Below are 72,089 nucleotides of genomic sequence, written 5' to 3'. Positions count from 1 at the left end.
AGAAAATGACACAAAACTGGGTATAGAATTTATTCATATTTATTGTGGCGAGTATTGGCTGAGGCACAAGAAAATACAAACATTGTGGGATGTCATTTCAACTGGGCAATTCCACCAAATTCAAACTTCATGTGTGTTTCAAAGTCGAACCGTCCCGGGTTTACAGCGGAGGGTCAGCACACATACAAACTGTTCAAAATCAACATACAAACTGTTCAAAATCAAAGTCATATCTCAGACTTCAAATATCAAGCATATCAACTTCATATATCAAATCTTGTACACAATATATATAAAATATCTCAAACTTCATAGATCAAACATCTCAAACTTCAAATATCAAACTTTTTCATATTTCAAACTTGTACTATATATTACAGCTCTAAAGTATATATCACTATCACCAAGAGTAAGCTTATTAGCTTAGTTTACACTAGCATTAGCATATCAACAAGGTGACAGTTCAGTACAAGTTTCACACAAATATTCAGTTATCAGTTGACTTGGTGTGCGCAGACGCCGCATGGCTGCAAGCTGGCAAAGACTGCAGTCACCCCACACATTTGGGGAAGCAAAACAAGTCAACTGTTCCACGACCAGTACTGCCCAAGACACCCTTCCCCGCTGGGTACTTACACACATCTTGATGCATGGATGTGGTAATCCTTAAGCAGACTTGGAATAAATTTTGAATTTCCCTCTATTAAGAAAGGTGTTATAACAGATTAAGTAATCCAAACATGCCAATGAAATATGTTGAGCAGAGCAAACATGTGCACAGACCTCTAAAACATCAGAGGTGGGATCATGTGCCATGGAGGAGTGAGCATCCTCTGCCAACCAGTCACACCCGCCATGTGCTTCTTGTTGTGACAGGGAAATAACGGAAAAATCCGTCGATAATTCAGTGTGTAAATAATGGTCTAACAACTACCAGGAAGTATGAAAACATCAGTCAGCATTTGACTTAGTGATAGATTTTATTTGCTGACAAGGTCATTTTATCGACCATAGAACTCACGAAATGATGACTTTAAACGAGACTTGATATTGTGATATGATATCATATATGTACATATAATGTGATGTATCTCACCTATTCCCTCAATAGCTAGTAAAGCTTTGATCTTGGAGAAAGAAACTTCCCTACTTTTCTGCCCTTCAAATGTATATGCCACCTTGCAATGCATTTACATAAAGTTTACCATTGCTTGTTAATTTTGTTTTTAATTGTCCATTAGCCAAACAAGACAAGTTTTATATATATGGTTGTAATTAATCAAAACAAATATCTGGAGATTCATAACCAAATAGGGGGAGTTTCATTCATTATCTGTACATATAGCATAATTCTCAATCCATGAAAATTGTTAGGAAAGCCAATGCATATGCTGCTATTTGATGAACCAAGTTTCATGTCACCGAAGGTGACACATTCACTTAATTAGAAAATCTAAGCAGAGCTATTTGAAATCCTTAATCACATTTAAAACTCCAGTTTAAAGGTTGAATCTTACTATATTACTATTGATACCTAAATATGTAGTTTCTTGGGAGATTCCCAACCCAAATGTGGATTACATAATTATAAGAATATATCAAACTACTTAGTGATGGTTACCAATAGTTGTAGAAGTCAATTATCATAATATTGATATTTTGAAAACATACTGGTCTTAATGATATTCCTAGAAAAAGATACATTACCTGATACATGTAACAAGTTTATTCAAATTTAAACAAGAACACAGTTTGCCAATAACCAGCTTAGCTGCAATGAAGATATCTGGCACTTTGACAGTGCAAATTTGAACCTGTGATTTTTAGGCTGCAATTTTATTACAGATGCTTGCAATACTAGTATACTCAACTAATCATATTTATATGTACTTGATCCAAAAAGGAAAATATATTTTTCTGGTGTTCTGATTAAAAACAAAACCAAACTCATTAAAAATGTAAACCAAATGCACATCCTGAAGTCTTAGAATCAGCATTATATACATGTACAAAATTACAAAATGTAAGCACCCTGCTAGGATTTTTCAGATCCAAACACCCTAAAATGTAAGCCCAATGCCTGAAGTTAAACAATCAGAATTATCTGAATAAAATTACAAAATATATGCATCCTTCTAGGACTCTTCTGAGAATTAATTGCTACATTATTAAGAATTTGAGGTACACGTACTTGACAAAATCTTTCTTTGGGTCACTTCTGATGTCTAAAGACAACTAAATATAGTTAAAATAAGACCATATATTCATTTTGCAACATACAATCTGATGAATGTTCTATAAGTTTTAATTACTTTACAGAAGTAATTGTAATTTTATCTTTGGTATTTGGAACACTGATATCTTAAATAACATGGTCACTTCAGATTGACACCTACTCCTCAAGCATTCTACCCTGGACATCTCAAATATCCGACATCTCAATTGAAAGTTATTTCTTGTCCCATAAGTTCAAGACAATGAGGTTTGATTGTATTTAATTTTTTTTTTTTTTTTTTTTTTTTTTTTGATTTAATAATTGATCATTCAGATATACATGTATTCATTATTAAGTGATCACAAAACATTCTTGTACAAGATGTTGCAACTTCCAACCTTTCATTTGCACTCTACAGGATCATAACAAAGATATCCTAATTCCAGTAATAGAAAATGGATGTTTATATAAAATATTTTGCATTTTCCTTTTCATTCAAACTTTATCAATATGAGATTGATAAATTATGTGGTTTAACAATGATATATCCCCCCTTTTTGTATTATAAGATCATTTCATTTCCAATTTAATAGTTATAGCAAATAGAATCCTCAACGAAAGCACCTAAAGATACGAGACTTGAGAATGACTCTTTCTAGAGGTTTACTGCTCCCAGACCCCACACAATTAAGATCCCCCTGTTTCAAGTCATATATATTGAGTTGGAAGCTCAATTCCAGTGTAAATCTGTAATAACTTATGATATACAACTGATCTTATGACTTATCTATATATCAGAGCCTCCTTTTCACCACATTAGTCTAAAATTTTATGAAAACAAAGCACTGAACTCCAGGAAAGCTCTGGAGCATTTAAATAAATATAACAATACTCTTCTCTTGGCAAAATAGGTGGTTTTATTCTCTATTTTATTTAAATTCATCAAATACTAGAGATATGATAAGGAGGTTTGCTTATAGATTTTCCCCCATAATCTAGTGCTCTAACTGTAATTACAAATTCTTTCATGAAACAAGAATTTTAGGGCTCTGTTTTTGGTTCTGATGCTTTCATAAATTAATTGTTTCTCCAAACAAATCATTGTTTAGTCTGAGCCCTGTTGTAAGTAGTGCCTAATAGTTGGATTTGAAAGATTAACGAAGTTCTATTTTTACAATTACTTAGAACATTATATCTGTTATATTGCATACTACCTGAATTTATACACGAACTAAATTTAATTCTCTCACAAATAGAAACCTAATATATATGTATAATAGGTCCAGAAAATTCTACTAATATAACCGGACATATAGCAAAGTTAAGGCTGTTGTACAATGTGCACCTAACAAAAGCATCTATGCACAATCTATTGAATTATTTTGACCTTAGTTTTGAACAATTCCAGGCAACTGCAAGTCTTTTGTCCTTATTTTGAGAGAATTCTATGGTAAAATTATAATATGATTTGAACGTATTTTTGAAAGATTATTTTATTGTGACATAATTTTGTAGGATTTACTGGTAGTTATAGTTAAATATATTTTGTTTTTAGCTTGACTTTCTGGTACTTTTGTTTGAAACTTAACTTAATAGTTTTTTCCTTAGTAAGCCCCCCCCTTTTTAAAAAAAAAAAAAAAGAAACAAATTTTACACTCTAAGCTTGAAAGGTAACACTTTAAGCAAGGATTTTTTAGAAGCAATATCTATACACTGTAGAAGCAGACTATTGCTTATATTTTGGTCTCATTCTACAATGTCACGGATTAATCAAGTACAGTACCAACCAGACCCAACCTGACACCAAAGCAGTCCCAGAAAGCAGTCCCCGGGACTGCTTTGGGACCGCTCTGGGACTGCTGTGGGATCGCTGTGGGACCGCTATGGGACTGCTGTGGGACTGCTCTAGAAAGCAGACCCAGCAGTCCCAGCAGTCCCGGGGACTGCTTTCTGGGACTGCTTTGTTCACTCATGCGTGAAAAAGGTTCTGAGTGACATGATGGCTCCGCCCCTTGTGTATTCTGAATTTGCAGCTCCTTGTTGTTGTTTTGTTTACTTTCTGAAAAGAGGTGTTTAAGATAAAAGCAAATATAAAAAAAAACAAGTATTGATTTCATACAAAAATTAAATAGATAGAGATAGTTATACATGTAAATACTAAATGTCTTCAGAGGGCTGTAAATTTACACAATTGTAGTCTAAAATTAATTTTAAGAAAATAAAAGTAGTTAAAAAGGGAAGTGAGGGGATGATTTTTATCCCTTAAATTAAACTTCAATACAGGTGTTTGAAAAAAAATTATCTAGGCCTATTTAATAAATTAATGCTGTCAAATTACATATGTACTCAAAATTTATATTAGCACTATTAAAAACAAACAAACAAACTTACTTGTCATTTCATTAAGATACATGTATTCAGAGGAACGTACTGTACTGGATTTTTTTTTCTTAATTGAAAAAGCTAATACCATGCTTAAAAAAGAGCACTCCATGCTATTTTTTACCACCCTCAAATAAAACCTAATAATTTATTAAATGACCATGAAATAAAATTATTCTACCATTCTTCTGTCACATAAACAATGTGAACAATTATTCTGGGATTTATTTATGAATTAGTTTTTAATTTATAAACAAGTCATTAAAAGAGTACATTTATTTAAAAAATAAACATTTGAAAATATCGGGAATTGTAACTTGTTTCTTATTTCTTTTGTTTGTGTTTACCTTGCCGGTTAATACAATGGGATTGTATAAAATGTTGTCAACACCTGAGGTTTCAATCGCCTTTGGGCATGATTAGCAGAAAGTCAGTGCATGTTATTTGGGTATCAGTGTTACACATCACTGAACATGCTGGTCAACATTGACACTAATTTCAATCTATGTCATGCAAAAAATCTTAGTATCAATAATTGTGTACAAATTTATTTCAGGATTAATTAATTTTGAACATAATCTGAGGGTTCCATTTGCGTGATTTACAGATGTACACTCGAACATTTATATAATAAAACACTTAAAACTGAGAATCTAAAGATAATTAAATTGGGAAGTCATTGAAAATAATCATGACTGAAATATAATACTCGGCAATGTTTAACAAAGAATTTTTCAAAAGCTCCAATACTTAAGAAAAATGCATTCAGAGTATAGTATGGGAATCGGCCTTGCTCTATAATTATTATTATCTATTTAAAGCTAATTCTGGTATAAAATAAACAATTCAAGTTTAATTTTCTATATAAAAAAAATAAATATAGAAACCAATATCAATCACAAACCAGAAGTCTCTGACGAGACTGTAGCTCTACTGGTTGTATTTATAAAGGAAGATAAAAGTAGCACTTTGACTTAAAACTTTGCAACAGCAACAAACAGAATAATGATCCTTGGTTTAGTCTCTTTTGTGGCAAGATTTATTATTATATCAGACTAAAACTGTAGGAGGAGTAGCCTTTAAAAACAATTTTACAGAAATTTTGATTTAAGTAACCATGGCAACATTATTCAACAAAATCAAAAAACAATAACACCAATTATGTATCTCTGTAGTCTAATTGTATGCCACATTATACTGAAATCAGACAAAAAGTGTAGGAGGAGTAGAGTTTTGAAAGTATTTCAAGAAAATTTCTATTTTTAGTAACCATGGCAACACCGTTCATTGAAATCCAAAATTGGTACAAAGAATTATGTATCTTAGTGTAGTTTAATTGTGTGCTAAGTTATATTAAAATTAGACCAAAACTGTAGGAGGAGTAGCATTTTGAAAGTATTTCAAGGAAATTTCTATTTTTAGTAACCATGGCAACACTGTTCATCGAAATCCGAAACTGGTACAGAGAATAATGTATCTTAGTGTAGTTTACTTGTGAGCTACATGTAAGTAATACTAAAATCAGACAAAACTGTAGGGGTAGCATTTTGAAGGTATTTCAAGGAAATTTCTATTTTTAGTAACCATGGCAACAATGTTCATCGAAATCTGAAAATCAATATAAAGAATTATGTATCTTAGTGTAGTCTACTTGTTTGCCAAGTTATATTGAAATCAGACCAAAACTGTAAGAGGAGTAGCATTTTGAAAGTATTTCACAGAAATTTCTATTTTTAGTAACCATGGCAACACCGTTCATTGAAATCAAAAACTGATACACAGAATTATGTATCTTATTATAGTCTACTTGTGTGCCAAGTAATATTGAAATCAGATAAAAACTGTAGGAGGAGTAGCATTTTGAATGTTTTTCACAGAAATTTTATTTTTTGTAACCATGGCAACACCGTTCATCGAAATCAAAAACCTATACACAGAATTACGTATCTTAGTATAGTCTACTTGTGCGCCAAGTTATATTGAAATCAGATCAAAACTGTAGGAGGAGTAGCATTTTGAATGTTTTTCACAGAAATTTCTATTTTTAGTAACCATGGCAACACCGTTCATCGAAATCAAAAACCGATAAACAGAATTATGTATCTTAGTGTAGTCTACTTGTGTGCCAAGTAATATTGAAATCAGATAAAAACTGTAGGAGGAGTAGCATTTTGAATGTTTTTCACAGAAATTTCTATTTTTAGTAACCATGGCAACACCGTTCATCGAAATCAAAAACCTATACACAGAATTACGTATCTTAGTATAGTCTACTTGTGCGCCAAGTTATATTGAAATCAGATCAAAACTGTAGGAGGAGTAGCATTTTGAATGTTTTTCACAGAAATTTCTATTTTTAGTAACCATGGCAACACCGTTCATCGAAATAAAATAACGATACACAGAATTATGTATCTTAGTGTAGTCTACTTGTGTGCCAAGTTATATTGAAATCGGACCAAAACTGTAGGAGGAGCAGCATTTTGAATGTTTTTCACAGAAATTTATATTTTTAGTAACCATGGCAACACCGTTCATTGAAATCAAAAACCGATACACAGAATTATGTATCTTAGTGTAGTCTACTTGTGTGCCAAGTTATACTGAAATCAGACCAAAACTGTAGGAGGAGTAGCATTTTGAAAAATTGTTTACAGACGGACGGACAGACAGACAGACAGACAGACGGACGGACGACGGACACCTTACTATCGCATAAGCTCTTCTGGTCTCTGACCAGTAGAGCTAAAAATGAAGAAATTGGTTTATTTTGGTTAAAAATTAATATACCAAATAATTGTGTTTAAATATTCATGTTATTAATAGGTGTGAACATCTTCTTCATTCGATAATTATAATTTGTTTCTATACGCGTAATGTGATTTTCTTAACAGTTCAGAAATGACTGTCGCGTAACAATTGTAAATATTTGTTGATACTACTCAGAAAGAATTGCTCATAATTTCAACTGCCTTTTATATAGTTACATTGTTTATTGGTAATCTCATTCTGAGTAAGCTCCGCCCATTAAATTAATTAACCCCGCCCACTGGGACTGCTGGGACTGCTTTCTGGGACTGCTGGGACTGCTTTCTGGGACCGCTGGGACTGCTCTGGGACCGCTCTGGGACTGCTCTGGGACTGCTTTGTGTCAGGTTGGGTCTGGTTGGGTCTGGTTGGTACTGTATACACATTCAACTGATTTATGTATTTCAAAGGTGGTGGATGTACCTGATATATTGGATTGTGATGATACATATATTCAATGTCTGGTTTTCCAACTGGTTCGCGGATTATTTGCTATTCTTTTCTTTGACTTATATTTGGGCCCATCCTCACTGTGTCCACAAAAAAGGCCCGACCGAGTTTCCATATTGTTGTTCCCCTATTTTGAGTTTGCATTTTATGATTTCGACGCAGTATGAAACAAAAAGACAATAATTAATGTTGATAACTAATATTTGATCATTTAATAACAATACAAAGGTAAAGTAATTATTTTTTGGCATAACCGCGTGTGCGTCGTCTGCTTCGTGAAAAGTTTGAATCCAACATCATCCGCCTTATTTAATAAACATCAATCGTAATAAACGTTTTAAAATGGTTGAAAAACAATACATAAATGGAAAATTATACGATTTTTTTTAAAAAATACAAAGCAAGATTAGATGTATTTTTTGCAAGCATTTGTTATGCGTCTTTACCTTTGAAAGGTTCAGCAGAAAGGAATGTGAAAAACAAACCCGACCCTTTATATAGACAACACTTGCTGTGTCATCCAAGCCCGACTCTTAAAAGCCAACGTACATGGGACCTATTACTAGTATATTGGTCCCTGCAATTATACTTTTCTCGTAAAATAAAGGCATCTATTTTGCATACACAAATAGATGCTATTATATAGACACAAACTGACAGGAAGCATAATAATTGTTTGTTTGTTTTTTTTTTTTTAATATCCGCTTGTAAAAAGAAAGTATTCTGCTGTTTAAAAAAATCAAATCCTATTTTCCTGCTTTAGAAATCCTAGAATTTAATGTGATTAATACTTGTACATACGCATGTTATGTAAAACGATAAATGAGAGGAAGTAAAGGGTACTCTTCAGACCCATGTTGTAATGTTAATTAGCATCACTTTTAACAAGCGTATCAACCATTAAAAATGGCAAGGTATTTAAATATGATAAAGTATACTATTTTTTTTTTATTAATTTTTTTCCCCATCCAAGTTTGAGTTTTTAAGTAGTAAAAATCCTCTCTCTCTCTCTCTCTCTCTCTCTCTCTCTCTCTCTCTCTCTCTGACATACAAAAAAATTGCAATCACTTCTTTTAATTTTACCGGTTAGGATATTTTTTAAAGAAATTAATAAACAAAAAAAATGTGAAAAAAGTCCTTTTCCCTCAAATATGTGGATGCAAAATTAAGAAAGACTACTGTAAGTATGGAAGAAACATTGAATTATTACAACAAAAATTTAATTAAAATAAAATATATGGCTTAGAAAAATAATATTCAAAATCCTAAGTATTTAAGTTCATTTTTAATGTAATATTTCTGAACACACAGTAAATTAGGTATGGAAAGGCAGAAATCAGTCTGTATAATAACTACTTTCATAGAAGATTTTATTGGCGAAATTGCGATAATTGTATTAATAATCGTGGATGCAATAACAAACAAAAGCGTTTTTATTTAATATCTGTTATTTACGAATAATAATGATACAGAAACTCAGGGGTCTTACTTACTTACTTAGGTTTGTCGTTCCGTGGGGAACATAGGCCATCGACGACAGTCCTCCAAATAACCCGATTTTAATTTAAAAAATGACACGTTTTTTTTTCTCTCTGTCACATCATTTATCCATTGTTTACGGTTTTACTTTAAATTTACTGCGTGTTTTTCTTTCGACAAACCTTAATCACTAAATCATAATATGTAGAACTTTGTTTTATTTCTCCTTAAGGCAGCCACAGGCAAATCTACAATAAACCGGAAGTATTTTTTTTTCATTTTTTATATATATACATCACAAGTCAAGATGAGTAGAGACCTTTACTGTCGACATTTTTTTCATGACCTCACGTTTCAACTTAATTATTGAAAATATGTTAAAGATGAAATGTTTAAAGCGTACCTACGAAAACAAATTGAAATCTTTACAGGCTGAACAACAAGCTTTTTAAGCATAAATGATAAATTTACAATTATGTAGGGATAACAACACTCTGAGGATGTCCTGTAGTAATGAGTCTGTTAGTCCTTCTGATTTCACCTATCCGGAATACATTTTCTCTCCCCTTTGACCAATCATCTTCCAAAGGTAAAATGTGTGCAGTAACCTTAAACCATTTCATATGAAGGCCAAGGCCAATCTAAGTGTAAAATCCTTGTCTGAAACATTTTTCTCCACATGGCTATATTCATGGCTCAAATTTCATCCTCAGAGTGTTCGTTTGCACAAAGGTGTGTGCAGTGACTTTGAACCAAGCTTTGAACCAAGCTTCTATGCTAGGGGTCAAGGACAAGCCAGATATCTCCGTTAATGCCATATATTGGACATATTTTCTCTGCCCTTGGCCCTAACTAGCTCATCCTTTAACTAAAGAGTGCAATGAGTTAAAGATGTAGGTCGGGATTCAAGGACAATTCCTATCATTTCTTTTTTCTTTTTTCTTTTTTTTTTTTTTTTTTTTTTTTTTTGTCATGAGCATACATTTTTTCTAGTTTGTTCAGTTTTGATCTAAATTCAACCAAAAGGTGCTCCTGAGAAAAGTGTCCTTGACTCGATTGACTTTGATGTTTCTTAATGAAAACAGAAGATCAAAATAGATCTCTTTGTAAATAAGTCAGAAATCGAAATCAAAGCAAACTGGTTGTAAAATCCTTGTTGGAGTGCAATTGGGTGAGGTTTTGCAATGTTGAAACTAAGTGAATGGTCAATATTGTTGAGCAAATCTTGTGCAAGATAATGTTTACAATTTAAAACAACGGTTTTATTTAATTAAAAACCGAGGTCCCGCGTCACGGCAGACGTTGGCACGATAAAGACCCCTCACTGCTCAATGGCCCTGAGTGCCGAGTAAAGGTCTAAATTTGAAGCCCTTCAACGGTATATGGTGACGTCTGTATATGAGTGAAAAATTCTCGAATGGGACGTAAAACAACATACAATCAATCAATCAATTACCTATCCTATATATCATTGTACTATTTCTTTGTATTTTTTATTATGATTATTTTTCAGTTACAAAATTCTGCGGGATTCCTTATGATGCTTTCTTAGGAAGAACTTGCGATATACTTTACTCTTAAGTGTGGCCAAGGAAGCTACACTTATCATATCTTAAGAATCTTCATAGTCTGTCCTTACTTTAGGACGACGTTGAGCATTGCCACAAGGCTGTCCCCCAAAGAGAGAGAGATAGAGTTGGAGGGAGGGAGAAAGAAAGAGATAGAGATGTTGATCATAGAGATGTTGATCATCTGTTTTGTTCTAATGATAGATCTGACTCTATGTTTTCACAACCTCTTTCTGAGGATGATGAATTTTATAGTGATATAAATTGATTATTCAAAGGGGAATTCGTCACAATAGTAGTCTTTTATTCCTTGTTGATGATGTCTGATCCTAAGCCAAAAACAACTCTTAAAAATAATTGTTAATAGAATAAATTTAAAAATGAGGCTTGAAATTGAAATTTTGCACAAAAATTTTCAATTCATGCATCTCTATATGATTCTGGCTTCTTTGAAGTCTAAGAAACAGATTTAGAAAAAAGAAATCATGTTTTAGAGAAATTGAATTTCCCTAATCTTGCCACAGATACAAGATAAATGTCTTTTTGCATGAATGAAATTGGAAGTGATCTGTGATATCACATGTTTTACATTATCTATTACATAAAATTGAAAACAATAAACAAAAAATGTGATTGTGAAACACTGATGCCTTTTTGGCAGTTCAGGGATAAAGTTAAAGTTTTTCAAATGTAGGCTAAATTTCAAGGTTCCAAGATTAATTTCAAGAGTTCAAATATGCTGGTACATGAATCTAAACAAGACATGTTTGTGAAACACTGATGTCCCCGTAAGGCAGCTTATGGCGAAATTTAAAGTATCTCAAATGCAAGTTAAACTCCAAAATCAAGGTCGAGAGATAAAAAATGTTGTTACGCTAAGAAAGAACTTGTCCCAATGAGTATGCCTGTCAGATATGAAAGCCCAAGCAGTTACCATTCAAAAGTTATGGCCAAGGTTAAAGTTTTTAAAACGTAAATCAAACTCACAGGACAAGGTAAAAGGGTTAAAATAAATGGTAACTAACGAAAGGCCTTGTCATAAGAAATACACCAGTGAAATATAAAAGCTCTAGCAACAACTGTTCAAAAGTTATGGCCAAGGTTAAAGTTGTTCAAAAGGAAGTCAAACTTTAAGGTCAAGGGAAAAAGTCAATATTTTTGGTATTCAAAACAAGATCTTGTCACAAGAAATACACCTGTGAAATATGAAAATCTTAGTACATGCTTTTTAAAGGTCAAACAAGGCTAAAGTTTCTTTAAAACTCTAAGGTCAAGGTCAAAAGTATTGGAAAGGACTTGTCAAAATAAATACACATGTGAAGTAAGAAAGCCCTAGCACCAACTGTTCAAAAATTATCACCAAGGTTAAAGTTTGGTAATTTTATGCAGAAGTGGATCACATTCTGAGGTCAAGGTCAAGAGGTCAAATTTAACCCAATTTGCCTGGTTGCACATATCTTTTATAGTAAAATATACTTGTATTTCAATTTGCAATTGTACATGCGTTTTTATTCATTTTGCCTGATAAAATACCTGAGATTTTCTAATAACTAACATGCACTGATCAAGGAATGTTACCTAGAGAAAAAAATCGACTGAAATATCTGCCAGGTCCAAAACAAGACACCTTTTTTGAGAGGATTAGCCACCTTATTTCTTATGTACATAATATTTATATACGTATGAATATGACATTCCAGTCATTTTACAAGGGTTTTGTGTATTCGTTTGAGGAGGGGTTGTTCCTGGTAATTTTTAAAAATAATTATGTAATTTAAATGATCCCCTATCTTGCATGCTTTTGTTACGATCTACATGTACTCTTTGTTTGAAAACTAAAGAAAAAAAGAGAAAATGCTAAGGATGCAATTAAGACGTCTTAACTTGTTTTTCCAAAGATGCTTTCATTTAACACCCTAAAGCAAATCTTCGGACATCCCTAATACACATCTTAAGAAATATTCATCTTGAAAAAAATCATATGCATGTTCACTAGTCATTAACTCCCAAATTATATAAATATTTTTTTTTTACAAAAAAACTTACTGATAACAGGAAATGAAACAAAACAATTTTCAAGTAGAATATGACATTGCAAGTTCTTTCTTAATTTCCTTGCATTAATATTTAGTTATCAATAAATACAAAGTTAAACATTATCGCGTAATAAGTACCTTAGTTTGTATATTTTGTCTTCAGAAGAAAATATACATGACCTTTATATCGAGAAATACATGTAGCATTCACGCGTATAGGCAATTTACAAAATTGCAAAATTAACAATAAGCGTATTTATATTATTTTTTCCAGAACACTGAAGCAAATGATACCGTATTCCTTCATATACTCTTTAAATAGTATGTTGACACTATAAATGCTGCAGTTTCCACCAAGATCTACAGTCCACCATGTAGCAGTAGATGAAGAAGATCCACCTACAGCTTCACCCCGTGTACAGGTTCCTCTGTCATCATCAATCGCAGTATTTGGTCCACAGTCATAATAACACATCATTAAGTGGCTCATTGTAGCAGTTTGATTTTTGGATAAATTCTCTATAATAGAATAAAACAAGAAAAAATATAATCCCTTGTGAATAATCCCTTGTGAATATGTTGGTATCAAAGAGTGTTCCCGTTTTTGACAAATATATGATAATTAGGTATAGAACAATAGGTCTGAAATGTGTTTTGATAGCAATGAAATTCATTGAAGTCTGCTTTCTGTCTGGGATTCATTTTATAAGTATATTTTGAAAAAAGTAAATACATATAGATTTTCAAAAATATTTATTCTTAGCTTTTAATGCTTTTTACATTTAATCAGAGACATATATATGATTTAAATCTGTGTGACTGCTTTAATTTTCTAATTTTCTTATTTCTTCTTATTCAGTATCTATATTGTATAGACTAGATCAATTAAGTAATATATTACCTGGACAAATCAAATTAACGTTTTGCATACATTTTTCATCATCTTATTTTCAGATGTGTGCAAAACGGAAACAAACCCCGGTTCTCACCTATCGTGGTATTTACGTTTTGGATGGCTTTAATGATTTGTTTTTTTTTTAGCGGAAGTGAAATTTGACATGCACAAAAATGACGTTCCCCCTTTCAAAACTGAGGAAATATCTGCAAGTAACTGAAACTTCAAAAAATTGATTAGAGACAGCTATGGGGAGTAAATTAAGTGTATACGTGGGAAGCAAATGATGCTAAACAATGATAAACCCTTATTGGTTGAGGGACCAGGCAATATTTTCACCAGACTGAGACCAGTGCAGAAAAATATTTCTTGATTATAATCTTGTGGAATCTATTGAATGCCGTGACAACCTATTGAAAACATTTTTGTACTTCTCAGTTCACTTAGTACATGTATTTTTTAAATAACCAAGACCAAAAATATTGAATTGTTTGCAATTTTTACCAAGCTAAATGTGAAGTCACTAATTTTCGTGTGGGTTTAATGTTCGTTGTTTTTTGGGCGCGAAAGGACGCATAAATTCATATGGTAAATGCTACAATTTCAAACTGCAGTTTGATGCTCCTCCTTTAATAACGGAATCGAATTCACCCAAACCAGTAATTTTCCTCGAACCACCAAAAAAGTTGACCTCACGAAAAAGGTGATTTTTAATATCTACAGGAACCTCCTGCAGACAGTCAATCACTATACTGACTATCCTATCATTCTCTCCTGTGGCCGAACGCAACATACGGTGTCACCTTTTTCTGAATTTTAATGGATACATAAAGAGCACAGACACAAAGAAGAAAACATAGATTTATTTGTTCATCCAAAAAGAGCTAGCACAATTTTGTGCATTTCTACAAAATGGTTACGTTTATGTAAATATTGTATTCACTTCTCAGTGTTAGGGCATTTAAATGTTTTATTTTTTAATTATAGTACATTGTAATATATTTAAACATCAAATACAGCATCAACAAGGTTTGGAAAGTTAAGCATAAATTTTCTGTGGTGATGGGTTATTAATTTTTTACATGCAGATTTCTGTTCCTGTAACCAAATTTTCAGTTGAGCGATGTGACACATTGTTACATGTATTTTTTTATATATGAAATTGCTTGTCCCACCCTATACTAGATAATGCTCAAAATGTCATACCATATTTGCACCAATCCCACCCTGCTGATAAATATTGCCTGGTCTTTTGTTGGTGTAATACAAGTGTGATAATCAATACTCTACACAAACACAAAAAATAATTCAATAAGGTGATAAACAATATTCCGGAAGTAAAACACAACATAGAGCCAATAAAAGATGGGAAGTTCGAGTATCAGTGATACATTTTAAACAAACATATTATCAAAATATTTTATGGTATACAGTGTACACCAACGGACAAAAAATAGCATATATATAGGGTCAAATCAATAAATGAAAAACAAGATGTGCTTGTATAAAGCTTTGAAGTTTACAAAGCAAACATTTGATGTTTCAAGAATCAGCTACTCTTCAGAGTAAACAGACCGATGACTCGTAAAGCCCCAGTCACACATTCTCAGTTTCAGCCACACCATCCATGACGATGTGCCGTCTAGTGTATATACACACCTTAGGCTCGAAGAAATCATGCAAATGAATATTACGTTTTATCCGTTTCAAATCGTCTTCAATACACACTAATACGTTAACATGGCGGTAACAAGACATCCTTTAAGTGCAAGAGTTCAAATCACTCAAGGTTTTCTAAGACTCAGAGCGATTGAAGTACGACTATGACGATCTTATTATTTTTATGTTTTACTATTTTGATCACGAATTGAAGGCAGCAAAGAAAGCGATTAACCGATCCCTGCTCCTTCCCTTCTTGATTTTGCCAATCATTCATGGTAAGTCTTCGATTTATCAGGTTAGGTTTCACGATCATTTCTACGTTGTCCCACAAGGCAGAATGTTAAGCCAAATCATGAGTGGTTGTGAAGCCAAATAAGGACAGTTTGATTTGGTCTTGGTTATTTTTTACTTACGTTTATTCAGCTTAAAGTGATAGACATGGTTAAAGAAATTCAAGAAAAATTGATAAATGAAATTTGTAGCAAACCAAGGGAATAGCAGAGAGAATTAACAGATTTGAAAGAGATGTATCCTTGTTGAAATTAGAGGAAGATATTCTAATTTTGTGTCCACAGAATCAAAGATTCATAGGGCATATAGTTTTTGGTCTGTTTTTCTGTCTGATTGTCCGGAAAAAAACTTTTACCTTGCATGGCTTTTTTGCATTAAAAAATTATAAAATTTAGCATTTTATAAGCCAATGTCATCATCCCAATTCTTACCGTAACCATAGGAACCGATGAATCCTGATATCGATACAAAGTTCAAAAAAATGTCAATTAATGATTTGTAATACATCCTTCTGTTACATAAAAACAGGAAATGAAAATAACCTAAATAGTGTATATGAATGTAGCAGGAAGTTATAAGTAAAAATGTGCTTCTATATGTTTTAAAAAGTGTTAACTTATGCAAACATAATTTAAAATTAATGAAATCCGTAAGATTAAAGAGCGTCAATTTTTAAATCCTTCCTATAGTTACACTATAGATATTAATTGGTTATCGGTAAATACACTTACAGTTTTTCATTCACGAGGGGCGGATCAAGTACTCCAACAGTTTGTTGGATTTCCTGGGGCACTTATTGCGCCTGGTTATTAGCAAACCTATTTTTGTATTCATTTAGGGCAAAATTTATTTTAAAAACTTCTACATTAAAGAAAAAATTGTTGTTACCTTCAATTCAACATTTAATTATAGCAACTACGTTTTATCAATTTACAATGCACATTTTCATTCCTACCCTGATTTGATAAATCCGTTTGAATCGAAATAAAAGACACCACAAAGTATGACACCTCTGTTTCATATTTGGATATATTACAAGAAAAGGGCGTTAATGGTTATTTGACAACAAAACTTTATGATTAACGTTATGACTTCATCTTTTCTATCGTCAGCTTCCATTATTTATGCAAAATACCATTGTCATCCGCATATGGAGTTTATATCTACCAATTGTTTTGATACGCAAGAGCTTGTTCTACGTACGAACAATTTCTAAAATGAGGCATGCAAATTGTTAGGCCATTATGTTCACTCTGAATTGTCTACGGATTTTTAGGCTAGCTTATCATGACAAGGAGCAAGCGACGGTTTAGACCGGTCAACACGGATGCGCACTCCTCCATGGCATCTCATCCAGTCTCTATTTTCACATGTCCCTTGTTGGTTCTGCTCACAGTTTGTATTGTTTTAATGGACTCTTGAGCATGATCACTGATCGCTATATCTTTTATTACAAAGCATAATATTAATCAATTCGCTTTGGATTTCAATTCGTAAAATATGTACTTTAGTACAGCCATGTATATGTATGTAGAGGATTTTCAATACATTTGTTGTGATATCACATGGCTTTGTTGAATAAATGTTTCACTGTAGGTGATTCAAACAATTACTTTTGCCATTTTTCATATAAATGATATCACTGAATTCTAGGGTACCTGAAATGAGTTTGGGAAAGTCATATTAATACTTGTATACTAAAAACTAGATGAAATCCCGCTCAAGCGCGGGGAATTGAATTTTTACCACTACTCACAGAACAATTCCAATATATATTACAGTTTCTACTGACAGTTAAGTACAGAATTATAGCAGGAAGAAGTTACTTTGTTCAAAATCCCGCAGTTAGTTTCGGTACGTCCTTTGTAAAAACTTGAAAAATAACAGTTTCATTAATTGACGTTTATTTTCATACAATACCTGTTATACTATGTTTTAGATACTGTACTTCTGGTGCTCTTATTCTATTTGCATCAAGGATACAAGAAGCGATTATGCACATTTTACTGATAAATTTGTCAGCATATTTTTTTGTAGATATTTGGCTTTTAACGCCCTATGCATAGTCCAAGTATTTGATATAAAGAGCTGTATTCAGGGGGAAAAATGACATGTATTGATCAGAGCACAAATTTTTAACAGCGTTAGTTATATTTGAACAATACCATATTCATTAATTGATATTTTCTCTTTACATGTAAGCAAGTTTATTACGAAATAAAAACTGTACTTCGGGTTCGTTGCCATGATGCTCTCAATGGCGAATAAAACACATTTTACAGATAAATTTATTAGTACAACCTATTAATAATATTTCGATATATAAATATATTTGCAACTTATAGTGTTATCAATGGCTTTAAAATCATTTCCATGACCATTCACACCAAAACTTTTTTTTTAAATAATCGCCTCGTTTTTTTTTTTAATTTCGGTCTCGATGCTATGTGATGTTCTAGAAATTTCCATCAAGATTAAGATATATCTTGTTTATAGTTTAAGCGAATTTCGATATGATAGTCACAGATAACTTATTGAATGTGTAAGGTTTTTAAATATAGATAGAGAAGATAGGTGATGTGATCTCTGTAATGTGGGAGAAATTTGAGATGAGTTTCACTATATTTTTAATTGTAATTTTTTCAACGATGAAAGAAGAAATTACATCCTTGAAAAAGTTTACAAAGTGACAAATATCAATAGTTTTGCTAACTTGTTTAACTGTGATGATAAATTTACCTTAATTGGCTTGGCAAAATTTTGTAAGATTGTAATGTCTTTATTTCACTCTTGAATTCCTTTCAATACCTCTAAATTAAAATTGTATATTATATATGTTAATCCTTTGTTCAATTTTTACCTTTTCATTGTTGATTTATTTCTTGTTTGTACTTTTATTTCTCATGTGAGGCCATTAAGTGAAATAAAATAATTCAATGTTTCAATTGTTTCAATGGTGAAATACGAAAACGATTTGTACATTTTTTGCTTTTTAATCAGTTATCCAGACTTAATTCTTTTATATCAATGAAATCAAGTTTTAATTGAATAATTCATTGAAGACAATTTATGAAATAAATAAACGATTGCTTGTTGTCAGTTTCCTTAAACATTACCAGTACCTTAGATCCGCCAACGGTAACTACCGCCCTACTCTCTTTTTTGCTATTCTAGGGCTGTTTATCGAAAATGAAAGTATACTTTTAATCAAATTTACGATAATTACTATGCCAGTGATATCTTAATATAGTTTACGGACATCACCTCATACCTAGTGTATTCTAAGAGGAGTAAGTATAAACTCTGGTGCAGGAGTTTCGGAGTTTATTTGCAAAATGCATTAATTTATAAGTATAGATTCCATAATTTCAACCTACCGACACATTTGATAGTATTTTCACTCTGTATCGTAATCTATATCAAAGGGAAGTATTTACACACTCTTCTCAGGCAAGATTAGCAAAGTCTTCTAATGGATTTCTACAAAAGATTTTAAATTTTTTCTTATCATTCGCTTGAGCTGGAATCATTTAAATATATATAAAAAATTCTATCTCTAATGAGAGCCCTGTTACTACGGACCAGTATATTTTTCAATACCATATTGAACATGCCCAAATTTTATCAAGGGTAATGAAGCTAAATATTCCTTTAAATATTCGGTTATATAGACAGTGCCTTAATATTTTAGACTACATTTAAGAAACATGAATTTTGCAAAAGAGAACTACTCTATTTTTCACGCAGTTTGAGATAACGCAGTTTGAAATAAGGTTTAAAGTGAATGACACTCTCCGCATAATGATAAGTTAAATTTCCAGTAATTTGTCATCATTTTCCATAATGACCGCGACGTTATATACTGGTAATTCACGGAGAGAGTGCACTGTGATATTCTATGGGGACACTGATCATTCCTGCATTTAAAAAACATATTTCTCATGGTCCATCTCGCAAACATAAAAATAAACCTTATATTATTTGCACACTGGCTTATATAAAGACAGGTTGATAATTATATAATTTTGGGGTAAAACAAATTTTAAAATGTATATCAAAATTTCACAATAAGCGCGAAAGATACCAGTTTCCATTGGAAAGAGTGACACTGTAAGCTACATGTAGGCCATTCAGCAAATTCTGATGTCAAGTATTACGTGTGGTCATTCATTGATTTTTTGTGATAATTACTTCACATGAAAACTTTGTATACCAATATATACATGTTTGTATTACTTTGATGTCCACTAAAACAAGTGTTCTGCTGACCGTTTCTCAGGTTTATTTGTGCACTCCCCCTTCTAAACTGAAATTGCTTCCTACATGCCTGAATATTATCTCAAAATATTTATCAACAAGCAGGAAAAAAATTGGAATCTTGATTAAACAGATTAAACATACATCACTTGTTCCGTAACAAGAGAGATGTACAACGCAAGGAATAACCGCCCTTGCCGCAATCCAGCATCGAAACTCATCCGTACGTACGTGTTGAGGAACTGAACAGAAACAAGCAAAACGATGTGGATTGTATATGGACTTTGAATATGCGATGCATAAAGCACTAAGGCAGAAATGTCCTGCTCTGATATTGACTAGTAGAATTTATTTTTTTACAGGTCTGGTAAAGTATTAATTTAGGACTTACGACAGAATACAAAGATTGAAAAATAGTCAAATCGAGACATCGTTCAGTTTGTCCATTGATTTAGCTTTCCTGGGAGTAAGTGAGGTTGAAAACAGTTTTGTTGAAGATGATATGTCAACGCACCACAAGAACCCAGACGTTCAAATTTGAAGACTATATCCTTGAAACGTATGTGTCACCAGATTCGCAGTACATGTATCCTCCTCCTGTTTTGGACAGCAGAACCTTGCCTAAATTGAAAACGAACCAATAATGGATCGAGATCATTTCATAAGAATTTCAATGCACAAATCTGCAGCGGTCATTCTTCAGTGTACATACTTATTGATGTTGTGAAGTAAATATAGGTAATCAAGGCGTGCTTGCTTATTTCGAGCCTCATTGGACAATTATTAGATGCAGTGTCATTGAAGGACCTCATAAAAGTTGTTGGCTATAAATACCTAGCTAAAACTGATTTCTGAATTTGTAAACAGTATCGATCAGTAATGTACAGCTATGTGTTCTAATTTTGATCACATATTTTATGTACAATTTTTATATGTATGGAGAACGTAAATAACAATTAAATAGTGTTTCATAACTGACTATTTTAACATTTATCAAGTATTTTATTTACAATGCTCAGCTTTTTTTTTTTTTTTTTAATTTTTTAAGGAATAAAATGAGGTAATAAACTAGTACTTTTTAACTGACTCTATGGTTTTCACAAGTATTCTCCAATTTTTATGCCCTTTCAAAAAAAAAAAATCCACTAGAATGAAATTATTTTCTCTGCACAATTAAAAAAATTCCCAAATTTGTCAAATGAAAGTGCCAACTGAAGTTTTTAATATTTATTGGGAATACCTTGTAAGACAATTTACATACCATCATTTACAAAGACTTTCAATAAGGAAAGTCATTAAATTTAAGAGACCACAAAAGCTGTTATTTATGTACATTTTGCATTGAGAATTAAAGTGGAATAAAATTATACAACTGAAAGGACGTGTTTGGACGCATACATTAGATTTCTACTCTGTAGTCGTAAATTTCAAACAAAAATGTCGTGAAAGAAATTGAATGCATCTAAAATCATAAATATATCACAAATCATTATCTTGCAGCAGTTTTATCATGCACAAAACATCGCTTAAGAACTAATAAATAAGCCTTAATAAAGATGATATACTTTTCATGCTTTGCTTTACATTAATTGTTTGTAGAATTAACTAAACGTCATTTATCACTATATACACAGTCATGTATATGTACAATCAAATAACATGTTTTATCTGTAATAAAAATATCTATTGCAAGCATTTGTTTGAAACATTAACACAGAAATAGTCCAACTAATGTATTGATTGTGATTCGATATTTTCTTTTAATTCTGTGTACTTGTAGAATTTTGGTAAATATTTCCCGTACGCATGCTCCACTGTGATGTTCTTGGAGTTTCTTGAATTTGTATCTAATAACTGTGAGGATGCTAAAGACCTAAAAAAAAAAGTTAATTATCAAAAATGAATTTGTAATTTAATAAGCATTACGTATATAGAAATAAGAGATAATACGTTTATAGCTAAAAATGCTGACGAACTTGTATTACTTACAAGAAAGAATTTGACAGTGAACTGTTCAGATGCTCTACAGACTTTATGCTACATGTAGATTTGTTTGTCCTTCCTGTATCGTCTAGATTTGATTTAATTCTGTAAAAGTGGTCAATACAATATCACAAATAAAGTATTCCTCTGTCTTCTTGAAGTAGAATGAACTAATATATGCACAAGAGCTGATATTAAATATGAACCATGTTTCTTCTTCAGTTTCTTTTAAAGACCCACATTAAAATTTTTCAAATTCTTTAAAGGCGAAGACTTAATTACATTCCTGAAACGTATTTTAGAAAGGCGCTGTAAATTTTTGAAGTTGTGAATTTTCCAGATTTGTATAATTATATTGTCCAGGTGATGATTGCAAAAGATCAATAAACTTAAAATGAAATCAATACTTACTGTTCAGAATTACATGAAAGCTTCGACATAAGTTCAGTGTTGAGGGTAAAAACTGATGGTGACGAAATATTGATGGACCTAAAATAAAAGTATGGTACATTTGTACATCACAGCATATTTTTTTAAAAAGAGGATTTACAAGTGTTTGAATGCTCCGTTATATTCTAAATTTCTTTGCATCCTATAATATTAAAACAATATTTTATAATACAAATTTTATGCACAATTTTCCTGGACAACTTTTGATGTATGAAAGAAAATGTCTGAATATTATTAAAGACATCGAGTGGAATCAAATGTACTTCTATGAATATGTTTTGATAAAATTTACAATTTATCCGTTTAATTCAAATTAATAGTTGCCAAAGGAAAATACACAAACATTTGATTTTTTTCCCACAATACTAATGCTTTTTTCTTATATTGAAGATGTAAATCACATTTTAAGCCTTTTTCTTCATTTTCTTATTATTAATGATGATTTTTCGTTAAGGAAGTTTTAACTCACTTTGAATTTTTTCCTGTTAAGTCTGGTAAAGATGAGGATATCGAAACTAATCTATCATCGGATTTTAATGAGAATTCAGAGGAACAATATGAAAGCTGTGTGACTTGACTGCTCCTTCCCGAGGACTCCGAGTAACCGGAAGAAGAAGTTCTGAAGGAGACATCCGATGAAGAATCTTCTAAGCTGGAACTGAAAATAGAGTTTAAAAATCTTTATAGAATAAGGTTTTTGTTTCTGAAATATATTTCCATTCCATGGATAATTTGAAATTACAAATATGTTGATTTTAAGACTCAAATATATTTTTTGTCTTATTATTGTCTTCAAATATAAATTCCAAGTTTATTATAGTTCACCTTTTGTCTTTGCAAAATACAATTACTTAATTAGAATCAAATCTACAGCTTAAAATGTCTGATTTAAAAGTGTTCGTTTGGGGTCTGCAAGTAAATGAAAATTTAATAAACTACCAATAATATTTTCCGTTGTTTCATATCTATTTTCAAAACGTGCATAGTTTTCTTGACTAAATAATGGATTAAGAATTTATAGTATACAAATTATAAGGGTCAAAGCACGTGACATAAGTTAACTGTTTCATTCAAAGAAAGTGACAATTTTGTAACAAAAAAAAAGTAACATGTTGTTATTATAACAAGAACAATGCCAAATCTAATATCACAATGTCTCTATTTACAAAGTACTCATCTATCTACAATTAACTACAAAGGTAAGACATGGGATATCAATCGTAACACTACTGTGTCATTAAGTAAACATTTATTATCTTTCCTCACTGAATTCTCATTCATAAAAAGTTAAAAGTACATGTATGTCTAAAAGATTGTGGATGGCTTGGCACTTTACTTTGTTCTATAAGGTTGTCCTCTTTTTGTACATGTACTGTGTTCAAAAGGGGGAATTTCGCTAAACTCGGAAACTTTTATCAATGGTAGAAATTTCTCGCAAACTTAAAATGGAGTTGATAAGCTAAATATTAAACATTAAAAAAATCCATGCATGGATTAACGAATCTTATTCCTTTTAATATAGCATGATTAAAAAAAAATCTATATCCGAAACGTTTAAATGTTCATGGTTGACGTTACTTCTACTAAGAACAGATTCTATTATGTCTTCACTACTTGGAGTAGACATTTGCTTTTGCTTTGGTGCCTGTCTTTGATGAATGAAAGGTCAAAGTCATATAGTTTTGGACAGGAGTGTAATTGTCATTGTGCAAGAAGGAAATATCTGATGATGTCAAAACAATCTTTGTATCTATGTATATTTTCAAAAATCCAGAGTATTTAGATGTCTCTACTTTCTTGATTAATGGCAAATAAAATTTGCGAGAAAATAATTTACACCTATTTATTATTCGCCACAGAAACTAATTTAGTTTAAGTACAGTAAGAAGTAACTATGATCGCTTTGTGAATGACAAAATACGGGACGCTTTAATCTGAGGGAGGTTAAGCCTTGATCACGAATGTAAGAAATTGATTAACAGTTTTTCAACGTGGGTGTTTTTTGCCGTGTGTTTTATCTTTAGAGAGGGTTACACGTGTACTTACTTTGTTGAATATTTATCATAATCCTTCTTCTCCTCCTCGCTTTGGTTTACACGGTGCTTGCACGGCTGTTTCAGAAGTCGTAGAACAAGTGCGAGGATTACCAACACTATTAAAGTAGTCACTGCTCCTATTAATACCCTATCCTGTATGCTGAACCCTGTGTCCTTCTCTACAACTATAGAAAGTGTTTCATTTCCTGAAATTTTCCATTCGTCCTCCATTTTTCTGCACTAAATTTAGGTGCCAATTTATATTTTGTCAGATGTCCTCTATCCTACAAGAAATAAAATTGTGTTCCGTGAATAATTTATTCATTCATTTCATAATTTGTCTGTTCTCAAAATATGCCCTTTTGTCTGTTCTCAAAATATGACTTGTATTATGAATTGAGAGAAAATTTACAAATAGTCAATTAAAATTGGCATTCTTCCAATTCATAATATGCTAAATTTCAAAATATACCTGTTAATTTATAGTTATGATATGTTCATAAATTGAAAGAAAAATGTGTAAATATAGTCACTGCATTAAATTTGGCATTAATTTGCCTTATAATTCGTTTGTGCTCAAACATGCCCTGTGAATTAATAGATATAAATGTTCATAAATTGAGAGAAAATGTATAAAAACATGCATAGTAACTACATTACAGTGGAACATTTGAATACAAAGTGACAAAGAAATCTTGATTTAGTATATAGTTTAAAATTCTGTGAATTCTAAGACTTTAATGCAATATAAGTACCACGGAGCTGAAATTCATCCTTTACTTTTTGAGAAAACAATCCTAATTTTTGTCTGATGATTTTTTTTCCATTCTTAATTTTGAATGCGTCGGTAGAGTTTGTTGACATCATTGAACCCATTCATCAGGACCCTTGATAACACTTAATTGTTTAACTCGGTCGTCATGCTTTGTTTCTTTTCTGTAGAACACTGTTACACATGACGTAATGTAGATTATTCAAAATATGTGACGAACTGCAGTAGATCTAGACACTTGACAACCACGAGTGCAAACAGGTTCACGGACATGAATCAAATAGTGCAAGGCTTGGCAAAGTAAGGGAACTGTCTAAAGTCGACTGTAATTTTCTCAAGCAGGTAAAAAAACATTTCACGCCCACTTTATGTAGATGAAAATTATATCAAAATCGGTCTGGTAGAATAAATTAATGGTTGATTAGTTGATCAAGAATTCGATTTATTTTATCAGAATTAAACAATAACTGAATTTTTGAAATCATTAAACGTTTTACTTTGTTTACTTTGAAATTTCAAAAAAATACAAATACCATTATTCATGTAAGTTTACCTTGCTGGATTTGAGGTTGAAAAGGTAAAAACTAATCAATTTGACCCATTTTTTAAAATGTTCCTTACTTTCAGTGATTTTTTTCTTTTGTTATCAGTCTATTAATATATAATGCAGACAAGCATAAGACTTTTTTATCACTTTTTCAGGCGTTTGTCTGTCTAACTACCACAAATATCTTGAACCAGAATGAAAGATTTCTAATTTAGCACAATGTCTCTTAAAATACCAGAATTTCTAACCTCAGAAATCTTGAACTTACGTTTTAATCTTTGTTTCTGTTAAAATCATATGATGCGCACTTCAACTTTTGAAATGGTTAAATGAAGGACTTTCTAATTTAACCTGTGTATACTTTGTTAAAGGATCTTTTGAATGTTATCAAAGGTTAAGGAAACATGACCTTGAGCTCGACCTTGGACATGCATTTTGTCTTGAACTCTATTGACCTTTTTTAAAGCGATATTTCTTTTTATTTGTAGTAATGCTGAAAAACTTTTTGTATAGTGTATTGGAAATGTTTAATTAGACAAGAAATATGAAGTCTTAATCGTGACATAGTCAGAAGAACCACTCTCCATGCAATGTCATTTCAAGCTCTATCTATGAATAAAGAAATGTTCTGAGAAGTTAAACTACATTCACATATACAGCCAATTACCTAGGTGAGCTCTAAGAAATAAATATAAGCTTCATCACCTGCATACGGGATATATATCTCTCAGTTGATTCGATACGCAAGAGCATGCTCTACGTATGAACAATTTCTAAAACGAGGTAAATTATTGACAAACAAGTTGATGAAACAAGAATATCAGCTGTCTCGTTTAAAGTCATCATTTCGTAAGTTCTATGGTCGATACAATGACCTTGTCAGCAAATACAATTTATCATTGAGTCAAATGCTGACTGACGTTTTTCATACTAATTGTTAGGCCATTATTTACACACTGAATTGTCGACGGATTTTTCCGTTATTTCCCGATCATGACAAGGAGCACACGGTGGGTGTGACCGGTCGGCAGGGGATGCTCACTCCTCCATGGCACCTGATCCCACCTCTGATGTTTAGAGGTCCGTGTTTGCTCTGCTCCTATTTTGTATTGTTTAATGGACTTTTGAGCTTGAATACTGTTCGTTATCTCCATATATTTCATTGCCTTAGGGCTCATGAATTCCAAATGCTACATAATGGCATGACCATACGTTTTAGACCAGTCTATGGTGTTTGATCAAAGATTTAGTATAAAAGTGTGTTATATTAAAATATTGCAGGTTCATCTACTTCAACTGGACTTTGAAAGTAGATTTGAAGTAGATCCTACTAGAGGACCATCTGTGTAATGCTGCCTTACTACAGTTTTAGTTCCGCGTAATTTTGCGTGAAGTGCCACTCGCGAAATAGAATTTCTGGAGTTGTTTTTTATATTGCTTAAGTAAAAATAAAACCCTCGATCATCAGTCCACTTACGAATTTATGTTCTCGCGATTTAACGACTATGAGTTATTTGGCAATACTAAGTACTTGCGTAAAATAAAGAGTAAAATAAATCTTAAAATTCTTAAAATAAAGAGTCTGAAGAATATAGTACTATTTTTTAACGACAATGCCTTCAGGCATTATTGTACAGTATTTTACAAAGGATTTGTAACTTCATAATACATTTATGTAAATTGACAAATCAGTTATATATATGAAAGAAATATTCACTTATATTAACCCTTCACCACTAAATATTAAGCAGATCTTGTAAAATAAAGTATTTGAATATTGTAAGATCTGAGGCCGCAATCTAATAATTTAGACGCTTAAAGCCACTTCTTGAATGTTTCAGATATAAGATCACCTTTACCAATTCGGCAATAAACATGAAAAGGGTAACCAATTATAACGTGTATTTTTGACTCAGAGATGTCTAAAACTGTTGGCTATAGATAATTTTCTTTTTATTACTTTTTTATATTTTTTTTCTTAACATGGATTAGGAAGCAAATTCTACAATTTAAATAAATCCTTTATTGACGCCACAAATGCAAGTGTAAAGAGGGTCATTAGCGTTGGAGGCAATCAGAGATGACAGAGAGCCAAAATTTTCTAACATTGGCTTTTTATCCCCTCGCGCAACTAGTTGCGGAGGGGATATAGCATCGCTACTGTGCGTATGTGTGTGTGTTAGTGTGTCCGTTACACCTTGTGGGCAAGATTTAAAGAGAATCTTTGCACCATCATCTCTCAGTCTTCACATACTTATGTGGCATTGTAAAAGGACGAACCCTATTCATTTTCAAGTTAATTGGTGATATAGTTCTTAAAATATCGCGTTTTTACCACCTTCAAACCCTGCAATTTTATGTACGAGTTGACAATACTCACTTCCGGTAAATTTAACAGATTAAAATTCGGGTCATTTCGATAGAGCTGCTTCGGTAAGTTCTACTTTGTATTCGCGTATTGTCATATTATTGCGTATCTTGAGAATGTTTCTATGAATTAAAAGTGTCATCTCTGTCACTGAGTAACTGAAATAATTTGATGAACGTCGCAGTTTCAGTACCAAATCACCACACGTGTGTGTTTACAATAGGGGCCTGTGGAATTTAATCTTGAGGCGCACATAATTCTTGAAAGCTATAAATATAAAGTTTCACAAGTTTCATTGACATCTCAACACCGGTATATTGTCACTTTTCACTACAAAAAAATATTACATCCGTGCGTATTTTCAGATTTGATGCATATTGCATGCTACTGTAAGGTTTACTCAGGTAAGTAAATTAATGAAATTTATAGCATACGTGATGTTTCTGCTAGGAATAAGGGAAACTGCCCAATCACGTATGATTGTTATGACCCCCCCCCCCTCCGATGATATCCACATTGACTTTTGTTAAAATTTAATTAGTGTTGCAATACATTTTAACTTCTTTACCTTATTTTAAACTTTATATAGTAATACTGGGTACCCTTGATTACTAGGCCTAGATGATTGTATCTTGTTTTACGTCCTTCTTGAGAATTTTTCTCTCGCATGGAGACATTGCCATTACCGGTGAAGTTCCTGGCGCGAGGGGATGCTCCGCTTAGCGGTGCTCTTGTTTTTTTTTTTTTGGTTCAGGGGAACTGATCCTCAACGACTTAGTGAAAAACAGGTGCATAGACTGCCTTCTCAATTACTACTTAGACACAAACTTTCTGTCGCAATAAAAAAGATTTGAACATAAAACTACATAAAATTTGGTTAAAGAATGTTCATAAGACAAAATATACGACCCCACCCCCCATCCCCCACCACCCACCCCCTTTTTAATTTTTTTTAAAAAATGTATGTAGAACTTTTATATATATATATATATATATATATATATATATCCTAAAATCAAAGAAAAAACATCTCTCATTTGTAAGAATTCGCGTCAGCCCCAGAACCCTGCCTTCTACTGCCCCCCCCCCCCCCCCCGCCCTGTTATGAAATTCCTGGATCCGCCACTGATAAAGATGTTTATTCGACCCAGACTAAAAATATCGCCAGGTACAAACTATCTCCTAATAAAAATTCAGGTGAATAATAAACTTGTGTTATGTAAATGAAATATTAATCTTTTTTATGTGCATGTGTCTTACTTCTTTAAAAATATTAATATATATCCCAAAAAATGATATACTAGTAGATTGTTACCAATGGTTACATAAATTGCTGCCAAAGAAACATTAATTGTTGTCAACGTTACATATTGCCAAAGTTAACTTGCCTTTTGCAAATGTTTCAGTAATTGTTGCAATTGTCACATTTAATGCTTTCAATCTTACACTAATTCCTGCCAATTTTATATAAAATGTCACCAACATCAATAAGGGGTCACTTTTTTTTTTTTGCATGTCAACTGAGTAGAGTCATACATTAAATGTTGTTTACTTAGTGGTGCATTCAGTGGTGTAAATTTCAAATTTATTGTTGCCATTTTTACATAAATTGATGCAAATTCTACATTTATTGATGTTAATGCTACAATAATTGCCAATTTTTCTATTCTTTGCGGTCAATGTTTATTTTTAAAATACTGGTATTGGCAAGGCTACATAATTTTTGCCTATTTAACAATTTCTGTTGCCTATTTTGCATTCTTATTGCCCATTTCACATTACAAATGTGTATGATATGATAAATGCTCGAGATGATCTTTAATAGAAAAAGATGCAGAAAAATGCTTTAAACAATAAACATCTGTGGTTGGAATGTGTTTTGCTTTGTAAAACTGATTAAGCAGAAAGGAATATTCTCAAGCAAGGTTTCATCTGAAGTAATTAATTATTTTTTTTTAACTCAGAGAGGGAAAATGCAGTAGGGCAATAATATAGTAGACGTCTGTTTTATTCTTTCTATATAGCAGAAAATATCCTGCAAAAATCAGGGAAAGTAAATACTGTAATTAAAAATAGGGACGACTTTATAATGATATAGCTTTATATCTCAAAGTACTATCATCGTTTCATAGATTTAAATTTTCCCTATATATAATTAATACTTACCGTCTCGGAAAAAAAATTCCTTTAAACTTAATGCATAAAACTTGCAACGAAAACTGAATCTATTAACACTACACTACACGGATTGAATGCAATACGTTGCACAGATATAATTGTCTTGATTTAATAAACATCATAAAAAGGGGTCACTTTTTGCAAGTCAACTGAGTAGAGTCGTAAACCATAGAAGTAGCACATTATGTGGTTTCGTGACAAATGTATATAAGTCTAGGGAAACCGGTTTGGTCTTCTAATTAAAGGAATGGGCGGAAAGAGCAGGGGTTCACATTCATGATCCGACAATTTTTGAACATAAATCAGTGTTTATTTATGATGAAAACACAGATATTATACAAAAAGGGTGGAGTCGTGTGTGAATTGCAACAACATTAGAAGAAATGAGTGCACTCCGTCCCTGAGTTCTTCAGCTTTAATAAGCATAGAATACATATATGTTTTTTAATATCTGAAATTTCCTTTGATGAGAAAGCAATCAGAATTTGCGATAAACTCTACTTATTTGATACATTTATAAATACCAAATGAAATATCAATCATTCTCTTATAATAAAATCTAAATTTATCAAGATTTTTTTTTTTTTTTTTTTTTTTTTTTTTTTTGGAATTAAATGATTTTTATCACCTGTCATTGAAGTTCAAAGTAGAATTTGACGCAAGAGGATTAGGTGATATTATATACAGTTTATCTATATTATATGTTAATTTCTACCGCGGTGGACCATTCATTTAAGGACGGGGCTCTATCTATTTAGCTATTCATGCTGGTGAATTATTTAACCCTTGCAGCTGCTTTCTTAAATTTATGGTAACTAATGCGTTATTAATAATTTATATTTGATTAAAATGTTTCTACAGAAGCAAGATAAATTGTTTGGTAAAAAAAGACAATCTTCAATAGATGCAGTGGGAAAAATTAGCGCATACAAACATGATAACGAATACAACTATAAGTTTTTTTTTACGTCTTCAAAGACTTTTTTATTGCAAAAATTGAGTTTATATTTCAAATTGTAGGTAAATTTAACTTAAGTGTGTTGTATAAAAAGTTAATGGAATTTTGTGACACATTAAAAAAAAATGAAGTATCCTTTCAATTACATTCGCGAAAAATTAGTTTTAAAGACAGTTTCTGCTTCCTATATTTCTATCTTTTGGCAACTTGATGTGTAACTCTGAGCTCTTAACTACAGACTTTGCTATTTTGTTTCCTATATTAAAACTTTAATAGTCTTATTTGTTTTTGTTTTTGTTTTTTTTTTTTCAAATATTAGGAACTTTGATATAGTTTTATTTCATTAGTAACTATTAAAGTAAACTTTATGCTTTTTCAATAAAACTAAACTAGCTATCTATAGTGCCAAAGGCTCACTTTGATACTTCGGTTTATTACACATGTAGTTATAATATGGAACTTTGATTAATTATTATATACATTCTCTTATTTTACACTACCAAAAGATGTGATTCTTTAATTGATAAAATAAAAACATTGATACTTTGATTTACTATACTGATACTATGGAACTTAATTTTCCTATTATTTTAAATTCTCTTATTTACTCTGGTCAGGCACAGTTAAAATCAACATTAAACAGTAAATTAGACAGATTCCGAAATGAGTTTATGTCTTCTATCGACGAAAAGCTCAAAGCTATCCGTTCTGACCTTGACCTTGAACTTGGAAAACAGCAAAACCAAATCGACTCATTGTCACAGTCTGTTGCGTCCATTCTTCAGAGACTTCAGGTGGTTGAAAATGTAGAACGCCCGGACCTTGTACAGTTAGTAAAGTCAGCAGATGAATCGAACACGCTGTTTGAAAACAAGGGGAACCCCCTGAACAACGCGGATGTAACGATTATAGCTTCAAACATTCCACAGGAACCGGACGAAGACATATTGGAGGTCTCAAAGGAATTGATAAATTCTCTAAATACATCAATTAATGTGGTTGCTGCTGCTCGGTTGAGAAATCGGAACACCGGAAAACCGGATTTAGTTAAAATTAGCTTTGAGTCAGTTCAGGATAAAATACAGATCTTGAGGGAAAAGAAACAATTGAAAACAGTGGAAAAGTATAAGCATGTGTTTTTGCGTGGTAGTAAAACTCATACCGAAAGATTATTGGAATTGAATGCACGTACACTGCTAAATGAATTGCCTCATGGAAAAGATTTTCGAATCACTTCAAACGGCCGAATTGTTAAGAAAACGCAGGACAGATTGCAACAGGATTCTCAGGACTATAGTGAAGGATAGGATCCGCACCGGTTCATTGAACACTCGTTAACTTTTTGTCATTTAAATGTTGGTGGCTGGACTTCGAACAATCATGATTTAAGACGTGCATTGATCAAATGTGTAAAAGCAGATATTGTAAGTGTTTGCGAAACGCATTTACCAGGAGTTACGGGACTTGATTTAAAAGACTTGGGTTATGAATGGTATGGTTTTAACAGAACACAGTTACATAAGAATGCTCCGAAAGCTTCTGGAGGTGTTGGTTTTTTAATTAAAACTGATATTATAAAGCATTATGAAGTGATTGTTATCGATAAATGTGTTGACGGGATTTTGGGACTTCAGTTTAAAAACAAAATTACCGATTTTAAATTCATTGTTTTTGCTTGTTACCTCCCACCGGAAAACTCGCCTTGGGGTAGAGATGCACTGGCATTTTATTCGCACATACTTTCACAAATGTATCTCAATAGTGAATCTGATGCAATGTTTTTGTTGGGCGATTTCAATTCTCGTTTGGGCAACCTGAAAGACTTTTGTGCCGAAGTTGACAATATCAGACCCAGGGAAACTATCGACTTTAATCAAAATCGACATGGTCAAGCATTTGCTGAATTTCTATGTGACGCCAAATTTTGTGTGTTAAATGGTCGGTATGGGGAAGAATCTAACAAATTTACTTCGGTTTCGTCAAAAGGAAAGGCTGTTGTAGATTACATATGTGTTCCTCATGATCAGCTGACAAACTTTAGCGATTTGATGGAATCAGAAAAATTGCAAAATTGTCTTGGATCCAGATGTCGTGTTCCAGACCATGACCTCTTGATATTCGAATACAGATGTAAAATTGAAAGTCCTGATGAAACAAGTGATGACAACATTAATTCAAAAAACAAATTTCACCATACTCCAAGGAAAAAGTTCAAATTCAAACAAATACCAACAAATTTCATGTGTTCGGACATTATAAAAGAAGCTTTGTGTGAAATTATTAGTCAAATAGAATTATGCAGAGAAAAACAAAATGAAATCGATAAAATCTATGACAAATTATGTAGTATTATTACAACTGAAATGGAAGAAAAAATACCATTCTTTGATGCATCCAAAAAAGCTAGAAAACGATTGAAGTACAATAAACCTTACTGGAATCAGGAACTCTCAGAACTATGGAAAAAGGTACACAAGTGTGAAAAATATTTCAGAAAAGCCGTAGGACGAAAGTGTAGACAAGATGCACGGTTACAGTTTTTAACAGCACAGAGATATTTTGATAAACGACTTAGATTTCATGAAAGAAATTATAGACGTGATTTAGCATTAAACATTGAAACACTTAATACAGAGAATCCAAGTGCCTTCTGGAAGGAGTTGCAGAAACTAGGACCGAAAAGAAATATTAGCATTCCGATGGAATATGTGAATGACGATGGAACTGTTCTACATGATGAGGACCGAATATTACGACACTGGGAGTCTGCATTCAAGAATCTATACACAAACCCAATTGGAAATTTTGATGATGCATTCTACAATCAAGCTATTCTACATAAACAAATCTTGGAAGGCAACTCACTGGATCCATTATTTATACCGAATGAACTGTTGAACAAAACTATTACCATAGAGGAAGTCAGTAAAGTTATTTTCAACCTAAAAAACGGAAAGAGCCCAGGAATTGATCAAATTTATAATGAAGTTCTCAAGAATAACTCTGTTACTAAAGTGCTACATGTGTTATTTATGTTCTGTTTTGAAACTGGTAGAGTCCCTTCTATTTGGAGGAAAGCTTTAATACGTCCGATTCCAAAAGGCGCTACAATTGATACAAGAATACCTTTGAACTACAGAGGAATCAGCTTATTATCAGTCGTTACGAAATGCTACAGTTCAGTCTTAAACAACAGAATACAGCAATACCTAGAAGATAATGGAATACTCTCCGACACACAGAACGGATTCCGTCGAAACAGATCCTGTGAAGACCACATATTTACCCTTACTAACCTAATACAAGATCGTAAATCTACCTTCGTTACATTCATTGATCTTCAAAAAGCGTTTGATTTTGTGAACAGAGATCTTTTACAGTATAAACTTCAGTTAAATGGAGTCAATGGTCCAATATATAATGCTATTTCCAGTTTATATTCTGAAACATTCTCTTGTGTATGTGTAAATGACTTTCGCACAAATTGGTTTGAATGTCCTAACGGTGTACGTCAAGGAGACAACTTATCACCCACCCTATTCTCCCTTTTCATTAACGATCTAGCAACAGAAATTTCACAACTGAATACGGGAATTTCTATTAGTGATCAAAAGATAAGTCTTTTATTATATGCTGACGATATTGCCATTCTCAGTGAAAATGAATCAGATATGCAAAAATGTCTTGATACTCTTACCAACTGGTGTAAACGGTGGAGATTAAATGTGAATTGTGCCAAATCAAATGTCATGCACTTTAGAAAACGCCACATTCCTCAAAGTCAATACAAGTTTAAAATAGGAGAAGAAGAATTACAGTATGTTAATCAATATCGATATCTTGGTATAATCTTTCACGAGAAGATGGATTTCAATATAGCGGCAGAAACTCTTGGTAAAGCAGGAGGGAGAGCATTGGGGTCAATGATTTCAAAAATTCATGATTATAAAGATGTCGGATTTAATACCTACGAAAAGCTTTTTCAATCTTGTGTACTTCCTATATTAGATTATTGTTCCGGGGTTTGGGGATTCAAAACATATCATTCTTTAGAAGTTGTACAAAATCGTGCTATTCGATATTTTTTAGGACTACATAGATACGCACCCGCAATCGCTTTAAATAGTGAAGTGGGCTGGATAACACCGACGCACAGGCGCTGGATCAACATGATTAGAAGATGGAACAGATTAATTGAAATGGACGATGACAGACTCACCAAAAAAGTTTTCCTCTGGAGTTATCAAAATAATGGAACATGGTGTTCACAAATGAAAGAAATTCTATATAAATTAGATATGAACACTCATTTTGATTTCCTCCGTACATGTGATATAAATCAAGCCAAATGTAAATTATTTAAGCTTTGCGAAGAAGAATGGAAATTGAAAATATTGTCGTTACCTAAATTGAGAACATTTGTGACTTTTAAAAATAATTTCGAAATGGAACCTTACATAACGATGAACATGAACAAACAAGAACGCTCCATAATGGCTCAATTTAGATGTGGTATCCTTCCGCTACGAATAGAAACAGGCCGATTTAGAAATGAACCACCACAAGAACGTTATTGTGTTTTATGTAAAGACGGATCGGTAGAAGATGAAAAACATTTCTTATTTCATTGTAAAATCTATGAAAATATCAGAGAAACTTTTTTTCACAATGTTAATTTAAACAGAAATGTAGATCTAGTTGAAAATTTAAACACTTTAATGAAAACTCATCAAAGACAAACTGCCAAATTTTTAAATTTATGCTTTTCAAAAAGACAAAAATATTTATACCAACCAAATTGATGTCATGCGCGCTATCCTTATTGAAAATGGAAATACTGTACATATATTAAAGTGACATATAGGTCCAATGGGCCGGGTGTAATGTATATACGTTTATATTGTATCTATTTGTTGTTTGAAAAACCATACACATGTCACTATAATAAATATTTACTTACTTACTTACTTACTCTGCCAAAAGATCTGATTCTTTGATTGATGAAATAACGTAAAATCTTTGATACTTAGATTTATCCTATTGAATATAACTGTAATAGAACTTTGATTTACTATACTTTACTATAGTATCGTTTAAGATACTTTAGTAAATGATAACTGAGTATAACATTTTAGCTTAGGCTTGGCCTCCTCGACATTTCTAGCTAAAATAATGGCCAGAACAATACTTAAACATAAGCAGAACACCTCTTACAAAGAAAATTTGGTAATGAATGATATAGTCTTAAACAGGCTTCAATATGACAAAATTGTGTGGTCATTCAGCACGTTTTACAAATTCGGTGTCGTGTGTCATATATGGTCCTTTGGAGACTTCTGATAAAAAAAATCGTTTATTAACATGCTTGTGGTATGTATAACATCTCGTTATACAGGTAAGGATTTTTTTTTTTTTTTTTTTTTTTTTTTTTTTTTTTTTTTTTGGCCAGGTTATACTTTCTAATACTTTTTGTACTTTTTAACTTTTTCTTTTTAACTTACAAAATGTACATGTATTTCACTACAACCTCATAGTTAAAAATTGTAAAGAGATTCCATTAATTGTGATTATCATTTCAAATTTCTGGGCTCAAATAGATCAATCTTGTTTTAACTCTGAAGTTTTAATTGAATATCCTGTCTTGTAAATCTTAAACATATGTTACGTGCAGTAATTTTATTTTTAAAAGAATTATTTTCATATTTGTATGCATTTTTGCAATCATGTATTTGTTATTGCCCTTGTAAACCACTGCTGTTACAGATTAGAGGTACCTACAAATTCCACCGCTACGTGGCAACATTGGTCAAAACTGGATATCGAAAAAAAGGGATTTGAAAAGCTAAACGTATACAATATCTATTATCAAAATTTGATGTATTTTCGAGATGAGACCATGGCCATGTTTAATGGTTTGTGTACCGAGCTCTCCCTCTTTAGCCAGTAATGTAACTTGTGAATTCTTTACATTTTTGTTTATCAATGAAAAACTTATCTATGTCAGTTTTGCTGGCCATAATATTAATGGACTATTGTTTAATTTGAAGGATTTATAAAATGAACACTTGTTTATGTTATTCATTTATGTATTAGGTTTTGTGGATGTATGTTTCCAGTCGATGTTTTACTTGTTTTTGAGAAACTATTTGTTTTTGATTGGTCAAAGTTTGTCCTAAGCCTAAATGTTTTCCAAGGACACAATTTGAGTTGAGTTAAAAGAAGTTAGATAATGTTAAGATATTATTTACCCACATTGTACATTTTGTGAAAAAGTCGATCGTCGTTTTGATAATAAATTACCATATTTAATTCTACAAAAACGGTGACATTAATCAAAGAGCAACCATCAAAAAAGCTTTTTTTAAGCTTTTCTTTGCCGTTATTATTTTTTCGATATGGATTATATTTTTTGAAAAAAGAGAGTGTTTTTAAAAAAAAAATGCTAGTAGAACGTCATGTATTGATTTATTGATCAAGAAATGAATTTCGATATATTTTTATCTGCAAAAAGCAATATCTGAATTTCTTTAAATAATTAAATTTCTATGTTACATGTAACTTACAAGAAATATAATTACCTTCATTCATGCAAGTTCACTTCATTGGATTTAAGGTTGAAATAATGAAAATTAATCAATTTGAAACATTTTTAAAAATGTGCTTGTAGATTTTTTTCTTTTATACTACCAGTGAATGTTTTCTTCTTCTTTATCAGTCAATTTACATATAGACAAACATAGGAGGTATTTTAATCTCTTTTTCAAGTGTATATTTGTCTAACTACCACAAATATATTGAACCAGAATAATGAAAGATTTCAAATTCAAATTTGGCCAAATTCCTCTTAAAATTAATATCATATTTCTTGAACTTACGTTGTAATCATTGTTCCTGTAAGAATCATTTGATCTAAACTAAAACGTCTCAAATGGTTAAATGAAGGAATTTCTTGTTAAAACAGATTTTAAAAACTCTTTTGAAACTTATCAAGGTTAATGATCCATGACCTTGAACTCGACCTTGGACGTTCATTTTCCCTGAAAATGTACAGATCATATATAAGCGATACTGCTTTATCAGAAAGATCGTGGACTGGCGCCATAAAATTGAAACCGATTAAGGGACATCAATGAAATTTTACACATTTATTAAACATCATATTTTCTGTCTACAGAATAAACTATAAGACAAACGATTTGCCTTATAAGAAGGTGTCAATGTTTCACTAAGCAATGGTATGACCAACGTACGACGCATTTTTATCAGAGTCTAACGGAGATAACGAATTGTGATCAATCTCATAAATTTAGTAAACAAAATGAATCGTGAACAGGGCAAAAATACGGACCCCTAAAATCACCGGAGGAGGAGTCAGTTGTCCAGGAGGAGCAAGCATTCCCTGTCGACCGGCAAAGTAAAACAATTTTCCACTTTTATCATTTTTTGTTCTATCTTATCTTATTATGCATTTTACTCTTCTGATTCTGCTCCGCTTGATTTTTATTTTTCACCTCAAACAGCATAATAATCGCTTTAATCTCTCTTAAGAAAAACCTAAAATGGTCCATCATCTAGTTTACAAAAATTTGAAATTCTATATCCATGAATTAAAACAGTCAAAAACATCTTTATTGATTAAAATGCTTATTATTGTCAATTTACATAAAAAGGAAAATATTCATCAAATGAGTTTCCAAATCCTAGCTTTTAACATATACATTTAGTTACTTATGATATTTGTACATGTGTTTGTTATGATAAAAGTTGGTAACATCACAAACATGTTTCATTCATAAGATCCTAGAAAGGATTTAATGAAAATATGATAGCGTTCGATATGGCTGGTTTTGAAGACACACATAACGTAGGTATTTATTTTCAATCCTTCATTATTATACAATTTATAGAAACAAATCTGTCCATAAATAATAATGAAATTAACAGAAATTTCTTAAATGATTTTTAATATGATATATATATTTGGGGGAAAACACATATCCATTTCATCTTGGTATTGTGAACGGATACCGGTATAAGCTTAATTATAAGGATTTAATTTATAGATCAGTTAACAAGAATGCTAATTCTGAATTACACTAGAGACGCTAATTTACAAAATAGAAGAAACATTCACAAGTTTTTTTTGTGATATATTTAGATATACACAAGTTTTCAATTACGGCGTAACAACACAAGTAATGTATAGAATTACTTACCTGGTTTTTGCAGTGTCAATGATAAACCAGTTTCACTTGTTTAATATTTAACCAAAATATTCACTCTAAATTGTGGGAGTGTTTGGTGTTTATAACGACATGATTATATCCAGAAATGTTTAAATTAAATATGACAACCCACTTTTCTTCCGCTGAACAGGTTAATCCCACCTATCAGGGTATTTATACTTACCTTTTTGTTTCTATTAAGACGTTATAGATGTGCGGTGTCGCCGTATTAGGATTGACTAGCCCAGGAGAGGGCGTATGTGATGTAAACATTTTTTTTGTAATCGATGACAATAATTACCGTAAGACAATGTTATTCTCCCTGATTTTCGCTCAGCAAGTAAATATTTTCGCTTCATTAATACCAAGTTCAAACTAATTAGTGACGCAGTTTTACAACCAAATGTGCTTCCTTAATTCTAAGTGTAAAGTTTATTTAAGTTAAATGGAAAATGATCAATGTGAATTTTCCTTGGTTTATTGAATAAAAGATTATCATGTTATATTTCATTTTTTTCTTTCTCTGTATAAAAAGAAACATTGATACATTAATGAAAAAAATAACTTAAATTTATTACATCTTAACATTTAACTGCTGATCTCCAAATTTTTTACATGTAAATATTTGATGATGACATACAAGAAATGAAAAATAAAAACTTGAATTCATTACATTTTAACATTTGAATAACGATCTTCAATTTGTTTACATACAAATATTTGATATAAAAAAATTATTTTATACCTCATACATTTTAACATTTAAATGCTGACCTCCTAATTGTTTAGATATAAATATTTGATTTAAAAAAAAAAAAAAACGAAACAAAACTCTTTTTTTTTCAATTTATTACATTTTTACATTTAAATGCTGACCTCCTAATTGTTTACATATAAATATTTGATAGAGGGAAAAGAAGCCATGATATTGTTTGGGTTGCCTTGATTGTGAATAAAATTCTCTCTCTCTCTCTCTCTCTCTCTCTCTCTCTCTCTCTCAAATTATTATTATCAAAGAGTTATTAATAAACAGCTATGAGTAAATATGAATCACATGAAGTAATACAGGAATGCTGCTTTTTTAGTGGTTAAAATTTGCCAATTTGAACATATTTTTCCTACAAGGTGTGATTGAATGTTACAAGTAAATTTAATATATATTAAATCATAAACTAAAAAAGTGCCTATCTTACGAGTCATGGACTTTATAATTATCTTAAAGTCAATCTATCATAAGTTTGATTCTTACTTGAGGTTAAAAAAAACTGAAGTGAAACAAAGTTTAGGTTAAAAAAAAAAGAGTTGTAGGTGGACACGGTATTAGATTATTTGTCATCGTAGTGTAAACGATTACCTCTCTCTCTCTCTCTCTCTCTCTCTCTCTCATAACAGGGAAGGGAGTATTTACAACATTCCTCGTGAAGGAAAGGAAAATTGCTATCGAGTTTTGCGGCACTTCTTTCTGATATTCTTTCACTCTGTGACAAAATAATACTTTGATATTCTTTCACACTGTGACATAGTATCACATTTTTTTTTTCAATCAATAGATTACAGTATTTCACTGTTGAAAATATAATACATTGCTAAAAGTGACCTCCTTGTCCGATTGGAGGGATTATTCGTTTGATTATTTTATTTAGTGAATGTAAAATTGTGTATAGACTGGTGTTAGCATCAATCACAAACTAAGATAATGAAAATCTTTTTTGCTTTGTTGGGTGTTTCCTTTCAGATTTTAATTTTCATTTTTCAAGCTGTTAATTCTTTTAACATCTGAAAACTCATCGTCTCAAGCCACGGTCCGGAGTCCGCATATAGCTCTCTCCAGAATGGGAGATGATCGAACATTTTGGCAGTGGTTTGCGACGATGTTGAAAACTGTATTGCAAAGAAAAAGACAATATTGGGGTCCATGAATGGTATTTACATGTAGCATACTTTCTAAGGCTGCCTTTAAACATACAGCTGCAGAATATTTTTTTTAAAAAAAAGCTTTTCTTCTCCCTCCCTCTTGCGTTTAAAATTTTAGTTGACGTTAAACGTAAAGACAACCTAACTTGCTAAAAATGTATTTAAAATGTATTAAAACCATTACCGTGCTTCTTTCGAGAAATCAAAATTTAAAAATAAAATTATCCATAGAAAGGGTATCAGCAGATTGAGTTAAATCGATTATCTCATTTACAGAGAATTATTCATATCTCGACATTATTTTACAAAAATATAATGAAATTTAAAAAAAAAATCGGTAGGCAAGACTACGTCGTAAATCTAATCCAAGGTCAACTGGTTATATAACCAAGGTCAAATCTGTCTCCATTTCAACGAGGACAAACAAAAGTAGGGCATTTTTGATAAACATATGCATCTAGCCATTGTTTTTCTTTTCTTTCGTAACTTTTATTAATTGTTAATTATATAACTGGATATGTAAATTGTTATTCAAATGATCATGATTTTCTGCAGAAGATTTGCAGACAAACGACGCTCTGGACTTATTAATAAAACTATTATTCTGGCAGTCAATCATTTTTTCAAGGCCAACAATGTCCAAAAATAAATGAAATTGTTCAAGATGAAGTATCTTTTAATATTCTTTATATATACTCCTACTTCTTGATATCAATTACTATCTTTTGCGTATCTCAAAACTAGTGCATGTGTAAAATATACACTATAAAAGCAAACAATTCATTTTAGTATTTAGGATCGAGATCAAAAGATCGATGTCTGATGAATTAAAAACTAAATTTTCATAGTAAGGAGAAAGGGTTGTTAGAGCTCATTTTTTGATATTTTCCGACATCAATATTTACCAAATATTTTACCTTTATGGAATTGGTCTTCAAAATGTTTCTTTTTAGGAACAGACGTAATAAACGTAAGAAATGATAATAGTTTTCTAGATTGTTATAAATCATCATCAGTACTCGATAAACAAATTTGAATCATGATCCGCATTCATCAAATTTAGTTGAAGGGGGGGGGGGGGCTTGATAAGAACTACCAAGTATGTAAATTTAGTTTTTGTGAGGCATTGAACTCCCGTTAAGTTATAGATACAATTTATGATATACACCTGCCTTGTCTTTAAACAAGCTCTTATTTAAAATGATATGCCGTTCTGTCGTACTACTTATGATATTTCACCGAAAATTTTGGAGTTTTTATTCTAATTATTTTGCTACTAATGCATTGGCACTACATGGTGTCGACGACATTCCTTCATTCATCGAGTTCTATCTGCTATACACTGTATGTATTAATTCCCTACGGATGAAAATATAGGAAACTCTGTTTCCTTTCTTTCTGCCTGTCACTCTTTCTGTCTGGGACCTTCAGTCTGCCAGTCACTTGCTTTTTGGGGCCTTTTTTTCTACATTCTTCCATGAAATAAACTGATTTTTGGTATGTGGGTCTATCTACATGTACCTGAGCTACTGTAAGAGCTCGTTCTGTTTTGATTTTTTTTTTTTTTCGGATTGCGGACGTTACTGGTCGTGCCGAATTGATTATGAAATACTCTCAGAATTCAAAATTGTTGATTTTGCAATAAGTATCAACAGAACTTAATAATTTTTGAAATTAAAAGCATCCCAAACAGGATATACATGAATAAGAGTAACTTTTTTTTTTTAATTCTAAGTTGAAATAGCATCGGGAAGCTTATCATTTAAAAAAATTAAAGATAAAATAAATTAATCAAAATAAAATATGATCATTTTATATATGAATAAGAAGTCAATATGTTAAATATTTTAAAACATATATGGCTAAATATCTCCCTGCATATATTTATTTACATTTATTGTGTATATTGTTATGTAAGCCTTCTGAATTATATCTTGGTCAATATGTGTTTGATAAATGTATGACAGTTCTTTTAGGCGTATGATTTACATGTCTGAGGTCATAATGGTTATTTTAAACGTTGTTTTACGAAAAACAGTTCTGTGCGTGTTTTGATTTTTCTTGTACGGTCTATTAAAACATTACCTTTTGTGTTTCATAACAAAACAATTTTGACGTTTGAAATGTCATGCATGATTTATGCATGTACATGCATCGACTCATTTTTAATGATGATAGAGTTGTCCCTCTTTGCCTGCTACAAGCAAGGTTTAGAATCGTGTGACTGTATAACATTCAAGCTAAAATGTTTTGATGCAAAAATATCAAATTAAATATTTTATTAACATTCAAAGAAAAAAAAACAAATAAAGAGAAAAATACGCAACAATACAGTTATCTCAATATGTTACGAAAAACAAGAATTATACCCAAAAAAATCTGTATCTTTGATAAACATTTCTCTACCTATTGACAGATGATACAAACAAAAAATGGATGCCTGGATTGATAAAAAATTATATTATAAATTTTTTGTTCTACATAAATTTCGATTGCAAGTATCAAATTTCTAAAATATGAAAAGATTGTTAACTTTCTATGATCTTCAAAATTTACCTTTCTGCAACCATCCTTACTAATCTATACAACTTTTTGTCACTTAAAATCACATTATTGTGAAACTTTGAATGAAAAATCAAAATCTATGCGGTTAAACTTACTCATTTAGCTTTATGACTTTAGTTATTATTTTCATGGCTTTTGAAAAAAAAAGTTGTTTGTGTCATCTGTCCATAAAGCTGAAATTGCTTTATATGATTTGATAGAGATAAATTCAAAATTACAACATGATAATACACAGTTAAATATATGAACTCTTTATAATAATCCGATGGCACATTTTACAATGAATAGAGTCCATAAATATTATGCTAATAAAATGTTGCTTTACATCTTGACTTCAATGTGAATTCCAGTCCCGTGGCCTGCAATAAAAATACATTACATATAAAATATACATCCACAAGGATATGATAGTATTAGACGTTTAATATGGACTTTCTTTTGGTTTATGTAAGTTTACATTTTTTCCCTCTTTTTTGAAAATTAAAACATTCGTAGTTGAGCAGTTTACATGTGATAAAGGGATTTATAAAAGAGGGAAGAGGTTTTCAAGCTCTTAATATTAGTAGACCATATGATAATTATTCAGAAGGTTAAAAATAAACCACGACACACAGACACAAGTGTATTTGTTTTTTTTATTGACCTCAGACACAGAGTAAATGTATCCCCTTCTTTCTCTTTCCACGAGGTACGTAACCGAATTTAAATCAGCCTCAACTCTACAGAGTACGATAAAACCAGAGACTTCCGAGCTTTTCATTCTGAAGTCTCTGGTTTTACACTGTATGTAACCCTAACCGGAAGTTGATATATATCTTCTTTAAAATCTTAAAGTTTATTCCTCGAAAATTACCTCTCGTCTCGAGGTAATTTTCGAGGAATAAATAAGTGGTTTAAATAAAAATGCTCGACGAAGGACGTCTGGGTTTGAAAAATTTGAATACGATTCCTAGATAATTATGCACTTAGATCTATTCTAAAAAGATATTTCTTTAATATTTATCTTTTTTTCCTTTTTAATTTTATGCCCATGCCTGGTATATCTTGGTAAAAAAAACCCTCATTTTTAATATAATGTAATATTGTAAAAGGGACAACTCTTACACAGATTTCCAGAGGAATGGATCTCGACCATAGGACATTGCATCCCTGAAAAATAAAAGATACGTATTAATCGAAAGAAATTCCCACTCTTTTGTTTAAAATCACAATTAATAAGACCAATATTTGTATCTGATAAATGAAGTTATAAAATTCTGATTTCATTACATAATATTTTCTTTTGTTTGTTATTTACAGAATATATGTTTCAGTATCAACTTTTTACTAAGTTCAGAATGCAAATAAAACTCTATATCTACCTCTAGAAACGTCGAAAGATGTTTAGAATAGGATAATTATAGTAATAAAGTTAGGTAGGATAGAAAAGGAAAGATCATGCAAGCAATAAATTAACATGTTAACGAAAATTCATATAAAACTTTAATCTACTTTCAGTTCCTCGTCCCCAATATACTACTTTCACTTTCATTTTGTGCAGTATGACTTACGTACTTACGTGTTGATTTCCGTCAGATCTGTGTGGTGATGATCCTCCTCCCTTATTTGAAATTGAAAGTAGAAAATAGAAATATATAGATATAAATTAAAAATGCAGAATATATTATATATAAATGAAACAGTCTTCTAGATCTAGAAATTGTTAAAAATAATATTTGGAGCTTTAGATATTTAAATTCCAAACATCCGTGTCATGCATCATTTTTTCCATCTTAGAGAGAAAACAATTCTTAAAAAGCATGTACACTACATGTAACTATATGCATTATGATGGATTGACACTGACTTTTCATACTGGTGTCTTCCATGTGTACGATGCTTTAAAAAGCACAATTCTATAACTGTTAATTTATGTTAGCAAATCTGTAGTTAGTAAAATAAACCTTCCGTACTTAGTACTAAGGAGAATTAACTCACTCTAAGGTACAATTCATGAAAGATGTCTAGACCAAACAGAGAGTATTAAAACTCCTGATCTCTTAATATTTACATAATAAAAGGTCTTTTCTTTTGCAATAGAAAATTTGTACATTACTATCGTAGTTGTATAGGAAATTTCAAAGTCGGGTTATTTACCCAAGCGAAATGGAACCCCTGTGTAATGACCCATCAGTCCTTCCCGAAATAGCAAAAATGGGAGCAATGCTATTCATTTGGTTATTTTTGCTGCCTTTTGAATTTCCGCTTTCAGATATTGGAGAGGGTGTTGTCATCTCACTGCTTCTGCGTCCAGCCTCGCTATGACTTCGTTGTCGTCTGCTGTTTATTTTCTTTGAATCACCGCGAAGACCTGCATTGACAGATTGGAACACCTTGGCCGTGTCGGAGTTTGCGGAGGAATACCGAATATCGTGATTAAAATTCTTCATATGAACGATCTCGCTATGACGTCTCAGTTTCGGTCCATTGCTTACAGGTTTTGTATTAGGTTTTGGATGACTGAAATGTGTACTTGGTTCCCGTTTAGAATTTGTTCTATGCGTTGTCACAGAGTTTTCATTCCTGGTTTCATTCACAGAGATGTCGCTGCTTGCAACTGCAGCGTAGTCGTACTCGATAAGGGATCTTCGTGGTTGAGTGTTGTTGTTCATGAAAACGAGTCCTCTACTCCTGTAGGAGACAAATAAAAGGGAAAAAAGACCTTTTATTTTTCAGTAGTATTTAACTGTAGCTTATATGTGTGCATTTTCGTTGGCACAAAAGCTGAAAAAAAATTGTCGGTGTAAAAGTTCCTCGGTCCGGTATTAAAGAACACTTGATTTGAAAAAAATGTATCCCAAAAAAGTTAAATATTTATATGAAATTAACATATGTTATATTAAGATATTTGACACGTTAGAGATGATATAATTGTACTTCAAATGTCAGTTTGTAAGACTTATATCCTTTAATAGCTATACAAAGCATACTTGCGTAGCAAATATTATAAGAAGTACCTATTTCGTTTGTAACAGACTTGTATTCTTAACTCTTAGTTCGTTCATTTTAGACACCTTATAATCTCACCTTTTTTCCTCTTCATCCGTTTGTGAAAATTTTTCTCTGAGTTCCTGGCTGATCAAAAGTGAAGATATGATATATATACATATATATATATATATATATATATATATATATATATATATATATATATATATATATATATATATATATATATATATATATATATATATAATTTTAATTGTCAATAATACAACATTTCATTTTAAGACTGTGTACACACATGTAGCTATAGGGATTTTATTGATTTTTATCCATTCTTTCTTTATCGTAATCTATTTTTTAATTCTTTCGTCAAATTATTTCCATTTAGATTTTTATGTGGAACAACACAGTGACTGTTTTCTCCCTTTAAAAATATATTTAAAATTCTAGTTAACTTTATAATTAGATACTTTTTTCTCACTGTAAGAAAAAATTTAAAGCAGCAAAAATAAACAAATAACTAAATAAATGAATAAAACATACTGTCTTCGAAGTTCTATCATCTTCCTTCGGATGAGACAGCTGATGAAGATCATGATGATAGTGACAACCAGCGTCACAGCAACCAACACACCAATCAGAATTTTAGCGCTGTCAGGGAGGTTAGAGGTCACCGGGTCATCTGCAGTTGGGGTACCATACAGGGATGGTTCTGAAATTTTATTGGATTATGTTGGTGTGGACTTTGTTTCTGTTGCATCTGCATAATTCGGGGGGGGGGGGTGCATTGATTTTGTACATCATTTTTTTAACGAATTTATATCCCCACAAATAACGTATCGGTTCATTGAATCCTCTCTATACCCAAGTTAACCATGTACGGAATTAAGTTCCCACAAATAAGTAAAAACCAACCCCAAGAATTGAAATGAATCCAGAGCATGATACGGAAAGCCTAATCTTAACTGAGATTAAATCTTAAAAATCGTTCCTGAAAAAAAAAAAAAAAAACATTATTCATTTTCATTTTTACTCGTTGACAAACTATCCTCTCCAGGTTTAAATACTGGGCGGTCCAAACAGTCAGTTTTAAAATGAGTAATGGAGACAAAAATCTCTAGTCTGTGCTAGAAGAAATCAAAAAAACAGAAATCTCGAAATAAATTAATGCCTGATTCGAAAACCTGTCAAGAAATATAAGTGATTTTTCAAAGGACCCTAAGATGCGTAACCTAGGAATAATCTAGGTATTGTACAGTCGCTTAATGGAGACTCTGAAAACTTGACAAATAGGAAGAAAAGACTACGGAGAATATGGTGAAAGGCCTAATGCACATTGGAATAATGCCTTTTGACTGCTTTTAAATTGATGTCACTTTCAAAAGAAGTTATTTGTGACAAAAAACTAATGAATCCTCTCTGTATTGCATGCCCTACTTACTGGCGCAATATGGACGCGAATCAAAGTTCCAATTACCATCTTCTTGACACCTAATGACGCTCTGACCTTGGACACGTAGGTCATCCACACATGATAACGTCACTTCCGTTCCTGGGATTCTGCTGTAGGTAGACAAACGAAGTTCATATTGATTCAGCGAAGTAATCACGATCGGGTCTGACGCAAAAGGATTCAAACGTGGGCAAACAACTGCAATACGAATCAAATACGTACCAATTAACAAAATAATTATTATCTACATGGCTATGTTAATAGCGTGTTATTTTAATCAGGATTATTGAAATGTCATAAAAAAACATGAATTTGGTTTTCTTCTTTTTTTTAATTTAAATGCCAATTATGAATGTTTAAATTTTTTTTTAAAATATCACATTATAAATTCAGACTTTTTTAATAAATACAATGATGACTACATTTATGTATATGTCTCAAACACGTTCTTGTAGTTTTATAACCATTTCTATTCTTCTTTTTCAATCATTTTTAAATACCTCACGTAAATTATGTCAACGTCTTTTCAAACAGTAAGATATTCCATGTAAAGAAATTTATGAAATATACAAGTCACGTCTGAAATCCAGGTCAAGGTGAAATTAGGTTTAAGTTTTCTATTCATGAAATTTATGAATATGATATACAGAAGATAGTACAGGTATTTGATAGACGTTTTATATTACAAATGCACTATTGTACAAGTTTTAATGACGAGAATAGAAAGAAACAGTTATCTATGTCTTTATCAGTTTATCTTAGATACAGATCGAGAGATAGAATTTCATATACATGAAAAAGAATGATATATAAAATTTAATCATTTTTTGTGTAATTGCTTGAAAACGTTTATAATTTATAGGAATTATAATTTTCAATCAGCTTCGTGGTAAAAAAGGTAAAGTGCACAAAATATATTTTTATTTTTTCTATTTCGTTTGACAGAATATTTTGATTTCAATAATGATTTTTTTTAAATATAATGATCATAAAACTTTTATAACTTTTCCTATCTTTCTTATTTTAAACATATGAACAGATGTCTTTTATACTGAAATATACAAATTAAGGCATTATAGATACGCATTGTGAACTGAAAGCAAACTTACGACTCTGGTGTAAATGGTTTAATAAATTATATGTCCGAAATATCCATTTGTACTTGACGAGCGTTAATCTATTTAAATAAATCTAATTTGAGATACATGTATATATTACCACAAAAAAGTTTATTTCTGGTGGCTTAAGGTAGAACCTATGTCGGAAAAGTCTTTGTCACAGGATTTTCAAACTTTTCAAAATAAGTAATTAGCACTTGCTTATTAATCAGTTAAAAATACATGGCATGTTTCCTTGTTATTAAATGTAGTGCAGCCGGCGCAATTTAGAATGATTAGTATACACTGCAACCATAGTTTTCAGCCATTTTTACGGGTACATGGCCATAAGGAGAATATAAAAAATCACAAAAATACTTCTTCAAACACCTTTATTTATAGACTTTATTAATTGAAGAATAGTTAGAAATATTATTAAAAATTAAATTCGCTTTTCTTCAATTGACATAAAAGATTAAATACACATTTCAATAAATATACGCAAATGCGCTCAATATTTTTAAAAGGACTTTTTAGTCCATCTACAACCCTAAATTTGTAAATATTTACTAAAAGTCTTTGTGACAGTGTTTTCAATCCTTAATATGATGAAGAACATATCCAAATGATTACGAAAAATGATTAAAATAAAGACCTTTCCCCGCAAACTAATGAGAGAGATTTTTTTTTTATCAATACATGTACTAGTCATGTTGACTTTTTTGCACTAACACAGGATTTTATGATTAAATGAATGTTTTGGTGTTACTTTCAGACTTACAATATGACTATTTATCAAAAAATGAAATTTTAGAAATAATTATGAAAATGAATACATTTTATTCATAATAGACATTACAAACAATAAACACAATCTTTAATAGATTTAAGACTCGTACGATATATCATCAAGATATTGTACTATTTAGTAGTAGACTGAAAAATTCTCAGCAACTTTGCATTCCTTCAAAGTAGTTGTATGTCATTCATTTATTACAGTTGTGTATTTTCATTAGCCGCGATAGTCTTGCATTCGTTCACTTAACTATGACGTCATACGACGTAGGTTCTACGTGAAAGGACCAAATTAAGTTGGAATTATTTCCTAATCAACAAAAATCCTACACCTTTACTTCCTTATCAAATAATTATTACGCTTAACCACCACCACCCCCCCCCCCCCCCCCAAAAAAAAGATGTTTTGGTGAAATACTGATGTCCCGGGCCTCGTTTGGCAGCTCAAGCCGAAGGTTAAAGTTTCTAAAATACAAAACAAACTCCGATGTCCAGAGATAAACTGTTTTGATACCCAAAGAAAAGTATTTTCAAAAGGAAAGTACCGGTGAAAAATGAAAGCCCTACATTGTACCACCAACCGTTCAAATCTTATGTCTGTCCAAGGTGAATGTTTTTCAAAAGTGCGTCAAACTCCAAGGTCAAGTCAAAGGGTAAAAATGTTGGTACCCTAGGGAAGGTCTTTTCACAGCAAATATACATGCTTAATATGAAAGCCCTAGCTCGAGGCAACCTTCAAAGAGCAAGAGCCACGAACCATAAAAAATGGCCCTGTCTCAAAAAGTAACGGGGTTTTGTCAATTGATAGCGTAGACTTTTAGCTTTTCTTTGCCGTTTTTCTTTTTTCGATATCGATTATATTTTCTGAAAAAGAGAGTCTGAATTATGACGATGTTTTAAAAGAAAAATGCTAGTAGAACGTCATTTTTTGAAACGTAACGTCGTAGGCGGAAAAAATACCTTAAGCGATTTTACATATGTGACTTTGAATTAAAACTAGTATTAATTGGGATGGGCATTTATCTTACTAATAAACTTCATAATTAATTTAAGACAATTAAGAGCAGTTGGAAATTGCTTTCACATCGCAGTCTTGATGGCAACTCCGTGTTTAACTGATTGAATTTTGTAGATACACTGTACATGTACAGTAAAAATAATCTGTGTGACTGTCTCGGAAAGTTTTCACTCTACCTGGTCCCTATGCTATTATATTTTTTAAGAAGGAAGATTGTATTTCTATCCTTTGAACACATTTTTTTGTGCGATGCATCGCTCCTAGTTACATGTAAGTATTGAACATCATTAAAAAACATACGACTTGCTTCAAATGACGATAGCCTGTCCAACTTAGTTTTCCAGACTTTTTCCTACACGCCTGCAAATTATATTAAGCTGATCTTTGGAATGCGCGTCCAGGCACGAAGTTTGTTTTTCAAAGTGGGGAAGGAAAAAAAAATAACAAGATGCCTGAAATGATCTTAAAACGAATGTTTCTAAACTGAAGAGCTACAATGTAATTCAATAACTGGATAGAAGTAATTGCAAAACATTTTGTTTAAATGGAAATAGACTTTTAATGCGAAATTCTTAGATCCTGAACTTACGAGTATTTTAACATATAAAAGATCTAAATAATTTGGAAAAACGGAGGAAGTAAAAAGTTGGAAGGACTTGCTTCTAATCCATCTATTCATTTGTAACAATAATTTGAACGTCGTTTTCGAAACAGAAACAACGAAAACTATAGATTAATTGAAAAGGCATGTCGCAACTTATCATAATTGTTTATTTAGTAAACAGAACTCATCAAAACATTGTCGCCCTAAATGTGAGTTTCTTTGGAGTAATAAGGAATACATTTCAAAAAAATATTTTTAAGAAAGATAAATCTGTTAAAAAAATCACTGATTTAAGGCTAAAGCAGAAAATAAACCAGCCCTGTTCATTATTATATATTTATTGGTATTTGCTAGACCCCCCCCCCCTTTTCTCTTGCAAAATATTCGAGTATTGCTCTCCCAAATATCTTTACTGCAAGGAATTTGTGAAGATAGAAGTCTGCGACATATTGAAAAATATATTATGCTTTTGAAGTAAGATGGAAATTCACCCTTTTGTGTACATGTATGAGAATCATCTCAGAGGATTTTTTAAATACAGTTATTATATCGATGGCTTATATATGCTGGTACAAAATAATGTATAGTTATAGTATACGTGTATGTGTGTACCGATATCAGGTTTCGTCAAAACAATTGCACTTGATGAACCCGCGCCCGTGTCCTAGATTCTGCTTAGCCGAAATGTAGATGATTATCCAAATGCATTTTTTAAATTTTTTGAATTTTTTTTTTGGGTTTAATTTTCACTTTGCACAGCAAGCTATGTTTTTATTATTTCGTTTGTTTTACAATACAAAGGTCTAGCGTGATATCTTTGCTACATTCTCTATTAAATTGTTTACAATTTGAGTCATGTCGATCTGTTAACACGCACAATAGTATTAAAATTGTCTCAAGAATATAAAAAATAAATAAATAAAAATAAATATATAAATTTAAAAAAATGCTTAAACATAAAATTAAAAGTATAACAACAGCTTTAAAAAAGCAGGCGGGGGGGGGGGGGGTTGTGTGAAGGGCAAGGGCAGTAAAGAATCAAAACAATTTGGCGTGAATTTCTGATAATTAATAATTTGATGGTATCATCCATTTGGGCTTAAATCATACAAATAATGACAGCACTCGAGAGCTTAAAACTTTTCAGCAACATTCCAAATAGTTTAGAGCCTTTATGACGTCACAACTGACGTATTATTAGTAACGTCATATATAATGGACCTATTCACAATAAAACCCATGTTTTGACAGATATTTATTTCAGAAAATGTTTATTCTTAAGGTGTTTTTCCACAATAAGCGTTTTAAACGAACAATAAATTGCTTTTCTCGCATATTTTGTGAAATGTATAATTTTTTATTGTTGTATGAATTAAATGTTAACGATTGATTCACAAATTAGTGATTATTTGATGCATCAAAATTTAAATATAAAATCAAATTTCATATTGGCCACACCCACGAACAACAACGATAATAAGCATAAAGATTTGTATCGGCAATATCTATATCTATGGTAAGTATAAAAGTTGTTCTTGACTGTGGCCACATCTAACTTTGGGAAAATCTGTAGAAAAATCGGCATTTTTTAACGTTTTATCACACCGTCGCATATTCCAACCGTCGCACGTGCCTAATGACGCATTATATAACAAAATAAGTTACGTATGGAAAACAAGTATGTTGTCCTCTAACATTTAATGTATAGTACTCTTGTTGAATCGAAACTTTATTTTTGTGAAAAACACAGGGCCAAATTTGATGGTTCGTGGCCTTAGCTCTTTTTGGTCAAGGTTAGTTTTTTTTTAAAGTGTGTCAAACACCAAGATCAAAGTTAAAAGGTCAAAAATATTTAGGTCTTATCACAAGGAATATACAGTTAAAGTATAAAAGGCAAAGCAACAGTCGTTCAAAACTTATAGCTAAGGTTAGTGTTTGGTAAAATTTTGCAAAAGTAGGTTATATTCCAAGGCCAAGATCAAGAGGTCAAAAATGTGGTACCCAAAAAAAGTCTTTCACAAGGAAACCACAGGTGAAATATGAAAGCCATAGCTCCAACCAATCAAAAATTATGGGCAAGATTGAAGTTTTTGCGGACAAACAGACAGACTGACACAGACAGAGCAGAAACTATATCCCCCAAGTCTTCGAGTGTGGGGGCATAAAAAACAAGAGAGAATATAGGCACATTGTCCAAATACAAAGTTGCTGCGATGTTGAGAGGAACTCATCAACAGTATATATACAGAGTTTTATATGAGAAATATTTTAATATTTTGCAATTCTATTTACATGTAGTTGTTATTTTTAAGACAACGGAACATTAACTGGCAAAATTGGAAATATGCAGCTTACGTCATTTCCATCTGTTACAGTCAAAACAGTTAATGATAGACAAACAAATGGGTGGGTACAATTCGACACGGACGTCCGTGAAAACATTGGATTGAAAGTATAATTTGAAATTCATTTTCAATCCGCCTGAGCTGTTTTCAAACGCAAAGTGTGAATGTATGATCCAAAAGACAAATAATTTCAATTCCCAAAGTACATGTTGTTTGAAATTCATATTAATCATTGTTTATATGATTTTTTTAGCCTATAATTTTAAGGACACGTAAAAGTCATAGAAGACAGAGATTATTTTTTCGGAGGATTTTAGAAGGGGGGGGGGGGTTGGGGTTGTCAAAAATTGTCGAGTCAGATCATGCCTTCCTGACAAATATTTATTGCTAGGATGACAAATAATTTCTTTAGTTTTGTTTTCACTGAAAAATGTTTGACAATCAAAAACAGGGAGGAGTTGTCCAAACTAAAAAAAAACTTTCTTTTTTATTTCCAAGATCGTTCAGCCCCCCCCCCCCCTTCCACAACACCACCACCACCAAAACACGCATGCACATACCTAACAGAAATTAAATATTTCCTTTTATATTTCTTAAAAAACACTGGACAGAAATTCTGATTTATATAATTAAACTTCAAACTATTCCGAAATTGAAATTATTTGTCTTCTGGGTCAGTCAGTAACACCGTGCCTCCTAGCGTAGCTGAGTTGGATTGAAACTGAATTTCAAACTAGAATTTCACTCCAATGTTTTCTGGGACGTCCGTGCTGAATGTACCCACCCATTCCACTGTCTGTCATGAAATGTTACAGATGGAAATGACGTAAGCTGCATATTTCCAATTTTGCCAGATAATGTTCCGCGGTCTTTTTCATTAGAGATAAGTTATAAAAGTTAAGACTGGATTAACAGTGGAATGTGAGTTATGCCTTCTTGGAAATTATATAAATCCCACGGTTTGTGGTTGGATATGATATTTACCCAATGGCATCAAGTTGCATGTTTATATTCGCGAGCTTTGGCGGAACAACGCACAAAGAATTTGGATAAAATTTGCTACTTAATGTTTAAAACAAAATGTTGCTTTCATAAGGGTTTGAAGACGTTTAGAATTGTAAAAATGTTACAAACAAAAAACTTTTTAAAACAATTTTTAAGCAAAGACTAACGTATTTTCAACGAAAATTTGATGCCTTTTTTTCATCATCGTCGTAGTTTTTCTTGTGTAGATATTTATTTAACAAAAAAAATTGTGTTAGCGATCTAACTTTAATGAAACCAATTCCAGCCAAGGATATTCAATTGATCGCAAAATTAAGACTAACATCAAGTTTATTAATGATTGAGAAGAATAGATAATATAATTTTCTTTCACTTGGAGGTTAAAGATGAATACTACATTTTATGTTGCTCACTTTATCAAGAGCACATGTACAGTAAACCGCATAAGAAAAAGTACTATTGGTATGTATAAGTACGTATCATTTAATTTTTAAAGCAGCATTAGCTGAGAATGTCAATGAATTTAGTAATTAAAAATTTCAGTTTTCTTTAAATTATATGTATGCATTTTTTTCTTCCTCCTTGAGTATGATTGTAAAGGTAATAGGATTAATTTTATCCAGTTTCTTTTTTTCTGAAGGTCAAAATGTGGTTTAGAATGTAACAAATTCCGTGTATGCATGTACTAGCTCAGCATAATTATATAATATCTATAAAAATATATACTGTACATGTGTATGAATCCTCTTTAAATGGATGCATTTAAGCTTTCAAGAAACAAGTAACAATTCATTTTATGCTTCAATTAAGGAGACATTGGATAAAGACCTCACAAAACATTATTTAAAAAATTAAAAACATTCCAAGTTAATTTTAGGAATAAACATTTCACAGATTATCAGCGAATGCTTAAATATAGGTAAATAATTAATAGAAATAATTAATTTCATTTAGTCTTTGAAAAGTTCCTGAAGATATAAACTTTGCTTCTCACACAGGCATATTTTCCTCTAAGAAACGTCTAATTTCATATCCTATTGAAATGTTCATAAAACTAATATTGGAAATTTTCAGTGAGGATATTTTGTTATCCTATTTTGAGTTTAAAATATTAGATATTTGTATAAATCGTTATTACCAGTTTTCAGCATTCTAACAAAGCCTTTGGATCAACTTTCATTTTAATTTGCAAACACGCAGCGCAAGCATTTTAGCCGGTAGAAATCCATTTCAAATTCGATTAAAGAATTCAAGTCTTCAATGTTAGGTAACAATATACCTTTTCCAGATCCTTACAAATATATTCAATAAAATGTTTTTATCACTATCATTCTTATCAAATCTTTATTGTATTAATTTTGACCCATAGCAGGTTCTGGAATTTTACTTTCTAGTCTAAGGGAGTAAATAATTTAAAAAGAAAATCGTCTTCTGAAGGCTTTATCTATCAAACAAAGACCACATCATGTACTTTATACAACGTGGATAAAATAAGTTATTGCATTCATTGCTGAAAACAAACTTACCCGACATGATGCTTTTCTTCTTAAAAACCACAAATTCCCGATTATCCCTGCTTAGATGCTCGGGTAGGTAAATATTTCGCACCTCAGTTGTATAAAAATATGTAGATGATACTGATCTGTGAATCTCGAATTTGAATTTTTCAGATCGACTGATAAAGATTGGCGCTAGGAGCTTTGAAGTGAACGAGGCCTTTCAGCATTAATATCCGTGACGAATTTTATAATTATTCAATAAAAAACACACCTCAAAGTGTGTTAAACAGACTGATTTTGATATATTGAAATGAGAAAATTTATTTTTTCTTCTTCAATTTTTGCTGTAAGTGTTCGGACGTAAATTACCTCTTTTTATGAAAACGATAAATTATTCCTATGGTATGCTTCAGTGAAAAGAAGATAAAAAGTGCAGAACGACACAAGACGGGGCAAAGACCCTTTAATGATTATTAAAAAAAAACTTGTTATTTCATTACTGGCATATAAAAATACGGAAACCTCATCAATTGAAATGCGTTCAAAAATCAGTTCAATGAAAATTTACAACAAATTCTAATAATGCGACATTTTGCATGAGTTAGCGAGCAGAGAGTTCTTTATAACAGATCATGAATAAAACATGCAAACAACCAAAATAAATAAATAAAAAAATTAAACGTCAACATGTACTTTTCCTATCTAAATCATGATCAACGAATTCGTTTTCCAATTCATTTTAACTTGATTCCTCAAAGTTGTTTTTTTCTTACTGACAAATGATCTAATGTGTTTCTTTTGGAGGGAGTGGGGCAAAAATTCATTATTCGTAGATTAAAAAAACATATAGAAAAAATTAACCCATCGGTTACAGCATAAATCATATAATTTTAATTAAATGCTAGTATGTTAACAGATGGTTTATTTCATAAAAAATCGAACGAATTCTTTTTTTTTGGTCTACGGAGGAAACAAAATCATATAATATTCAAGATACTTTCTATACCAAAACTCTCTTAACATTTGTACAATCTCCTTATTAATTCCATATTTTGCTTGGAACAGGCCTGCAACAACGGCTTGAAAAGAGTGGAATCTTCCAAAAGATCTGACAAGCAAATAAAAAAAAAATCGAAAATCCTATTCCGTGGAATGGAGTGTGGACCTTTTTTCTTACTTTCTGGTACATTTTATTTTTCAAATCTTGGAATTTGCCAGTGTTCGACCTTACAGCAACAAAAAGGGGTGGTGGTGGGGGGGGGGGGGGCAACCAACATTAAAATGAAGATTTACTACTACATTCAGAAAAAAGCCCCCCCCCCCCGTGTTCTACGGGCCTATTGAAAGATGGCATATCTATTGTACATTCACAATAGATAACTCGTACACGATTTTTATGCTTTCAATTGATGTGTACGTATGTATATTTTCGTGTACATCACGATTATGTGTCATGATATCCTTAAAGATCGATGATAGTTTTCTCAGCTTAAAGAAGAACGATTTGTTGCTTAAATAATGGACTTTATAAGGAAAATAATGTCGCATCAACACATTTAAATAAAAAGCAAATTAAAGAAAAGAAAATTAAGTATACCATGTGGTGCAAAATTTCAGACACATCATTTATGAATTTGAAACTTTCATAAAGGAAACATTAGAGTTTATGATATTAAGAGTTAAACCTATTAAAAGAGGGACCCCCCTCAGTTCACAGCACTGAAAATATCCTTCGTCAAAAACAAAAGAGCCAACACATTGGTGAAGCAGGCAGTTTTATTTGGAAAGTAAACTCGGTTATTTCAAATTATTTTCTGTGTTTCAAATTCAAACATGAAAATTTTAAAGTATTTTTATAGTAGTAGTGAAATCTTCAAAATCAAACTAATTTCCTGAGAGAACTTTTTTAATGTGAAAGAAATTGAACACAGCCTTACAAATATTTAAACCATTTCTTTGTAGAGTTTTGCTTAGGGTCTCAATGAACATATGAAAGTTATCATATAAAATACATAATCAAGATTAGTAATTAAAATGAAAATTAATTGATAAAAATGAACATACACTGAAATACATTAGATACATTGAACGTTGGAATTCATTGAAAATTACAAGAAACATTATTTTGTTAAATATTTGTGTCAAAATCAATATTCATAAATATATCAGTATCTCAAGCACATGTGAAAATATCATAATAAAATACAAAACTTTAAATATATATATATCAGTTATTCTGATTTTTTTCTCCTCTGAAAATTTACATTTTAAAAAACAAAACCAAAAAAAAAAATTACACTGTACATGTAATTTCTGTCATGAACAATATAATTTAAAATGTCATATTACTTTCAAATAATTTAAAAAAAAAACTGTTTACCCTGTATGACTGAAAACTATTTGATCAACATCTTTTCTAACTTCAGTTATTTACAAATGCTGGGCATATTCTACTTATTACATTAACGCACAAAAATAAAACGTAAATATATACATGTAGACATTTGTTTAAAGAACAAGAAATTGTTAAACGCAGATTGCATTGTAAAGCACTTTGTAAGCACGGTCTATACGAACTAAAAGATAAAGTTTTCGATCCATTCCCCGGAAGTGGAACTCTTCAGAAAGATGTCTGTTTGGAGTCGTTCAGCAGCCGACGGTAGGTGGTGTAAATCTTCTCGAAATTATCATTTTCCAATCCTCCCAACTCTCTAAGAAAGGTGGAAATAGATAATATAAATTTAAATTGATGTCTGAGCAATGCGGCTATAATTGTCTCTAATACGTCTTGAAATTTTCATTTTAAAGAGAATGATAAACATTCGGATATTTAATTTTTATATCATCAATATGTCTGTTATTATGTTTACCAAAAAAAAAAAACATCAAGCCTTTCGGATAAACATGCAATATCTGTATACATTGATATTCTAAAACTTTATATTTAGAGATAAGATTTCGAGTTTTATCGGGTAGATGTTTAAATATCTCTTTTATTTTACATAACATTAATATTATTCCAATTTGAATACATTGTTGATCAGGGAAAAAAAGGTAATACATGTACTTACTGTCGGAATTCTCTTTCCATAATGTACTCTTGTTCCGGAAGCTGTGATGCGGCCGTGGTAATATTGATTTGCCTAGTGCGCTCAATTTCGATACCTCCGCCCATGGACCCCATACCTTCTGCATATCCGTCTCCCCGGTAGGCGGCGTTGCTGTAGCCTACAGAACCGGTTCCGGACTGATATCCGGCATCTGCATTCATCATATTTTCGTGTCGTAGCAGGTTCTCGTGCCGGAGGGCCTCAAGCTCGTAGTTTCGGACATCCTGGCCCTCCCATCCGCTCTCGAGTTCACGTAACTTGGAATCAATTTGGTCGTTAGGAACGCTGTGTACAATAAAAGTTTTAAGTACATGTAAACCATATAAAGCAAAAGTTAACATAAACATTTACATTGTTTTAAAAATAATCCTTTATAATAATATGTATCTAACTGATTTGATGAGCTTGTATTTTTTATAACTTCTTTATGTTTATATTTTCATTCACAAATGTCCAGTAAGGTTATAAAGTTTGTTACCCTCTGAGAGATTCCAGCCAGGCCCGTGGGAGTTTCATATCCCTGCAATAACGATTTCAGTTCGGTCAATATATATCATGTTTAGCTTCTTATTTGTGCAAATATATTTTTCAAAAAAAAAAAAAAAAGAAAGAAAAAGAAAAAAAAAGAAAGAAAAGAAAAAAGAAAAAAAAGAGGAAAAAACCTTCATCATTTTAATTTTAATTTCGTAAAATAAGAAAACCTTGTGAATATTGTTTGTATGTTCAAAGCGTTAAAAAAGGCAATACTAAACATGCCAGAGACTTTTATCTTTGAGAAGGGTTCAAGAGATAAAAAAAAATGTAATTTTAAATCGATATTTTAACAATGTTTGAATTTCAGTGAATATTTTTTTGAACAAAAAATGAGTGTAAAGAACAATTCAATGACGAAACAAAAATCAGGTAGAAGTACATGTATCATGATGACTCATACATGTACTAGTCTCTATTTAGCCTCAGAGCGGTAGTATTTATCAAGCCTACACACTGCTCCAAACCTGTTCTATTTATATATTTAGATGTTGGAACATAGTCAAGGTGTTTTATAATTATGTATGACGTAGGTATTGTAGCATAAATTCTCAGACTTCAATTTTCAAACTCACTTCCGGTCTGGTATTCATCTTAGCCATGTTTGTGTTTGAATGAGATATTCTTCTTTCTATTCCTGGCTAATACTCACACTTCGTACAGATTGTCATAGTCGTATTTATCCAGTTTGTCCCATTCCTTATTAAAAGTCCGGAAACTGTGAACAGAATCCACATCCGTACTCCTGTGACTATAAAATAAAGAGAGATGAATCAGTTTTTCACCAGTTCTAGCCATAATACATGAAAAAATGTTATGCCATGTTATAAAACAGGGCTTTGAAAACACATTATTGGGAAAGTAGATTCTACAATATGATAAGAGAATACTATTATGAATATCGAAAGGGTCAAATGAATGATCTAAATTGATTTCTGTAAATAATTATCTCAAATGAAATTGTAATTGATCCTCCCAATCCCTATCAATGTCTTTTTTTTGTTTGTTTGTTGTTTAACATTCCTTAGAGAATTTTTCACTCATATTGAGACGCCACCACTTGCCGGTGGAGGGCAGCATATTTAGACCTGTAATCTGCACTTACGGCCTTTAAGCAGTGAGGGATCTTTTTCGGGACTCCGATTTATACACTCTCACCCGAAAGACCGGTCTCCACGTCCCACAGTGGATTCGTCGATCCTTCGACGTAAGAATCAACTCCTTACTCCGCGACTCCAGAGCAAACAATCTAACCACTACATGTACGCCAATCGGGCGACTCTATCATTGTCTTTAAATAGTATCTGGCTTATCACTTTTATCATAACTGTTGTATCATAAATTATACATATCCACTAAACATAGATCTGAAGTTATTGAATTCTCTCAGTTACTATTCGACCACAAGACAACGATAACGTACTGAATAAAAATAAGTACATGGACTGAGCTACCTAAATTATATTTATGCATCTGAAAACTAAACTAGTTCTTATCTCGAGATTTTTCGTTGTCATCTCATAAAAGCTTGTCTTCAACTGGACGACAATTCATGATCTTGGATATCTGTATCTCATTCTCATACCAAGATAGAAGTCGGATGTTGATTTTTTTACCTGATGGTCTCCATTTCTTTGACCTTCGCTGCCCCGATAGCACCGGCGGTCCTCTTACTCTTACTTCCGGCTGCTCCACCGCCACAACATGGGCAACAGGGAAGTGGACAAAGGCAGCAAAGAATGGGCAAGGCAAGAAACAGGAAGGTGGCTAGTCCGGTCAAAATTCCCGCCAAAATTGCTGTGTCGTCATGACTTAATCCACCAATCGCAGGAGCGGTTGCTTGGACAACAGGGACTGTGTCGATTTTGTCAACAGTAGCTGGAACATATAGTAAATTTTAATGAAACGTATTTGAATTTTACGAATGTTTTCTTAAAATGTTGATGATGCTTACCAAATCCCCAATTGCAAACACATTTGAATTTTATTAATGTTGTCTTAAAAGATCGATAATGCTTACCAAAGCCCCCACTGCAAACACATGACGGATCAGCCATAAGGTCTGCATAGTTGTCAAAAAGGTCCGCTGAAAACAAGAAAGTAAAAATCATAAAATGAAAATAAGCAGAAATTATGAATGCTGATAAATCAATGTGACTGTCCATAGAATTTGTATTCGTATAATTTTGATACATTGTACGTTTTCTTTTAACAATTTTTGTAGGGATGCGCGATTTTATCGGTATGCAATGGTATATCATGATTTTTTTTATTGCGCGATACGTATCGTGATACGGAGACTAAAATACGGTATTTAGTATGTAATTAGAATTCTGGAAATAAATGATTTTTAATTTTTATGTTCAAACTTTTGAATTTTAATTACCAGAATTAGTAAAAAAAAATGTTGAAAAACAGTAAAACAAGGGAAGGGCATCCTAGCATCCAAACATGCTTTATTAATGTATAAATAAAGATGAAAAAAGTCAAGTTATGAACACATAATATACATTTTATAGAAAAATTATGAAAATTCATTTGAAGTCTTAGTAGAAATTGCTTGTAAAATATCATGATATTATCGTGATATTTTGGCGGGGGAGGGAGGGGGGGGGGGGAATGGTGATATATTGTGACAGAAAATGTTTGGCGATATTCATTCCTCAAAAAGGATTATCAAATAACCATGTATTATTTGAATCAATTCATTTCTAATGAGGAATTAGAATTAGGAATTTTTTAGAAGACAACAGAGGCATATGTGAAATTCATTTTTTCATTTATTTATGATTTTGTTGGCACTGCCTAAATATGGGGTTGCCAAAACAGAAGGCTACTCCCCCCCCCCTCCCAATTATACATGTACACATGTGTATAACAGTACGATTATGTCAAAATATTGCCAGTTATGGAACTAGGCCTACCAAGTCAAAAATTAAAAACCAAGTTCTCCTTTACAGTATACGGTGTACATTAAATATATTTTTTATCAGAAAGAAAAGGGTTATATTTAGGGCCATCATTAAAAATATCTTTGTTTCCCCAAAACCCGACCCTTAAATCTCAAGTTGGGTAGGTAGGTCGGTAAATAATCTTTTTTTTTCTGACAGCAGCTTTGAAAATACATTTTGAAATTTAATGGAATAATACCTTTATAAATAAGAAAAGTAAAAAAGAAAGCAATTTATAAACAGAATTTCATACAAACGACGTTTAAAAGCATAATATAAGGTAAATTAATTTACAACTATTGTTCAATTGAACTTGTAAAATATCTGACGCCAGTGTAAATTTATTGAAATCGAATATTTTAAAGACAAGATTCTTGGATACGCAAGGACTGGAAATCTGAGTATATTTTTCTACTATCAGGTTCCAGTGCTTACACATGCAATGTACATTATCAAGGGCTTCGAATTGTGCAGTGGTCTAGAGCATTTCCTTTTGGAGTCCCGAAGTAGAGGCTAATTTAAATTCCAAGTCGTAGGTTCAAATCCGAATGCGGGACGTTGAGACCGGTCTTTCGAATGAGGCCGTAAAAACTTAGGTCCAGTGTCGCAGTAGATGTTGGCACGAAAAAGGTCCCTCACCATTAATGGCTAAAAGTGTCGAGTACAAGACTAAATTTGGAGTCCTTCGCCGGGCTAATGTTCAACAATTCTCAAAGGAATTTAAAGCAAAGAAACAACCAATCTTCAGGGCCCTAATTAAAGAAAAAATGCACTGACGTCTCAAGAAGCTGTATTATGATTTTAAAACTATTTGGAAAGAGTAAGTAAATAATATTTAATGGAACAGAACCATATCTAAAAATGAAAAAAATGTCACACACAATGTCAAAGTCACGAAGTTTAACCCATGAATTAAATGTATGAAAGAAAGGAACGTCTGAATTCTATTCATCAGTATTAAATATGAAGACATATAAACAACAACTCCTATTGTCCCATATAGTACACATAGGAAAATAGATGAAATTTTTATTAGATCAAAACTCAAATTAAAAATAATGCAGTGAAATTGATTGATGTGTTCACGAGGAAGGCAGGCCTTACCATGTATCGTGGATACTACGTCCCTAAATTTTAAAAGAGATTAATTAGTAAATACCACAGAAACAATCGTAATAAGTCGTAATATATTTTATTCGCGAAATATTTGAAGAGTGTAGGATTCTAATAACTAAAAGTATAAGGTTGATACGTCGCCGTTATTTATAACTCGACCTAACCCTCTTTGATCACGTGTTGTGGGCGCCATTTGTTTCCAACAAACGCTTGAAAATCAAAGTTAACAAAATCCGCCGTTCTAATAAAAACGGATTTTGATGAAATTGTATTTTCATTGATAAACATAAAAAAAAATACTGGAATTATCTTATTAAAAAAACTTTTCAGTCGGCGCGATTTAATTGGGTCGGTCGCGTTAGGGGAAACAAAGGTATATTTTATTTTGGCCTAGTCCTATCTGATATATTACCCCAACCCATCAATTCAAATACACATTCTTCTTACTATTTTTATTAGCACCGTATTTCAATAGTACTTGGTGTATTTCCACCGATATTTGCAAGATACATAATGTACATTTTTAAAATAAGTCGAAGAGATAAATAGAAGACAGACTCGATGTACATGTTTGCCCGTCTCCTATGACGCATTAAACTCTGAAGAGGGTCAAACAACCTATTAAATATAAATATCTATATAAACCATCTAAAAAATATAATTCATTATTGTCAAAAATTTATATTCTGTGAGCGATGTATTCTTTAAAAGAGAATTTCTTTGCCACATTTTGCTATACAATTATTTGTCACTTTTGAATATACCAATAAAAGCTGGGAATGAAAAAGTTAACTGTACTCTTTAGATATGTACTTTGAATAATGTGGATAATTCAGCCAAACATGCACTTTTAAGAGTGTATTTTGGACCTAACTCTGTTATACTGTATATCTATATATGAAATTATATGTACATGTGATATATTAATTAGCCGCTAATTAATTGATCAGACGTTTTAACAATAAACGGAAACTTGTAACACAGAGCTATGTATTGCAAGTAACAGTGCACATTCCTTTTTATAAAACAATGGCCCGAGGTTGAGAACAAAAGATCGTCAAAACAGATGTGTATCGCCGTATAATGGTCAGGCCCGGGGGGTGAAAGGCAGGCCAGCGATACAGACGGGATTGGGGACAGGTAGGGGCACTGTCACACGGATTTAATTAATTCAATTTACCTGGAAGGACATGTGATCGTTAACGAACATCTTCGTTTATGCATGATATTTAGCAGTAATACACTGTATGCTTTTCTCTCAGCAGTTTTGCCATTTTCCTTTTGTAATATTTATTATCACAAATGGTTTTTTGCTTCCCTTGAAAGAAATATATACATAATAATGTTGAAATTGGTGTTTGTGATAAAACACTAATCGAAACCCATGTTTTGTTTTGTTTTTTTGTTGTTTTTTTTTTTCGTCTTGCTTTGATTAATGAGCAAGCTTTAAGTATGCATAGGCTTTATGCAATAAAAATAAATTCCTTTAATATCAAAATATTATTGCTATACATTTAACAGTTCAACTTCCGGATTGATGAATAATATAAAATTTATATTGTTTCTAAAAATCGTTAAAAAGATGATGTTGTGGTATTAAGATGTTTACATATTTTATACAATTAATTAGAAGATGAACTAATAAATGTTCAGTAATAAACTTAGATTAGTAGTCATTTTTTAGCTAACATTCGAATTACTATTGAAACTTGTTTAAAATATCTTTTCGCAATTCCCTTTTCTCAAATTAATTCATCAAAAATATTTCAAATTCTTATCAATAATACAAGTGTACATGAAAGTTTTCGTAATGACCATGCCGAAAGTTTATCCATTAAAACTTCAAAGATTAAATCCATGAGATGATCGAAATGTAATTTAAATGAATTTTAAAAACTTTTATTTTATCTAAAATTGAATAAAAAGAACAGAAAAATCTATTACTTACAGACGAGAAAACTTTTTGATCCGTCAAAATTCATCTCGGAAATTTGAAACTGATCTTTTCCTTTACATCGAAATTTGTGTTAAGTCCTCAAACGCAGTTTTGTGTCAGCTGACGAAACATTGTTTTATTGCAATATACAGACATCAAGATTGTCAGGGGCACACGACAGGATAAAAATAAAAAATAGAAAAATTAGACGAAGAGGAGGAATAAAATTATCATTTTAAAAATGTTTAAGCAATTAAAACATGTTAATTTTCCTTATCAACATACAAACATATTTATTAATTATTTTTGTACATATTATATCAGCCAATATCTTATAAATAACTTTTAAAATATATACCTCTGCGCATGCCTCAGGCAAAATCGCGTTGATGTCTCATACCGCGTGACTTCATGATAATTTTATCCACTTCAGATAGAACAAAACCCACCTTGCCCAACGGACAAAAACATTTAATGCTCGTTACACACAAGATGGACATACCTTTACCTGGGGATTAAAATCTTGCTCTAACTTTACTAGAAGTTAATTATAATGATTTTCTTTTGTTTCCGCTGATGTGGGTCTTGCCAGAATAATTTTTTTCGTGGGACATTTTTGTGTAATTTTTTGAGACACCGGAAAAAATAAATAAACAAACAAAAACAAAGTTCTGTTTTCCAAAAATTTACAAACAAATTATTCATTTTTCTCATTCTCATTATACGAATTTCAGAAAGATAGATCCAATTTTTTCAACGTTGACAAATTTTACTCGGTGACATCTGACATGATCACACTTGTAATAAAACATAAAAGTCCTAAACTCTTAACAGCTAAAATGTTGTCATAGCAGCTAGTGCACTGATAATTATCTGGCACATATATTTTGTTGTTCTAGTTAAATTTCGTCCATATTCTCAAGGGAAAAATCCTTACGATGAGCTGTACACATAAACGAGACAATGTTTCAGATGTTTGACCCCAGAGTGACACCTCTTTAAAGATCATTAAGAAGATATTGATACAGGTTTAATTGGTTTCATTTTATAAATTAATGCAGGTATTTCAATGACTGAGAAAGGTTTTGGACATTCCAGAACAAGATTCCTTATCTGATTACTTTTCAATTCAATTCAATTCTTTATTCACTCAAAACCAGATCACTGGTACAAGAGGTACATATACACATATATACAATCAAAAATTACAGACAGGGTCAAAAAATAGACAAGTATATAAAGAAAAAAGAAAAGAAAGTAAACATATAATCAGTTATATATATGGAGGATTCAAGAAGGACAGACAGTTTTGAAGATTTTCTTAATAAATTTTAACAATGATTTTTGTATTTCTACATTATTTGTATTCATAAGTTCATTAAATTTGAAAGTGTTAGGATTTTTACAATAACTATTTTGGAGAAATATTTTTTTGTCATTCGAAAAGAACTTGCATTCCATAACATAATGAAATTCATCACCAATAGTTTTACAATCACAAATGGTACATATTCTTAAATTTCTATCAATATGTTTCAATTGGAAAATGATGATTACACGTTCGTAGTTTTGTAAGTGTAACTCTTAAATCTTTTGGTAAATTCAGCAGATAATTTTCGAAATCAAAGTTTGTTTTAAAAATTCTATAATTAATACACTTGGGTGAACTATCAACAATGCTTCTCCATTCTTGTTCAAATTGATTTTTTAGGGTATCTTTAATAATTGACTTAAGCCAGTTAAAACTATGAAATGTTTTACTTGTCCATATATAAGACAATCCACAAGAATTAAGCACATCTTGTACACATTTTATCCATGGATGTACAAACGACCCATCGATATAACACCTATAAGAATATGAATAAATCACATTTGTAAGCTTACTTTCATGGGCTGTTAAAATTTTTGCCCAGTATACATAACCATTTTTAATTTTATGAATAATGACAGTGGATATCTACCTGTTTCTCCATACACCATGCAATTTGGGGTACTAGATTTAAGGTTAAGAATAAATTTCAGAAATTTTAAGTGCACTTTTTCTATTATGTCTAAATTTTCATACCCCCAGACTTCACAAGAATAAAGTAAAATTGGGTTGATGACTTTATCAAACAAGTCTAGCTGACGATTAATTGGTAAATTAAAATAGCGAATTTTACGTAAGACTCCATACATTGCTTTTGATGCTTGTTCTGCTAAATGTTTTTTTTTTTTTTTTTTTTTTTTTTTTTTTTTTTTTTTTTTTTTGCATTATTAAACTTTCCACTTCTTGACAGGAATAAACCCAAGTAACAGAATTCTCTCACATTTTCAATAGACACACCATTATATAAAAATTTACGTTTTGCCATCGGACCTTTAGAAAATATTAAAACTTTTGTTTTGGCTACGTTAACACGGAGTTTCCATAAATCACAGTATTCAGCAAACACATCAAGAGACTTTTGTAAATCAGAAGCAGATTCGGACATTAAGACCGTATCATCAGCATAAAAAAGTATACATAGTTTCAACATAACAAACATGTCATCTTGCATTTGTTGACTAGGACATGTAAAGCCATTTATTTGATTTCTGGTTAAATAATCCTCTAGGTCATTAATGAACAATGAAAATAAAAAAGGTGACAAATTTTCCTCTTGTCTAACACCAACATTACACATAAAGAAAATCTCATAAGTGTTGACCTATTTGTACCTTTGATTTAATACTCCTATACGTGTTTCTAATAAATCTGAAACATTTTCCATCAATTCCACTTTGTAAAATTTAGTCCATAGACCATGTCTCCAGACCGTATCAAAAGCTTGCTTGAAATCTACAAAGACACAGAATAACTTCTTTGCTCAGAAAATCAATAACAAATATATTGTCAGTAGTAGAGTAACCTTTCCTAAAGCCTGTTTGAGAATCATTGATTAACTCTATCTCATCAGCAAAAGTATTTAAACGGTCACAAAGTATACTGGTGAAAAGTTTTCCTAAACAACTAAGTAACGTAATTGGCCTGTAATTTTCAGAATGGCTTCTGTCACCTTTACCCTTATACATGTAAATAGGTTTAACTAACCCTATTAACCAATCCTCTGGTATTATACCACTATCAAAAATCACATTGAATAATTCTACATACAGATGAGAATTTGCCAAATTATTATAAAATGAAAAAGGCAATATTTACATTTCCAATGTCTTTGTCTGAGATAAAATTACAAATTCTACATAAATCTACTGGTTCATCGATAGGCGCGGTTAAAAAAAATCACGTGCGGGGCGGGACAAATAGAGACAGAAGCAGGGCTATTAGCACGGGAATTTGCAGAATCAGGAGCATGTAAATATAAGGAATAACTGTCAGATTTTTTTGATTCATGACGATGATCAATCGATTGGCTTGCGTGATAATTTTATGCATAAACGCCTTCGGCGTTTATGAAAATTATCACGCAAGCCAACTCGATTGATCACTTCATGAATCCAAAAAATTAGACAGTTATTCCTTAATTAAATGATCACCCGGTGCTGTCGTCATTTAGCTTCAAGACGTCCGACACCTCATTATTTCTCAATATCTGCTCCTTCTGTCTCAATAATCTTGATGAGATTCCCTGGAGTTTAGTAAAACCTAAAACCTGTCTTGTTTATATGACATAACAATGTCATGAACAGCTGATTTCAATACATATAAAATTGTAAATGAATCTTTAGTTAGGGAAGGATCCTTGCTTGATTATGCCAGCATATTTTGCTTGTTGGAGTTCAATATAAAACACACATGATCAACGTCACTTTTTGACGAGACTTTTCACACCTTGACTACAAATAGACATTAACTGCTCATCTCTCATCTCTTTGAATCTCTTTTGGCATTTAATAACAAGTACTCTGGATTCATTTTATTTCTCTGTAGCCAGTTTAAACTTTCCCTGAGTCTATACCAGTTTTTTTTTTTTTCAGGCGCAAAACTTTATATATTATGGAAAAAGAAACCCCTCCCCCTTTTTGACGTCATTTCCAAGCCCTTAATTGTATAGACACTCCTTATAAAATATACGATAAAATATCATAGAACGTACAGAATGGGGTAAAAATTGCACATTTTGCGGAACAATCGTGTCCCATCACATGCCTGAATTAACGGAATTTTTTGGATGTCAAGTGCTCATATCAAAAGAGTTTTTCTTAGTTAGACTCAGGTTAAAAAAAAACGTCATGTTCGCGGTTGCACCGCCTGGACATTCCATTGCTTATAAAAACATAACTAATTTATTAAAAAATAAAAGTTATGAATTGTGGTTTATTCTATAGATAGAAAATATGATGTTTACTAAATATTTTGAAATTCATTGATGTACCTAAAACGGTTTTAATTTTATGGCGCTAGTCCACGAACTTTTTGATAACCCCTCGTATATACTCGTTCACAACATAATCACCACCAGGGGTTTTATTTGTTTTTAACTTGTTTACTGCATTCTTTATTTCTTCACATGTGATAGATTGATTAAGGATACTTTCATTACTTAAGTCTACGTTAATATCTATGTCATTATCTGGGGCAACGCCTTCATTTGCTTTCTTCAAAAAATCAAACATAGAATTTATATCAACACTAGTTTTATTTTTCGGATTTGAGCTGTTCAAAATATGCCAATATTCTTTCAGTTTTCCTTTTTGTAGTGTTTTGAGCTTATCCGAGATTCCGTTATTATATTCATATTACATTTGTCCATAATTCTTTTATATTCCTTACTCTTATTCTTTTGATTCTCCAGAGATTTAACTGATTTTTCTTTATTATTTAAGCGATTGGCCAAATGAAATTTTCTTCTAGCCGTGCGGCAGTTGTTATTAAACCTGAAACACAAGGGTTAAATATTCTCATGTTAGCCATTTTGAATTGACCATCATCTAGTAAGTTTAATATCATTTTTATGATAATTACCCGAGACTCCATGAGCGAGAATTTTAACTATCATAAATATTGTGCATAGCCTTTAATATTTTTTAATGTGGAACTGCTTTTAGGAGAAACATAAAGTCTTGCAAATAATTTGTGCAATTAAAATGTTTCTATCTAAAACATATATTACTTATCCTACATTTAGCTTTCAAAATTATTTGCCTGGATTGATATATATTTTTGGATCTCTTTTGATTGTAAATGATGCAAATATTAAATTCCTAAAAGATAAGGAAATTGTAAACCTTCTGTGATGTTCAAAATCTTTTTGCCGTCCCCCTTATAAATATGATATACATGTACGTGCAACTTTTTATCACTTTGCAGGACGAAATTATAAAACCTTGAATGAAAAATTAAAATCTATTCTGTTGGAATTATTCATTTTACTTACTAATATATAGATATGGATATTTATGATATTTTCATAATTTTTTGGGGAAAAAGTCTGTTTCATCTGTTTTTAAGATTCCTCTCTATACCAATAAAAAGTGTTTTTCAACATTGAAGAAATCGTATTATATTGATGTTATCTATTTTTTTTTTCATAGGGTATCATGATCAGCCACTTACCCCCAGGAAAAATATGTTAAAGACAATGAAATGTTGGTGAAAAGAAAGCACAGCTGCTCACTG

The 72,089-nt window shown here is 31.6% G+C and overlaps 3 protein-coding genes across 4 annotated transcripts; all 3 read right to left on the bottom strand.

Moving 5' to 3' along the window:
• Positions 1-21,278: 21,278 nt before the first annotated feature.
• Positions 21,279-39,641, bottom strand: LOC133193380 (uncharacterized). 2 transcript variants are annotated; one of them, XM_061329319.1, is made up of 6 exons: positions 39,552-39,641; positions 24,523-24,796; positions 22,946-23,134; positions 22,438-22,515; positions 22,033-22,131; positions 21,279-21,916 (listed from the first exon to the last, which is right to left on the bottom strand). In XM_061329319.1, exons 2-6 carry the CDS (start codon positions 24,741-24,743, stop codon positions 21,772-21,774), a joined length of 732 nt encoding a protein of 243 aa, XP_061185303.1. In that variant the 5' UTR covers positions 24,744-24,796; positions 39,552-39,641; the 3' UTR covers positions 21,279-21,771. The 2 variants fall into 2 exon arrangements, with proteins under 2 accessions (XP_061185303.1, XP_061185301.1); XM_061329317.1 differs by lacking the exon at positions 39,552-39,641 and adding an exon at positions 30,366-30,451.
• Positions 39,642-43,962: 4,321 nt separating this feature from the next.
• LOC133193379 (uncharacterized) lies at positions 43,963-56,950 on the bottom strand. Its single transcript, XM_061329316.1, has 8 exons — positions 56,868-56,950; positions 48,466-48,675; positions 47,568-47,736; positions 47,106-47,153; positions 46,176-46,709; positions 45,598-45,639; positions 45,144-45,188; positions 43,963-44,398 (listed from the first exon to the last, which is right to left on the bottom strand). Exons 1-8 carry the CDS (start codon positions 56,872-56,874, stop codon positions 44,374-44,376), a joined length of 1,080 nt encoding a protein of 359 aa, XP_061185300.1. The 5' UTR covers positions 56,875-56,950; the 3' UTR covers positions 43,963-44,373.
• Positions 56,951-59,012: 2,062 nt separating this feature from the next.
• On the bottom strand, positions 59,013-66,573 carry LOC133193378 (uncharacterized). The gene is made up of 7 exons (XM_061329315.1): positions 66,497-66,573; positions 62,502-62,567; positions 62,098-62,359; positions 61,134-61,232; positions 60,429-60,470; positions 59,912-60,235; positions 59,013-59,551 (listed from the first exon to the last, which is right to left on the bottom strand). The coding sequence occupies exons 1-7, from the start codon at positions 66,528-66,530 to the stop codon at positions 59,461-59,463; spliced, it is 918 nt and encodes a 305-aa protein (XP_061185299.1). The 5' UTR covers positions 66,531-66,573; the 3' UTR covers positions 59,013-59,460.
• Positions 66,574-72,089: the final 5,516 nt, after the last annotated feature.

This window comes from Saccostrea echinata, unplaced genomic scaffold, assembly GCF_033153115.1.
Source record: "Saccostrea echinata isolate AGI-Se365-2 ecotype Australia unplaced genomic scaffold, CSIRO_AGI_Sech_v1 ptg000027l, whole genome shotgun sequence".
Lineage (NCBI taxonomy): Eukaryota > Metazoa > Mollusca > Bivalvia > Ostreida > Ostreidae > Saccostrea > Saccostrea echinata.
This window is presented reverse-complemented; position numbering and strand designations above follow the sequence as displayed.

Bases quoted from the DNA above. Each gene is read 5' to 3' on its own strand.
- LOC133193380 (XM_061329319.1), bottom strand. From the start codon at position 24,743: ATGGAGGACGAATGGAAAATTTCAGGAAATGAAACACTTTCTATAGTT. The intron at 23,135-24,522 runs GTAAGTACACGT...CTCTATTTTCAG, and splicing joins TATGATAAATATTCAACAAA to TTCCAGCTTAGAAGATTCTT. The intron at 21,917-22,032 runs GTAAGTAATACA...TTTTTTTTTTAG, and splicing joins TCACTGTCAAATTCTTTCTT to GTCTTTAGCATCCTCACAGT.
- LOC133193379 (XM_061329316.1), bottom strand. The intron at 47,737-48,465 runs GTAAGTAGGGCA...ATAAAATTTCAG, and splicing joins TTCGCGTCCATATTGCGCCA to AACCATCCCTGTATGGTACC. The intron at 47,154-47,567 runs GTATGTTTTATT...ACTTTTGATCAG, and splicing joins ATGATAGAACTTCGAAGACA to CCAGGAACTCAGAGAAAAAT.
- LOC133193378 (XM_061329315.1), bottom strand. From the start codon at position 66,530: ATGAATTTTGACGGATCAAAAAGTTTTCTCGTCT. The intron at 62,360-62,501 runs GTAAGCATTATC...TATATGTTCCAG, and splicing joins TGTTTGCAGTGGGGGCTTTG to CTACTGTTGACAAAATCGAC. The intron at 60,236-60,428 runs GTAACAAACTTT...TATTGTACACAG, and splicing joins TGGCTGGAATCTCTCAGAGG to CGTTCCTAACGACCAAATTG.